Source organism: Podarcis liolepis, assembly GCF_965112155.1.
Source record: "Podarcis liolepis genome assembly, chromosome: 7".
NCBI classification, from domain to species: Eukaryota; Metazoa; Chordata; class Lepidosauria; order Squamata; family Lacertidae; genus Podarcis; species Podarcis liolepis.
The window spans coordinates 81,833,164-81,902,219 of NC_139561.1; the positions used below are offsets into that span (position 1 = coordinate 81,833,164).

A 69,056-nucleotide genomic window follows, 5' to 3' on the forward strand; every position below is an offset into this window, starting at 1 on the left:
GCCCAGGGGCCGGATCCGGCCCAAGCACCGCCTAAATCCGGCCCATGGACGGTCCAGGAATCAGCTTGTTTTTACACGAATAGAATGTGTCCTTTTATTTAAAATGCATCTCTGGGTTATTTGTGGGGCAGAGGAATTTGTTCTTTTTTTTTTCTTTCCAAAATATAGCCCGGCCCCCCACAAGGTCTGAGGGGCAGTGGACCAGCTCCCTGCTGAAAACGTTTGCTGACCCCTGTGCCAAGCACAACATATCCACATTCAATCAATCCTTCTCCACAGGGAAAGCTGGGAACTGTAGCTCAGGGAAGGAAATAGGGGTCCCCTTGCAACACCCTTAACAAGCTACAACTCCCTGAATTATTTTGGGGGATCCACAACTGTTTAAAGTAGCATCATAGTGCTTTAAATGTGTGGTATAAATGTGGCCATGGTCAAAGCATTGCTTAAGCTTTGTGCAAGTAAATCAGGATGAAAGCAAAATAAATGGTCCTTTGCAAATCCTGATAAATGTGCAATCCGTCATGCATAAAGGAAATCCACCTTCAAACATCCCTGATCAATGCACAAAGGTAACCTGCATTACAACACTTCTCCCACCATACGCTAAAGGTGAACACATGAATAAGGCCCTAGTGTTGGAAAGTTACCAGTCGCTCCTTCTGTGCCTTTAATAGCTCCTTGGTCTGCAGGCAATAGCAGCTGATAAGCCTTATCCCTTTGCCTTCAAAAGCACCTGCTGGATTCTGTTGAGCAGATAGCTGTTAATGACACAGGAGCATGACACAGTGTATTCTCCCTGGTTAGTTGGCAACCCTCTCTCTTGAATCTTCACAATTTTTTAAAATGTTGGTGTGCCCCCCCCCATTTGTTTAGAAATGAGATATCGTTTCTTGCAAACAAATGCTGAACAACTCTAAACCTAAGGAACCTGGGAACTGCAGTTTGTTACAGGTGCCAAGAGTTGCCAGGAGACCCCTATTCCCCTCACAGAACTACAATTTCCAGAGCTTCCTGGAGAAAGGGACTGATTGTTAAACTACTCTGAGTACTGTATTTCTGTGAGTGAAATAGGAGTCACCCCTACAATTCCCAGGATTCTTTGTGGCAAAGCAATGGCTGTTTAATGTGGCATGATACTGCTTTGAATGTACAGTGCAGACGGGACCCCAATGTAGCTTAAATAAAACAAGAATGGTTAAATTCTTTTTTTTCCTTTTTTTGTGGCACCGGAGTGTTTAAAATGTTTCACAACTATTATCGTAATTGTCCTTAAAACACCCCAGCATGGGAGGGCTGCCAGATTTTCCACCAGTGCTGCTCCTGTCCCTTTCAACAGTAGCCTGACATTGATAAATTAAACAAAGTCTTTCCTACTTGTTTGGCTCCGTGCCAGGAAATAAGCTTCGCTTAGTAAATGTCTGCATGTCAGGCTGTTACTACACCTTGCTAGCACATTTGCAAAGCTAAGCAGGGTCCGGTAGGGTTTCAGATTGGATGGGGGACTGCAAGTGGAGATTCCTGCATTGCAGGGGGTTGGAACAAATGACCCACAAGGTCCCTGATGTTTCTATAAGGCATGGCAGAAAGCCAGATTAAAAAGATGGCAACCCTTTCCTTTTCTGTGGGTCATTATGCCCATACTGAAATGGAACTGAGAGCATGGACTCTTCCACACTCCTAGACAGCTGCCTTAGACAGCTTCCTGATGGCTAATTGTGTTGAGCCACAGCAGAGAATTACCACTGCTATCGCCCATTCTGTTCCATTCCCACAATACTTCAAGCAGATTACTACCTTCACCCACTAAGCCTGCATCAAAAGGACAGGGTCAAAGTACAACCTTTCTCAACTAGCGTTGCCAACTGGCCGGGGGAAACGACTCCGGCTTGCTCCTACGCCTTCAGGGGGAGGTTCGACAGATGAAGTCAGGAGGTGAAGCTCCCCACAAACATTCAACACCTTCTAATCACTAAAGGGGGAGCCAGTCCAAAAATAGGCAACCCTAGCCAGGCACTCGGTAGGCAAGTACAGCGCAGGCACACATTTTGAGAACTGGAGATGGAAATCTAGAACCAACCTGCAGCTGTAACAGAAACTTGCATGATCAAATCACCCCTGCAGGAATGCTACCGAACTCTTAACGGTGCAGGAGTCCTGCAATAGGCCAACCTACCACCCAGAGAATTCACACTTGGAGGAAACTGGGGTCCTTTTATTTTGAGGGGCCAGTAGTAACCCTTTCACCGCTAGGGGAGACACTCTGCAAAGATCAATCCGGACCGTGACTTACCTGTAGCCAACAGAGCCAACAGGACGGAAAGAGCCAAGAGAGACATGGTGCCGCAAAGTGGAATCGCCTCTGCTTTCAGGAACCTGAGCCAGAAGCCACCTGTCCTCTGGGGAGTTTATACAGCTGGGACTGGGAGGGACAGGGTTGTGTTACTCCGAGGGCACAGAGCTGGGTTGAGCAACAGTGCGCTTTTGTGATGCCCTGGGCAAAACCAGCCTTGGTCTTTCAAGTTGTCAAGCTGCCCCTCCCATCTTTCCTCTTCACTTCCCTGAAGGCTTCTCTTCTTTTAGATGCCAGCACCCAATGTAATTTCTGTAAATCGTACCTCCCTTCTTAAATCCTTTACAGCCACCCTCCTAATGCGTCACTCTAAGGAGGTCACATTTACTATCTGCTTCCCGCCCCCCTTCAAAAAGTCACAGATTAAAACAGAATGCATGCTTAATGCTTGTCCTTTACTGCTTAATGCTGTTGTGTAACACCCAAGGAATGCCTTTTTCATTATTGTCTTATTAGACAAGCTGTTGCAAGTGAGTAGAAAGAAATATTCCTTCTTAGACTTTCCCAAATGAGTGCTGGTGTTTGCTGCAGTGCCACACTCTCACACAAATAAGCAGCACAGCACCAAAAGATGGATATGTGGAGTTTGGTGGTTATAGGGTCCCAATTTACATCAGAGGAATGCTGGAGAGTATGACATGGCCTCTGTAGATGTGCCTCTAAAAGCAGCTTGGCGTACAGACCTTAGCAGGAGCCATTGGGCTACATTAGTCGTAGTTTTGTGATTTCTCTGAGCTGCTTGAGTTTGTTTGGCCCCTCTCATTTTCATTTTTTTAAAAAAAAAATATTTATTAATTTAAAATAAATACATTTATGAGAAAACAGGTGTACATGCAAGTAAACAAACATACAATCAAACAAACAAATAACAGAAAAATCAAACAAATCACCACACTATAAGATACAAGATTAATATAATTATTATCATATATACTCCTGATACTGAACACAATTATAAAGCTTATAGAGAAGAAATTTAAAACTGACTTCCAGTTAATCTCACTGTACTTTATCTATCCATTACTTTATACCGCACAGTTACATATTTCTTATATAATTTCTTTTTACCTCCCTACTAACTCATATTTATATAATACAGGGATCAGTCTAATTCTACCAAGATGTTTCCTTTTATTCCATAGTTTTCTAAATATTCTTTAAAGATTCCCCAATCCTTACAGACTTTTTGTTTTGGTTGGCCTCTTACTCTTCCTGTCGCTTTTGCAAGCTGCAGATATTCTACCATTAGGATTTGCCAATCTTCCGTGTTGGGTATTGTTGTGTTTTTCCAATTCCTTGCTACTAGAATTCTGGCCGCCATTATTCCGTACATGAACAATGTTCTTTTCGATTTCCCTATTTCTTTTGGCAAAATGCTTAATAAAAATATTTCTGGCCTCTTTTTTAATGTTAATTTAAATAATTATTTTAAGTTCTTCATATATATTATTCCAAAAAACACAAATATCTGTACATTTCCACCACATGTGCAAATAAGACCCAATTTCTTTATTACATCTCCAACATATAGGTGATCTGTTCTTATACACTTTAGCAAGTTTTTCTGGAGTTTGATGCCATCTATACATCATCTTCATTGTGTTTTCCCTGAGATTGTAGCATGACCCCTCTCATTTTCAACACTGCAGACACAGATGTTCAGTCATTGCCAAGCTGCCTTTCATACACCCAGTTCTTCTCTAGGGAAAATAAATCTTACAAATTCCATGCACTGCACGGAGTCATGAGCCAAAACAATCAAATCATGTTCCCATCACCCAACATATTAATCTCTTTTAATCCACTGACAAGGCGCTGAATCAGAGTCCCCCAAAGCTGGCACCACTCCTTTCTGAGACTCACATTCTTCACTGCACTGTTTATGCCAGCTCACTGCAAAGAGCTTGGATTAGAGAGCGCACAGCTAAACAATGGAATGCACTCCTGCAAGTTTGACATGAGGAGGATAATGTTATCAGTGGCTACTAGCCACAATGGCTATTCTCTGCCTTCACGGTCAGAGGCTGTAATTTTTCTGAATACCAGTTCCTGGGAATTGCAGGTAGGCAGAGTGCTGCAAAACCATCAACTGCCCCAGAAAAACCGGAACATCCCATTTTTGTGCGAGAGTACAGTGGCCTTACTCTCGCACAATTTCAAGCCGAGATCTCACCCCGAAGAAAGCATTTTTTTGGGTCCACAATCTTACATGGCACCCCAAAACATGTGCTTTAGCGCACCATACCGGACCCCCCAAAAAACTTTTTCTGGGTCCACAATTTTGTGCAGGTCACGTGACACGGATTTTGGACCTAGAAGACGGTGTGCCAGATTTGGATTGTGTCGTGTTGGAGGGTATGAATGCTGTTGTGCTCAAGTTCCGCTTGCTGGTATCCCAAAGGCATCTGATTTACCGAAGTGATTGGCCCTTTGATTTAATAAAAAAATACCTTCATGGCCAAGCTTTTTGAGACCACCTGAACTCTCTTCATCAGGCTAGTTGAAGCCAGAAGATGGGGTGGAGGTATTGAGTGGGTGGGGACTGGTTTTCTATTGAAGGCATAACGTCTGCCTTGGTCAACCCAGTTTTGTTTTGTTACATAGTCATATTTCCATATCCAAGCGGCGTTGTTGGTTTGTTTCCTTTTGGTTTTGCCCCAGAGCTTTGTGTGTCGAGGTCCCCAGGTCACCCCCAATAAAACACAATTCACACATAATTTTTGTTTAAGGTTTTTGGCATAATTTTGGCCACAACTTTATTAAAATACACAAATGTGAGTGGTTGCTTAGGCATTGGTTAAGACTATCTGTCCCCCGACCTGGGACAGAACTGACTTCCGGATTCCAGCGAAAGCCAGTAAGGGAAAACAATAGTGGGGAGAAGATGGAGCTAAGCCCCAGGCCCTCACTTCTCCCCACATGCTCCCAGGGGCTTGCGTGACCCAATTCCCATTCCAGGGATTTGGACAAAAATATGGCGAGCCCTTGAATTCCTTTAACGGAGTTCCCTTGCAGCAGCAGCATTGGAGGGGCAGGCACAGCCAATCCTTACCTCTCCACCCACCAATTTTTTAACCAATGCCTAACCGCAACCTTACAAGTTGTGATGATTTGCTACGCAGTAGGCAAAAACCAAATGGCACCAGCCAATCAGCCAGATGGACAAAATTCCTACCAGGCCCCTGCCCCAACAGCAGATGACCCCATGACAGGCATAGCAATGCAAATAGGGAGGGTGGGCAGGTGATCCGGTGGTCACAGTGAAAGAGAAAGCTCCAAGCTGTGAGCCCCGCAATATAAAACCTCTGGTCCCTCCCCGACAATTGGCAAGATCAAATTTACCCCAGCAACCCATACATCCAATCACTGCCTAGGGCGAACTAAACGTTCCTGCTCGGCAACAGGGGGTGGCCTGTTAGACCCCACCGCAACACGTGCTCTCTGTTAAGGAGAACACGCTTTCCCCCACAGAAACCTGCTCTTTAAAGCTGAATTGATGCAAACATTTCTTCGGGTTTTGTGTGGACTGCCATTTGCTCCGACTGAGCTTTAAAGAGCGGGTTTTCATGGGGAAAGCTCCAGAGCAAAGAAAGGGGGGGTGCTTGGACACTGAGCTTTAAATCTGTGCCTGGAAAAAGCAGAGGAAAGGTAAGCATGAGCCATTTCAAAGGGCACAAGACAGCATATTGGTGCTCCCAAATCTGAAGGCTGCCCTGCAACGTGACCCAATGAACAGACTGTTCCATCAGGGCTCAAGAGAAGTCTGAGTTCTTTTCAGATGATGAAACATAAGCCTTTCGTCTCTGACAGCTCCAGATGAAGCCACCCCTCCCCAATAAAGCAGCGGTGCAGAAGATAACCGAGAATCTGGGTGGACCAGTCCAACCAGAAAGATTATTCTATACCAGTCTGGGCAAATCAAGGTCGAGTCTGTAAGGTGGGTGGAAGAATCTGATTCCTTGGGGTTCCTATGTTCTACGTGGGGCTTCAGTGGAAAGCAGGGGCATGCAATCCGCTTTTAAATGTTAGAGCAGACTCACATAACAGAAGAAAGAGACTTACAGAACCTTGGTAGGCTTTTGAACATGCAGCCCTGCTTTCCCATGCATTTGGAGTAGTCTGTGCTCACCAGAGCTTGGCAGGAAACTGTGAGTTGGAGGTGAGTTTCTCCCGTACGCTCAGAAAGTAGATTAGTTCCAGCAGAAACTCCCAGCGTGCAAGAATATAATTCAGCCCAATCCACCTTTCTCGTCTCACATGCATTACAAACCTTCTCTCACCCGTTTTGGCTAGCAGCTGTTGATGAGGCTGGGTTAACCTTTGGGCAAAAAAAGAGCCCATCGTTTTCCTGGCTTGGGAGATGCAAGCTATATACACCCGTGACATCAGCTTGAGTTGCTCAGGTATGTTTTCCTCTGTGCAGCTGAGAAGTCGCCCTCTAATAAGAACCTAAGGCTAGCGAAGCTGGATGAGGCCATGGAGCATCAAAGTCCAGGATCCTGTTCTGGGAATCCCACAAACTGGACCTGAGCCGAAGAGCCCTCTCCCTTCCTGCGGTTTCCAGCAACTAGTATTCTGAAGCACTTTCATCCGCCTTTTTTAATATGTGTCTAGATTCCAAGCAAGAATGTTGATTGCACAAAATTGGAAGACTGGAGAAATACCAACCAAAGCACAGTGGCAAGAGAAGTTGATGAACTATGCAGAACTGGCAAAAATGACAGACAGACTAAGAGAAAAAGACAACAGTGGCTTTGAAAGAGAATGGGAACCATTTATATTATACTTGCAGAAACAAAGAAAGTCGATAGTCTTGATGGCAGGATTTAAATAAACATTCACACTATTAGTATTAGAAAATGTTTAGAAGATACAGAAACATTATGATGTATTTACTTTTACTTTTATGTTTTTTGGTTTGATGTTGTTATGTTATTAATAACTTTTTCTGTTAGGAGGTAGCAAAGTGGGTGAAAGGAGAAACAAACCAGAAGCGGAAGTTGGGGGAAGCCTAGGAGGGGAGGGAGGAAGGAATACATAGTAAATGTTAAGAATTTGAGATGTATGTAATGAATGAAAAAGAAAAATGAATAAAATTTAAATATATATAAAAAAAAGATTCCAGCCCGGGGTCCCTACAGCTCCCTCCTATAGAAGTGAGTTCCATAGTTTAACTTTGCACTCTTCATCATCTGATCACTGAGACAATGCCACCACTGGGTGCCTGTAGTAGGCGAGTTTCCTTCTAATACTCCTCTCTATCCTGCATTCAAACAAGCAAAAGGCATTATCTGAGTTCAAGGATACCGTACTTTTCCGTGTATAACACACACACACAAACACACCTACACCCAATTTTTGGGGAATCAAAATTAAGAAAATGGGGGGGGGAGACCCCCCCAAGTTGTTGAGCATTTTGGAGGAGGATTGCACAGAATTGTTGGGCTTTTTAAAGGGAGGATTGTAAGTTACAACTGTAACTACAAGAAGTTTTGTAAGGGGAACTATATGAAATATTGCAGAAAAGATTTATGAGAATGGATTTTAAATTATGGATTATTAAAAGTAATAGTTAGAGGATAATAAATGTAAGATTAAGAGATGAGGTTTGAAAATCATTAGAGGCGGTTGATGGAAGTCTCAGGCTAAAATAGCCAAAATGTTGCATAAGACGGGATGAGATGAGATGATATGTTCTGTTTGGAAAATATATGTACAAACTAATAAAAATGTATATTAAAAAAGGAAAAGAAAACAGCCTTTGCAGCAGCCACCAATAACAATCTCCAACTCGCAGCAGTAACCTATCCTATCGCCCAACAATGCACTACCCATGTATAAGACGACCCCTAATCTTGAACATGATTTTGGAATTAAAAAACATAGTCTTATACACGGAAAAGTACAGTACATTCTGACCAGGTTAAAAAAAGCAGGGTGTGAATTAAACCAGTGAGGGACGTGGCCTGGGGAAAGACCAGGGCTGCATTAATGATTAAGCAAAATAAGCCTGTGCTTAGGGAATCAAGGGAAGGGGGGCACCACAGAAATTTTCCATTGCCATATTTTTAACATCAATGGTCACAAATTGTTCGTTTTCTGAGTTGAAGTATATTTAAAGAAAATCCCAACAGAATAACTATGCAGCAAGGCAGGCTTGGTGCCATATCTCTACTCAGTATAGAAGCAGGTGTGTTTTGTAAGATTAGCTTTGAGATCTGACCAAAGACTTTGCAATTAGAAAAAGTAGGAGAGGAAAAATTCAAGTATAAAGGAAATGGGAGTATACCAAAACAAACATTATTTTCCATCATGCTGTAGGTTTTGTTTCATTTCTAAAAAATAAAATTTTATTTTAAGGTTTATCGATGTTTTATATTTTGAATTAGATATACATGGAGGCACCAAAATCTTTTAAGTGCTTAGGGACTCAAAGGTCTTAATCCGGCTCTGGGAGAGACCCAATGGCCAGACAGAGAGGCCTGGGGGGGCTGCATTTGGGGCCAAGGCCTGAAGTTCCCCACTCTGCTTCCTGGTTATGGCGTAGGAGTAGAGTCTGATGTTCTGCGTAATTCTTTGCTGAATTCTGTGACTCCTTAAATATCACCCAAACACACACACACTCCCTACAGCTCATAACTATTCCTATGCATTGCTTTTCCTACAGATTCAGCAGGCTTTCCCTTCCTTAGTCAAAGAAATAAGAAAAAAGTGAAACCTGAATCCTTCCTGTTGTGTAGATGGCAGGCTAGTCCTGCGACAATAGCAAGAAAGAGAGACAGAGTTTTAAAATCTTCTTTCTCCTCTTGTAGCAACTTACCTTACCCACCACAAGGGGGCAGAGAAGTTCCATCAGAGTAGCCCATGTCCAGGAGCCTTAAGCAACAAATTTCAAAGGGGATATATGATGCAAATCAGAATCATAGAGCTGGGGGAAAGGAAGCCTCAAAGGTCATCCAGACCAACCCTCTTCTGGTGCAGGAAATCTACTACAGAATTCTTGCTAGGTGGCCATCCACCTTAAAGACTTCTAATAAAGGAGAATCCACCACAGAGTTGTCACCCATCCCATATAATACAGAATTGTCCCGTATTTCGACATAAAATGCCATGTCCTGTATTGATTCAATATAGGAAGCAAAATAAAAAAATTCCTTCCAGTAGCACCTTAAAGACCAACTAAGTTAGTTCTTGGTATGAGCTTTCGTGTGCCTGCACACTTCTTCAGATACACTGAAACAGAAGTTGCCAGATCCTTCTATATAGTGAGAAGGTGGGGAGGGGTATTACTCAGAAGGGTGGTGGGAATGGGAGATTGGCAGATAGCTGAGATGAGCCTGTTGACGACTCTTAACGAGTAATATAGGAAGCAGTAATATAGGAAGCAGTTTGTCCTGTATTTCCTCTCTCTCTCTCTCTTTCCGCCTCATAGCCTCCAATGCTTTGAAGCCAAAATCCGGGGTGCCATTCTGCTGTTTTTTTAGCTGAGAGCATGCCAGCCATTTTGGTTGCCATGATCATGTGCAATTTCGTTCCCCCAAAAAGTGCTTTTTCATGTACAGTGCCCACAAATGTGCGTTTTGAGGGCACTGCATGAAATTGCAGCCCTGAGGAAAAACCTTTTTCGGGGGGGGGGGGGAATGCACCGCAAAATTGCATGAGATCATGGCAACTAAAATGACCACCATGCTCTCATGATTAAAATGTGGGATGTCCCAGTCTAAGACGCTTGTGGGGTGTGCAATCCACCACCCAGTCCTGTCCTGTATTTTGGCAGACCAAAGGTGGCAACTCCAATCTACCACCTTCTTAGGGAAACTGGTTCCAGTGTCACATAATACTGTCACGATTTTCTTCCTAATGTTGAGTCAAAACTCCCTTGTCATTTTGTGGCAGTGGCGCAGAGGGCCACAATAAATGTGATAATGTGTATTCCTGTGAATCCTTGAGTATACTTCTATTAGAGAAGTTATGGTAGCCTGTTACCTTATTAAATTGGTGGTTTTGCAAGTTGCCGTCCCATTGGGGCAGAAATACAGCTAATATGTGAATCACAAAGATACAGCTCAAAGCTAGAACATAAGTTGCCGCATGGTGCAAATGGCTACACGTAACACAGGTTCCCAACGTGCACACTAACGCAATGTAACAGAACACGGTGGGAATCAGAACTTAATCAGCAGAAATTGCCAGTGCTTATTGTGCATGCGTATTAAATATGAAATGAGGTAATGATGTATATGATTGGTGGAAATTGAAATACTTTGTTTGAAATTTTATAAATACCACTGCCTGGGCCACCGGGCGGGGTTGCAGTTTTGCGGAACGATCCGACTGTAACCTATTGCTTTGCAATAAACAACGTTGGACTCCCAACTCCTCACGTTTCTGGGTTTTATTGGCATAAACTCAGGAGATATGCTATTTTTGGCTTACAACAGTTTGAAGTGAAACTGTGAAGCCATCAGATTCAACGCTTTGGAGCCAAAAGGCTTCACCAGCCCGGTTTGCCCAAAAAGTCCAGTACCCAGGTGGAGGGTTTTCCCTTTTAATCCCCTATTATTAATCCCAATACCTCTTCACTGCTGCTGCTATGGGCAGCCTCCACTGCTACTCGATCAGTCCCTGCTGCTCTCAGGTGTGCAATGGAATCCTGCTGCACAGGTGAAATATTGCAGCAGCAGTGGCATGGAACGATGCCCGCAACCCCAAAGCAGTGAGTGAAATAACACCCACAACAACAGTCATGCGTAGGAGGCTGCAAAAGCATGCTGCTTGGTGGTGCAAGGTCGCCTCCAGACTGTTGGTATTCTGTGGGAGGCATTCCAGACAGTACATTTAGGTTTGTGCGAGTATTAAAACACCGCTGTCCTGGGGCAGCGAGATCCAATTAATAATGAAAACAGACTTTCTGTGGTTAGGAATATGAAAAGCAAACTCCAAGTGTGGGATGAGGAAACTCCAAGTGTGGGATGAGGAAAAGATGAATGAGAAGACACATAGCCAAGCAAGTCAGGATAGATTGCTGTTTGTTGTCTAACCTCCCCATGAGCAAATCAGAACAAATGTTCAATGAAGACGCCCCAGTTTACTGTGCACTTGCCGCATTTCCAGGGCTGTGTTTATAATGGATTTCACACTCCCTGTACTTTGTAATAAAACACTACTGTGTGGTGTGTTACTTCTCAAATGAGCTTCACGCCGACTGGAGTCCTTAAGCTGGTCCTTATTAATCTCTAGCCAAAGTGGAACCACCTTTGCATAGTGTAAAGACAAACTTTGCCCTGTCAATACCCTCGGGTGTGTACAGAAACAGAAACAAATCTGACATTAATGAAGCTATGCTGATGTGGACAATGCCTGGTGGGAGAGAACAGCTGAATACACTGCGGGGGACAACTTCACCACACTCTAAGGCACTAATGTGAACACGCTCATCAGGAGTGCCAACTTGGCCCCGTGACTGTGGATACCTGGGGCAGCGGGTGCCATGCAGCGTGCATGGCCCTGGCACAGAAATTTGTGGGTGCCCAGCCCTTTCATGGGGAGTTTTGTGAGTGCTCAGGCACCCAGATCCCCAGGGAGTATGACACCCATAGTCTAACTTCTGCATTAAGCTTTGCACAAGCAAATCAGGATAGGTGCTCAATAACCACTCCACTCTTCTTAGGCTTTGGTGCAGCAGGCGAGAGATGGCGGTGACTGCTTAAAGGTCTTCCATGGACAGTAGCCATGCCAAGTCGCTGTTGTTTGTGTCCTGCCACCACACCTGGAATGACGAAAACAGTCCTCTAGTTTCAATCAGGGCAGCGAGAGAGAAGGAAGCCAGGGCTTCTGAGGTTGGCAGACGAGAAGCAGTTGCGAGGGTGTGTGGTCACTTTGGGGAAGACTGACATTATTTCAGGACTGGTACTATGAGTCTGGGTGTCTCTGCCAGCCTATTGCCGCCATCCTGGCATCGTTTGTAAACAGATCTCTCTTCCCTCACAAGGAAACTGACCCTTCCCTGAAAGTTCCAGTCTGGGAAGTAGGAAGCAGAAGTCACAGAGGGTGCCGTGGAATCCAGCCTTGCATGCAACACTGCCACATTCTTGGACCAGATGCCGCAATGCGCAAGCACCCGCGATGCACGGCAGACCAGAGCAACGTTGCAGGTGACAAAAATGTCGCATTGGCTGCAAGAATGCAACTGCACATGCAGTGCTGGTCAAGTGCTTTTTGCCCTTCTCCTGGCCCTTCCGGTGCAGTCCACGCATCCTTAGGTGTCCGTCAGAGCAGCCGCATCATCATCATCAGGAGAGCGGGCAGCAGCAAGTGCAGCAGCATAGCCCCAGAGGTCAGCTCCGTGCTGCGGTTGCAGAGGGAGCCAGAGCAGCATCGGATGGAGGCATTCCGGCTCAGGCCCAGTAGCTGTGGCTTCTCCCAGCAAAGCTTCTCCAAGCTGCAGCCACGCAGCAATGTCTGGCCTTCCTCTAGAAACAAACACAGGTGAGACGTCCAGTATAGAGGCACAGGAGGGACTGGCAGATCAATGCTTACAAGTAGGGGAGAAAATCATGTAATAGCAGTAGTAGTAATAACTGCAACTGTATTTTTTGTAGCTGCTATTTTATTGTATTATGAAAAACTTTAATAAAAATCTCATAAAGGAAACCTGCGCTGATTGTTGCAGTGCATCCCAGATTATTATTACAGTGGTGCCTTGGGTTAAGTACTTAATTTGTTCTGGAGGTCCGTTCTTAACCTGAAACTGTTCTTAACCTGAAGCACCACTTTAGCTAATGGGGCCTCCTGCTGCCGCCGCACCGCCGGAGCACGATTTCTGTTCTCATCCTGAAGCAAAGTTCTTAACCCGAGGTACTATTTCTGGGTTAGTGGAGTCTGTAACCTGAAACGTATAAAGTCTCCAATGGCATCACCTCAATTCCACCCGCTTCCTAGTACCTACACGCACACAAAGCTCACCTGTGACATTCACACACATGTTCTGGTCCCCGACGCACTTGACATGAGTCCAGTTCCCTTTGGCACATTCCCCTTGTCCGGAGTCACAGCAGCTGGCGCATTCCAGGCCATTTTCAGGCTTCCGCTTGACTCCTGGGAAACAAAGAGGAAACTGGGCTTTGACTTAGAGCAGGGGAACTCACTGACCATTCAAATGTTGTTGGACTACAACTCCCATCATCCCACGCTGGTGGGGGTTGGTAGGAGTCCAACAATATCTAGAGGTTCCTGTGTCCTTAAGTTCCTTCCACGTTATGGGGCTTCTGTGCCTGAGGACCACCCCTCCAAACCTAGGGCTGAGCACCACCACCAGTCCATCCTAGAAGCCAATTTCAGGACAGCAGGGCCAGTCTGCATGGATGCAAAGAGCAAGCCTCCTCTTCTAGCCAGTTTGCTGTCACTATCCTGTTAAGTATAATTGATTTAATTCACACTGAAATGGGAATGGCTGTGTGTATTGGTGAAAAAGTTTATGTAGAAGATTCCATTGAAGTATGCTGAGCTAAATTAAGAGCAAAAAGGGCTCTCTGCTGCCTTGATGAGTGGATTATTAACCACTGTTGTTTTCTGCTAGCTAACATGTGAGTGTTTAACCTAAGATCATACTAGAGGTGTTGAATTGCAAATTCGCCATCTTGGAAGGGTGGCAGCTTTTGCTCTCAGACTCTGCGAGAGTAAGGGTGCAAATGAAGCTTTCCAGGTAAGCAGCCTCCAGCAAACTGCAGGCTGCGGGGAGAGACAGACCTCTGCTTTTAGGTCTGTTGAAATTAGTCATATTTTGGAAGGTGCTGAGCCTATGCCTTGGACAGACATACGCCTTATGGAACTGTTTGGATGTATCATTTGGTGTTTCTGTTCTGTTTAGAAGAAAGTTCTGCAAGGAAAGGTTTGATTAATATCTAATGGGTCTGGACAATGCTTCATGTTCAAAAGGGGTTGGTTTTTATGTATCCAGTTGCTTCAAGCTGCACACTGTTAATATCTGCAATATATCCAGCAAACGCACAAATGTTACCTTGCTCTGAAAAGTGGCTGCAGATGCTCTTCTGTCCCGGCCGGCCATCATTACACAGCGGGGTGGAACAGCAGCTGATGTCCAGCCTTCCCGAGAGCTCCGGGAGTACGTACTGGCGGCGGCACAGTGTCTCAAGGCCGCACGTCCGGTAGGTCATTTTCCAGGCACCGTCGGTCACTGGGGAGCAACATTCATTTATAAGGATAGCACATTGCAGCCTGCAAACAGCTTAGAACAGGGGGTCTCAGAACTGGCTATGGCTTCATTACCTGCCTGCTACAAGCCAATGTACAAATTTCAGCCTTCCTTTAGGCTCTTGGCCTGCCTTCTCCAACCAAGTGACCTCCAAATGCTTTGGACTATGTACAACTCCCAAGAGCCCCAGCCTGCTGGGAGTTATAGTCCAAAAAAAATCAAGAGGACACCAGGCTGACAAAGGCTCTCCTGGCCATTGTGTGTGGTTTGTTTCTTCCTTTTTTGCCCATCATCTCCCCCAGTTCTCACTTCCCCTCCTCCCTCCAGCCTTTGCCTCTTCCCCGCCTTCCTCTGGACCACTCATTCTTCCATCCCTCTATCATTAGGCACTGCTGCTTCCTCCTCAGTCCACTGCCTCTTCATTTCCTAGGGCCCAGCTGCTTCTACCTTTGCTTCCCAAACGCCTTCCTCACCTGCCTAGGTCTTCAGTGCAGAGCAGCTCTGCTAGTGGAGGCCTGTCTGCCAGCCACATACCTTCTGTGACAGCATAGCAGCATAGCCAATTGCCATTCCTAGGCCCTTGCTCTTGAGTGTTGTCCATTTTGCTTCTGCAAAATGTGTATTTTGTGGTGCGCACAACAGTTCCTCAGAGTTACAAATGTGCCCCCATCACCAGGTACCAAAAGGTTGTGGGACTCCTGTTTTGCATATTCATGATCCTCTCACCCTATGACAAATTCTCCCCATGTCCTCGAAGCGCATCCCTTAACCCCTGCTGCTAATAAATTCCTTCCCAGCAAATGCAACATCCTTTTTGAGGAGGGGGGGGCTAATTCCTTAACACTATATCAAAACTTTGAAAGTCTGCACACACAAACATACACCCATGTTTACTATATAGCGGGGGGGGCACACTTCTGCCAACAGAGCGCCTTGGATTGTGCAAAGATCTACAAGGTGCAGGGAGTAAGCAGGATTTGACCAACTTGGTGCACTTTCAATATGTATTGTAAGCAGGGCTTCCTTCTTCCCAAACCACTTTCACATTCCTTTTTTACTCCCCCCCCCCAACAGCCTCCCATTCACACTCTGTCCTTTCAATAGCCTCCGATATACATATTCCAAAGGAGGCCCCAGTTTACCAGTAAAATCCATGCACTGGTTCATGTCCCCCAAACACTTGATCCGGGTGGCATTCCCTGGGGCACACTCTCCAGTGCCTCGATCGAAGCAGCTGTAACACTCCATGCCATTGGGCACCTGGGGAGAACTGGCCGGAACTGAAAAGGCAGAGAAGGGTGACAGTTTACTGTGTGATTTGTATTGTATTGTATTGCATTGCATTGCATTGTCTGTAATCCCAGGTCAACATACAATGCAACTCAGTTTTCAATATCTTTAAGTAAAACACCTAATAATAATAATAATAATAATAATAATAATAATAATAATTTTATTATTTATACCCCGCCCATGTGGCTGTGTTTCCCCAGCCACTCTGGGCTGCTTCCAACAGAATATTAAAAACACAATAAAACATCAAACATTAAAACCTTCCCTAAACAGCTGACTGCTTTTAATGTAAGTATTTTTTAGCGAGGGCACAGGAAGCAAGTTGTTGCACATCATACAAACGAAACTCACTTGAGAAATAAATCATGTTCCAGTCCTAGTAGGGTTTCTCTCTCAAGAAACCACTGTGAATAACCCAACAGTAGCCAATTAACTCTGTACGTCAGGAAAGAAATTTGTAGCTAGATAAAACTCAAATCTGTGCCCTACTCATCCCTGGACTAAGTGAGCCCCACTTTTGCTGGTGTGTCATCTCTTTTTTAAAAAAAAATATCATTTCCCTTCAACGGCCATGATTTCATCACCTCTAAGCTGATGCTTTGGGTCTTTTTCTGCATGATATTCTGGCTCCTAGCACTTATAAGTGAAAACGGAAAGCTTTAAACAAATTCCCCTCCTCTCGATTATTCAATTGTCCTCACTTTCTCAGATCCAAGCACTACTGCATCAGTCTACAGGTCAATAACAACAGTGGATCTCATTGAGGAGGATGTGAGTTGTTTCGACTCCAGATGTTTGGGGCTACACCTCCAGATGTTTCAGGTTACGACCCCAGGTGTTGTGACTCAATATTTGACTCTCACTTGGAGGAGGCACACGAAGAAGGGCCTTGAGTGGTGAGCGCAGAGTCTGGGTTGGTTTATATGGGGAGAGGCCGTCCTCCAGGTATTGCAGTCCTGAGTTCGGGACCTGCTATCCCCCACAAGTAACCCCCCAAAGGATTTTGCTTCTGCCCACTCACCGCCTGTGAAACGGATGTTGCAGAGGTCTGAGTCACAGTAGTAAGTATTGTGCACCTCTCGGTCATCTTCAGAGTACACATTGGCTGTGCGGTTGGACACGCCCTCCCCAGAGCAGCCTTTCATGACATATTCGGCTATTTCCAGGTCTGGGGACATAAAATGCATGGAATTGGAAATACAGAGAGAAACAGCCAGATCAGTGCATTTAGAGCCATTAGCCCTGGAGGAAATAAGGCACCATAGCCTCAAAGTTCTTGAAGCATCTGCTCCTCACCGTGTCAGGATGTTTACTTAGGTATCCCATCCGCACGATAACATGTGAAGCACTATGTTACCACTTTAAACAGTCATGTAAACATCCTGCCAGGAAAGGGCAACACTCAGGTTTAAGCCTCGGTGTGTTTCATTAAGTAAACAAGCAAGAAAGCAAACAGTGTGACTCACCTGGCAGCATAAAAACTCCAGTGTAGTTGTTTGTATCTGAAAGACAATTGGGAGGCAGATGATCAGTAAAGTGGTCTGGGTCTCAAATGAGGCAGAGTTGCTTCTTTCGTTTGTTCTACCAGAATGTTTCACACCAGGTGTGCCAACTCTAGGGAGCCAAAGGCTCCTTGGCCCCCTCAGTATTTGTTTTAAGGGGGCCGAACCCCCTCAGGGGCAACCCAACGTCTTCACCAGAGATGGCGAACCTGTGTCCCTCCATAACCTCCTGGACTCCAACTCCCATCAGTCCCAGACACCATGGCCAATGGCCAGGCATGATGGGGCCTGTAGGTCACTTTCGCACTATACAGCTTAAGCACTGTTATACCACTTAAGCAGTCCTCCCCCAAGGAATTCTGGGAACTGTAGTTTGTCAAGGGTGCTAAGAGCTGTTAGGAAGACCATTGGTTCCCCTCCTAGAACTACAATTCCCAGAGTGGTTTAACAGTCAATCCCTCTTCACAGAGGACTCTGAGAACTCTAGGTCTGGGAGGAGACCCGTGCTTTTTTGTTCTCTTACAGAAGAGCTTGATGGTGGATGAGAAGCAGGAGCGATCCCTGGGCGTACAGAGCTGCTCGGACTGTACGCATTCATGGAACATCCCCACGCACTGATAGCACCGCAGGCTGTTGGCTGAAAGGGTGAAAACAATAGATTAGCCAAACAAAAACCATGAACACTGATGGTAGGAAAGGTGGGTTTCTGCCACTGCTAAGGCAGCACACAGGATGTGACCCCAAGACTTCCATGTTATTTCCTCTCTGGGGAGGGAGAAGCAGTTGCTGGTTGCTTTCAAACTGCTTGTAGATTTATAATTGCTTTTCTATATTCCAGTGTTTTAACAGTGTTCAGCGCTGGATGACTCAGCAGGCAGACTAAGCTTGTACTTAGGGCTAACAAAAACGATATGGGGGAGGTTACATTTGACATTTTTAAATATAAAAAAGCATTAAAAGTAGCCATGATAGGGAAGAAATCAGAACTTTGTTAGACTTCCTCACACTCTTTCCTCATTTTTTATTACTTCTACCCAAATGAACCAAGGGGCGTCCTACTAATGTTTATTGAAATAATGATCCTGTTATGTTCTGCAATAAATCTATTTTTTTGTATTTTAAAACTTTATTTTATGGTTTACTGTTTTTTTTTATTTTGAATTTACATTGTAGGAGTGGCCTATGGGGGTTGTGTCCAATGCTAGTTCAACTCAGAGGGCTTATCCACACTTGTCCCATGCCTGGAAAGCACGAGTCTAAGCAGTTTTCCCCTTGCCCCACTCCTTTCCCAGGGAAAACCTGCTCTCTAGTGCTAAATTGGAGCAAATGTCAGTCTGAAGAAAATCCATTGACATTTGCTTCGATTATGCACTAAAGAGCGGTTCCCCTCGAGGGAAAGCTGCAGAACAAGAGGAATTGTGGGTCAGCCCAGAGTAAACTCATTGAAATTAATGGGCATGACTAACTTAGGTAGAATTTGGCAGGAAGGAGGGTGGGGCCAAAACTAAAATTGATTGGCTTTGCCGGCCATTGGCTCTGACTCCCCCTTACTAATTGCCTCGCCGCGAAACTTTTGCAGGAGCCAATAGTAATGAGCGTGGGATTGCATATACCCACCGTGATACCACAGCGAGCGCAAGTCATCTGTTTGTTCATTTTTACAACATTTATATACCTTTTGATTGTAAGCAGAACCTTTATGCGGTTTGCAAATAATGAAACAAACATTAAAATTATCAATTAAAGCTAAAAAAGAGGTGTTTGGAAAATTCAAAATGTAATTCAAATCAACAGTTGAGCTTTAAAAGAGCTTAAAACACACATCAACTTCTGTATGCCTGGATAGACTTGCCGGAACAAAAATGTTTTTAGCAAACACCGAAAATAGTAAAACAAAGGCTCTGCCTGGTGGTGCACAGGTTTTTCCTTCCATCCGTTCACCTATAGAACAGAGTGGAGGAGATCAAAATCTCCACACAACCTTCCTCCACCCCCAGTACAAGATGCAGGAGGGAGACAATGGCAATGGCATTATTTTTCATTGCTTGCACTGGTCCTGGGCGGGTTGGGTTGACTGGCAGATCATCCAAAGAGGATCTGCTATGGAGGCAGAATATCCTGGTTTCAATTATTTGGCTTCTCCAGGTAGGGCTAGGAATGTCCCTCTGCCAGAAACCTTGGGGAGCCTTTGGTGTTAGTCAGTGTAGGCAATCCTGAGATAGATGGACCATTTGTCTGACTCAGTATAAAAACTCTTTCTGTGTTCCTGCAAGAAATATTCTGTGGGAGAGGGGGGAGGAAAAGAATAGAAGCCTTTCCCCCCTCAAGCCCTGCTTTGCTCTGCCTTATTCCACGGCAAAAATCCACCATTAAGCAACTTAATGAATAGATCTTACCTGCAGCCAACATGGAGAAGAAGACCGTAACTATCGCCAGCACAGCCTGGCTCCTGTGCCGGAACATCTCCCGTTCTCCCATTGTCTTCGTGGGTTAGGCAAGTGGCTGTTTTCCCTTTCCAGTTAAAAGTGTGTTTGCAACAGCCGCGTCTGGCTAGGTTTCACCGGAAGATGTGTCCTGTAACCTCAAGCCAGCTGGAGGTTTCTGGGAACTCTTGCAACCCACTCTCCAAAAGCCAAAGAGGCTGGGTTTGGCAGAAGACAAGGTGCAAGATACGGTATGTTTCTCTTGGGAAATTCACCACCATTTGATTTCTAGAGTACAAACAGGAGGCTTGTTTGGAGATTCCAGCTTAACACAACCTTTGGGGGTTTTTTAACTGCATAGCAAACAGAAGGGTTATTTCTGTGGACTTCAGACTCCAGAGATATTCCCCAAGCAGCCTCCTTTCATCCCCTGGAAAATCAACAGAAACGTAAGATTTAGATTCATTCGTCTGTATATGTAGTCATCAGGGCAAAAGATTTTGACTGTGCAAAAGTAACACAAAGGTGACATCGATAGACGTCAACTCAGACCCAAACAGGCTGTGATGTAAATGAGCTTTTGTTGTTTTGCTTTTGTTGTTTTTAAGGGATGGCATCCAATTTCGTTGCACTTGTGCAATGTTGCACTAGTGTAATGACAATAAAGAATCTATCTATCTATCTATCTATCTATCTATCTATCTATCTATCTAAACAAAGATATTTCAAATGAAAATGGGATGAAATAAAAAAAGGAATTAATGCAAACCTGAATGGAATTAGGTAAAACATACATGAATGAAAGCATAAGAAAAACTTACAGTTGTGAATCTCCCTGACAAGATATGGCAGAAACATAAGGGGCACATTGAACCCATTAACTTTCCATGCAACGCACTGCTGCTCTTCAGGATTTCGGTTCTCCTGACTTGCTGGCCCCTTCTGAACACAATTTCTGGGTACCCAACCATAGGGAAAAAGTCAAAAAGTGGGTTCAGAGAACCACAGTGCACTGAGGCTTCTGGGGACACGCTTCCCACTGCTGTCCTCCAAAGAGTGCTCTGGAATGGGTTTTCACTGGGATCAGATCTGTAGTACTGGAGTCTGGGGGCAAATGGAAATGCTGCCAGACTGCACTGGAGGCTGCAACAAAGAAAGCTTTTTTGCCCTTCTCCTTCTGTTCCCAAGCCAAGAAGGCCAGCACACCCCCAAGCTAGCCGCCCAGGCAAGGAAAACTGCAGCTGCCCAGCCACTGACGGTCCAACTGAAAATTATTCACACCTGACCTTCCATGAAGGTCTCTCATGCTCCACCTCTGGGGTTGGCCAGCCTCCCATTTAAGAAATACTGCTGTACACACAAGCACATGACCTCCGACATTTCACAAAACAAAAACAGAAGCATGTTTGTAACACCCTATTCTCACATCAAAGATACAACATAGGGTTCCCAGACCTCCAGGGCTGACCCCAGGTTGAAAAAGTTCCCCCACCCCTGAACTCCCAACAGATGGATATCCAATTTCTGCTTAAATTCTTCCAAGGAAGGAGAGTTCCCTGTTAAGTTCTTATTTAATACTAGGGGCTGCTACCTGTCCTTGCTTCATTCACCAGTCGGCAACTATGCAGTCCTCAGCGTGACGGCATCCTTACAATTCATTATATAGATAGATATGGCAAGGTTACTCACTTTGTCGACCCAGAACAAGAGGCTGTTTATTAAGGCTAGCACACAACAACAATGGAAAATGAAAATATGCCCCTGAATAAAAGTTGCTGGGATTCACTAGGAGGGGAAGTGTCATTGCACTCTAGTCCTGCTTGTGAGCTCACAAACCCATAGGTTAGCCACTGTGGGAACAGGATGCCAGACTAGACGGGCCACTGGACTGTATGTTATTAACTATTAAAGCAAAGATAACTGTTTGTAGCAATTTTTTTAAAAAAAAAATCCTCCCGACACAACACACCTCCCTGGAAGCCTGAGCAAAATTGGGTAATGCCATCCAGGGGGTGAAAAACACTCCATTTATGAGGAAGCCATGTGGGTGATGAAGCGAGACATCACCTTAGGTGTTTCACAGTACATTTCTGAAGTTATGCCTCATAAATTTTAACAAGCTTCAGTTGGAAAACAGCGAGCTCCCACACTGAGGCTGCACTCCCTAACCTTCGGTGACCAAAATTTTCCACTCAGTCTGCTTGCTGCTATTGCTGTACCCACCTGCCTGGTGTTTTCCAAGAGCTATGTTGTTGTTATTTGCTACTGCAATCCATGCCACCGGGAAGCCAAAATTCTGCAACTGTGTGACGGGGGAACAAATCATTCTGCAACTGGAGTGCATTGCATTATGCAATGGCTACAGATTTCCTATGCTCACGAACTATGATTCCAGCCTTCTGTTTTAAAACACTGGCCTTAGGAGCCCCTTGCACTGCCGCCAACATGGAAAGTCAGAATACTCTTAGCTATTGGACCATCTAGTTCAGCATTCCAGGGTTTCCGAAACTTGGGTCTCCAGCTGTTTTTGGACTACAACTCCCATCATCCCTAGCTAGCAGGACCAGTAGTCAGGGATGATGGGGGTTGTAGTCCAGAAACAGCTGGAGACCCAAGTTTCGGAAACCCTGGTCTACACTGTTTACACTGAGTGGCACCCAGTGTTGGCTGTTGCCCATTGGGAGCTCAAACAGTAAGGGTAGCCAGAGCCAATGGCAGGCTCCAGTTCTGGAGCCATCCTTCTCCCTGCTGAGTCCTACGAGGGCAACAAGGAGACTAAAGAAGGAGGAGAGGAGGAGGAGGAGGCAACTGACAGCCAGGGCCATCTTCTGGCCAGGTTGTAAGTAGATATGTAGGCAGATGTGGGGCTGGCTAAGGGGACACTGTAGACCAGCCTCCACTGCTTTCAACATCTCTCCAGGATTTCAGGTGTTCCCTGGAGATGGCAGGTGGGGATCAAACCTGGGCCCTTCTCCATGCCAAGCAGATGCTCTAACACTGAGGTCTGGCTGCACCTTCCATCTTTCCCTCTCTTCCGAACCACTTCCCTAGGAGCCCTGCAGCCCATCTTGAGATCTGCTCTTCCCCCTTTTCACACTTCGGCTCGTCCATTCTGTCCCATCCCCGAGAGTGTTGATTTCATCTGGTCCAGAGGGAACTGGCCAAGGTTCCCAGGGCAGCATCTTGTTGATGAATGGATGGGTTGCATCACCCTGTCCTCTCCCCTGCCGAGCAGGTTTTAGGACCAAGCTGCCTTTCCCAACCAGAGGCAATCAGGACAGAGAGCTGGGAGTGTACACCTCGCCAAGCCAAGCCGGAGAACAGGACAGACCGGAGAAGTGATTAAAAAGGGGGGGAAGACAATGAAGGCGGCCATAGAGCTCACCATCCCGATTGCCTTGTTGGCCACAGGTGGGTTGCCACCAGGGGAACTCCCTGCTGCTGCGAATAACCTTTCTTCCCCTTACACCCAAGAGAGAAGGCAGTTGTTCTGACTCCCGGCTCCCTCAGGTAGAGTAACCGAGGCTTCGTACACACCACGGACTTAAAGCATTCTCTCCTCCCCCCCTTCCAAGAATCCTGGGAACTGTAGCTTACCTCTTCTCGGCACCCTTAACAAACTACAGGTTCCAGGATTCTTTGGGGCAGGTATGCTTTAAAAGTATGGCACATATGCAGCTTGAGAGCAACAGGGACAACAGCTTCTGCACCTAAAACAATTGCACTGAAGATGGAATTTCGGTGGGCATTAGCTTGTCCTCTCACAGTGCTACAGAGTGGAGAAAAGCTGTCCCCCACAAAATTCCCTCTTCCATTCCAATGTTAATGGTTCCACCCTTAGTAAGGGACCTTCTTTGTATCAGCGCCTTACTTATTCCTTCGCCTAATTCTCAACTAGAAATACAGCAACCCGTGGCTCCCATCCCTCCAATTTTAACCACACTTTTCCTCTCCCACATCATGTACTGGAATCCGACCAGCCACAAGCTCATCTTCTAATTATCATCTACCACTCCCTTTCCGAGCTGGAAAAAGTAATGTGTATTCCTGGCTTTTAGCAACACCCGTCATTGACTCTGTTCGCAGCATTCAATTCTACTGCTCCTTTCCTCCAGGTGGAAAGGGGACCCAAATTGGTTCTGACCCACAGTTCTTTCCCTCAAAAGCAGGTGGGGAATAGGGCCAGCTCCGGAGCTTGGTAAGGTCAGGCATTTGCCAAGGGGTGCCAAAATTAGCAAAGGGTCACTACCCCCATCTTCATTTGCATTCTCTCTTTTGACATAGAGCATTCAAAATAGGTGTGTGAAAATTCTGAATTTTCACCCCCTGCCTATTCCATATATCCTATTCGTTGTGCATTCAGAATTATTTGTGCTCATGAAGGTATCGACAATGTAGTTTTCCTTGCAGTTTTCAATACAGGTTGTGCCTTCAGAGTTTTCAGGGCAGACACGCAGCATGGCTTCCAAACCAGCACATGTTCCAGAACTTCCTTCTGTTATCCTGAAACTCTTCATACAGTCGTACCTTGGCTCCCGAATGCCTTGGGAGTTGAATGTTCTGGCTCTTGAAGTTCTGGCTCCAGTTTCCGAACATTGTTTTGGAAGCTGAACGTCTGGCGTGGCTTCCACTATTGCTTCCGGTGTGCCTGAGCAATTAGAAAGTGCACCTTGGTTTCCAAACTTTTCAGAAGTCAAACTGACTTCTGGAATGGATTCCATTCAGCTTCCAAGGTACGTTTGTACAGTAATTGCTCTGATTTGTTTCTCCATCCCACTTTTGTTGCTCTACACCGCAAAAGCAGCCCTCCAGATAGAAATAATGCAATAATACTGGACGACGTCTAAAGCAGAATGATGTGCGGACAGTCCAGGATAAATCCACCATTCACGCAACTGTTATTGTTGCATGAACAACGTGTTGCAGAACACATACAAACGCACAACAATAGACCAGGTGGAAAGAAACCCTCTGCAGGACTCCCTGCAGGTGCCTTGCCACAGAGTCACCCCCCCTGCCACAAACACACACACACACACCAAACTTTCAGATGGTACCACCATGGAATTAAAATCCAGGATCCCTGGCTTTACCTGCTCCAATCGCTTCTCTTGCCGAATGGTTTCAGGGAGGCAACTCAGGAATCTCAGCCTGCCTCCTGCCCTGCAGAGACCAGCATATGAACACATCGCCGTACAACCTCAGAAACACCAACCTACCCACACAAGTCAGTGGGAAAACTTTAAGTGAAAGATAATTAACTCTTCCTCCTCCGTTCCTCCACTGCCCTGGGCTGAAATGGGCTTATTGGTCAGCTTGGTGCTTATTTAATATACATGGGTTCTTGGTTTCCACAAAGTCCATCAACACTTTTTCAGTGGGCCTTAGGCTGTAATACGAGCCCCGCATGCCAGGCAGCAAAGCCAATTTAATTCTGAGTGGACATAGCTAGGATCATGCTGTTAAAGAACAACTTGCTTTTTATTGTTACTCAAAGTGCCTATTCCACAGGTATTGCTTGGTTTTTTTGCTACGGTCCGATCATTCTACTAGGTACTAGTTCTAATAGCATTTTGGTGCTGTTTGGAGTGCTTCCTTCCCTTTTTGCTTTAAAACTGAGTTGTGATTTATTTGCTGGTGTGTATCATTCCAAACTCCTTTGTGAAATTTCTTCTATGAAGAGGAGCATATGCTCTTTTTAAATAAAAATTTAAAAGTTAATCAAATGTGTTTTTTTAATTAATTTAAAAACAGCCTAATCCTTGCCCTCAATAAAACACAGATGAGGAAATCCTTGTTCCTTTTTTTAAAAAAAAATGTTGTATAGTAGGCATGTCCAGACATTGAGAAGGCCCCTGTACATTTAAGGCAGAGCTGGGGGAACTGAAGCCTGGGTCCCAAATGCGGCACTTGAAGCACTTTCGGTCTGGCCCTCACAACGCTCTCCAAACCTCCCTCCCTCCCCAGCCGCACCCTCACTGTCCCTGCTTCACACCCTCCTTGAATATATTTTTTCTGGTTGGAATCTCTCCTTGAACTCTGATCACGCTTCTTGCTTGGCTTGAGGGAGCGGGGTGGGAGTATGTTTGTGTGTGTGCAAATCCACCTTCTATACAAAGGCATTTTTTTTTTACATTTATTGCTTCACCCTCTTTTGCCTCTGGCCTCACCCACCGCTGGCATTTTTATATTCATCTTTGATTTTCTAAAAGGGAAGGCAAAGTATCCCAAAGAAAGGCAACCTCTTGGCTGGTAGCTGATCTAAAGAAGGGCTTTCAACAAAGGTTAGGTGCCCATCCATCAGGGATTTTTTCAGCTGCAATTCCTGCTTTTGCAGGGAACTAGGCTAGATGGCCCCTGAGGTCCCTTCCAATGTTGCCCCAGGAAGGTTCCCCATTGCCAGATTTAAGGGGTGCCCAGTTCCACAGGGACATCTTACCCAAGCACTCTGATGGGGAAATATGTCCCATATAACACCTGTCTTGAAAGACCTACATTGGCTCCCAGTACGTTTCCGAGCACAATTCAAAGTGTTGGTGCTGACCTTTAAAGCCCTAAACGGCCTCGGTCCAGTATACCTGAAGGAGCGTCTCCACCCCCATCATTCTGCCTGGACGCTGAGGTCCAGCGCCGAGGGCCTTCTGGCGGTTCCCTCATTGCGAGAAGCAAAGCTACAGGGAACCAGGCAGAGGGCCTTCTCGATAGTGGCACCCGCCCTGTGGAATGCCCTTCCAGCAGATGTCAAAGTGATAAACAACTACCTGACATTCAGAAGACATCTTAAGGCAGCCCTGTTCAGGGAAGTTTTTAACGTGTGATTTTACTGTATTTTTGGTTTTATGGAAGCCGCCCAGAGTGGCTGGGGAGGCCCAGCCAGATGGGCGGGGTATAAATAATAAATTATTATTATTATTATTATTATTATTATTATTATTATTATTAGGAAAGACTCCTTTGCAAAATGTCATTTCAGCTTTGCTTCCTGAAGCTCATGGCCTGTCTTGCCACAAGTGCCTGGGGACACGTGAGAATTGCACGAACCAGCAGCAACTCTGTGGCAGCAACGAGACCCTTTGCATGGAGGAAAACCGAGCTACCTACGGTATGTGGCCCAGGGAAGGGGTTGCCAACTGACCTGGCCTGCGCATGTCCCTTGATCTGCAGCAGGGCCATCTTACCCATAGGCGCTAGGGGTGTGGGGCACCTGGGCGCCGGGCTCTCAGGGGTGCCAGGCCGAGAGTCCAGGGCAGAGATTTGGAGTCCGGGGATTGGGAAGAGCCAACAGCCATTGCCGAGTGGAGCATAGCCCATTAGAGCACTGCAGCTCTTCTGCTGCGGCCGGCTTCGCTCAGTCGCTGCCACCACCGCCTCAGGCTCCTCTGTTGCTGCTGAGGTGGCTGGCCAGGCCAGATCTGCCGTGCATGCCTCTCCAGCCCACCCTAAAAAAAGGTTGACAACTCTGAGCAACCTGGAGGGGGGCACTAGACAGATCTTTGCACCCCAATGCCGCATATGCTTAAGACGGCACTGATCTGCAGAATTTGATGCTTTAAAAAAGAAACAATTTTGCAGAGAGTTGTGCATCACCACCTACCTGCAATGTAGTGGTCAGAGTGTGGGACTGGGACCTGCGAGAACTGAGTTCACATCCCCACCCAGCCATGAAGCTCACCGGGTGACCTTGAGCTAGTAGTCACCCCAATTCTCACCCTAACTAAAGTACCTCACACAGGGCTGTTGTAAGGATAATGCAGAGAAGGGGAGGAGGCATGTGCACCACCTAGAGCTCTTTGAAGAAGGCATAAATGCAATAATATACAAAATAAATCCAGCCTTTGCACAGGCACAGTGACACACTGAAAAGGTAGTAGCCCTTCGCTGTCCCAACAAGAAAAGTTGGTCATCATTCCCTCTAGGTGCCCCACTCGCCTTAATGAACGGGTTCGTCAAGCCTGTGTTTGGGCTGTGTTTTGCCCGGTGCGTCACAATTTCTGCAGGCCCGATTTGGAATAGCCTTATCTCAGATCTCTATCACTTAAAAAAAAAAAATCCATGTGTGACCTTGGCTGGTTAGCTTTGTCTCCAGGCAAGGAGGGTCATTAGCTGCCCGTTTAAGGGCTTCCTGGCCTGGCATTTAACATTCAATTTGCTGCTTCAGAGGTTTATGTGTTTGTTTAAAGGAAGCATATGACTAAGTAGGAGAAGGCGCTGCTGTAGGTTAACATCGGGCAGGAAAACAGAGGTCAGTTCTGAGAAGCCTAGAGGCCTAGTTCACTACCTTTTGGAACTTTTCTCTTTGCAGAACTCAACAGGGAGGAGGAGGATGGGTTCAAAACCAGAATCAGCTGGCTCTGCCTGCCATTGGCTCTGGCCTCGCCTATTGTTGGATTCCCTGCTGGGGTGGCACATCTTGTTTTGCGACTTACTGCTATGCATACTTACCCCTAATATACGGTTGCCATACAGTTGTACCTTGAAGTCGAACAGAATCCGTTCTGGAAGTCCGTCCAACTTCCAAAACGTTTGAGTTCCAAAGCGCAGCTTCTGATTGGCTGCAGGAAGCTCCTGCAGCCAATCGGAAGCTGTGGAAGCCCCGTCAGATATTCGGCTTCCAAAAGAACATTCGAAGACGAGAACAGTCACTTCTGGTTTTCAATCATTCAGGAGCCGGAACATTCAACTCCCAAGGTATTCGGGAGCCAAGGTACAACTGTATTTCAAAAAGCAAAAATCTGGACACAAAAAGGTGTTGAGGGTTTTTGGAGGGAAATCGCCCAAAAAGTTGTTTGGGGGAAATCGCCCCAAAACACTTCCTGGTTCTGTTTTCAAAAAACCCAGACATTTTGCCTATTTTTGAAAATTCCCCCCAGATGGTAATTTCCCCATTGCAATCCTGGACGTGTCTGGAGGAAAATGGATGTATGGCAACCCTACCTAATATATGCCTTTTTATAAGTATTGTTTCGTTAGGTAACTGCATTGCAAAATTCGGATAACTGCAAATTCTGAAGGATGGCTGTGTTTCGTCTCCTTTTTTTTAAAGTGTGGATTTCATAACCTCACATTTAAACATGAACTGAAGCAAATTACTCCCCCCTCCCTAGTGATCAGTGAGTTACTTGCTGTTTGTAAGCCTCACCATGCACCTTAGCTACCATCTTGCTGTGCCTTCCCTTCTCTAGGTCCCATAAGTGAGACCCTGAAGAGAGGGTGTACCACACCCCAGTACTGCCAGTCCTACTTCTCCACTCGCAGGGGCTTCATATCACGAAGCATCTACTGCTGTTCCGAAGACCTTTGCAACGATGTCCCCTACAATGGTAAGAGTCCCCGGAGTATGGTCAACCCTGAAGTGGAAATGATCAGGCCTCTACGCTCTCTAGAGACATGCGTGACACACTGGAAAAAGAGCTGACTTGCTTACTTTCATGAGCCACTAACTATGGCCACATTCACACCATACATTTAAAGCACTATGATACTGATCTACGCTGTCATGGCTTCCCCCAAAGAATTCTGGGAGCTGTGATTTAAAAGTGCCAAGAGGAGACCCTTGTTTCCCTCACAGAGCTACCATCATTCCCTCTTCACAGGGAACTTTGGGAACTGTAGCTCAGGGAGGGAAATAGGGGTCTCCTAATAACTCTCAGCACCCTTAACAAACGACAACTCCCAGAATTCTGTGGGGGAAGCCTTGACTGCTTAAACTGGTATCATCATGCTTTAAATTTATGGTGTGAATGTGGCCTATCTCCTGCTCTCTGTACGTGATGTCAAATATTTCAGTGATGTCAAATTTGACAGTGATAAACAATATTTATTGTTGTTATTTTGGTTTATTACCCATCCTTGATCAGGAGTCCCCAAATGGGTCACAACCATTTAAAACAACAACACTGAAAACAGTTTGAAAGAAATTACAATCGCAAGAGTAGGGTGGGTCCCAAATATATATATCTGTCAAGTGTCAAAGGCCAATGCAAACAGGTGTGTCCTCTGCAAATTACCAAAATATGTATAATGAAGGTACCAGACGTACCTCTCTGGTGAGGGAATTCCACAACTTAGGGACTGCTGCAGAGAATGCCCTCTACCGGGTCACATTCACCCCAAATGGGAGGTGGAACCACCAAGAGGGTCTGTGCAAAAGGAAGTGGCCTTTTAGATATTTGGGGTCTACATTGTTTTTAGGGCTTTAAACATTGGCATGGGCTCCTTGACCACCTTCTGGACTACTGCTGCCACCCAAGCTTCTGAGGGAGGTGGAACCACCAAGAGGGCCTCTTAGAATGTGGATTTTTGAGGTGCTATTTACTGAAGCCTTCCCCAAGCAGTGCTCGTGGGCCTCAGAATTGGTGAGCCCTTTTTTTCCTTGCCTTCCCGCAGTCACGTACAGCACCAAACGCAACGGAGTGGAGTGTTACAGTTGCATCGGCAGTTTGGAGGAGTGTAATGGGACCAGCATTCCCACAGCCCAGTGCAGAGGCAAAGAGAACCGCTGCGTGGAAATTTCTCGCCAGTGGCTGCCAGGTAATCTATCTGAGAGGTGTTTCTGTGCCCTTCCAATTTGTCACTTCTTACAAGATTCAGGCCCCGCCCCACCCCTGGCACAGTTGCCCCAAAGCTATGACTGCATCTATGGTTCCCTCACTTTGATGTCAAAAGGCATTTTGTACCTCCGCAAGCCCTGCTGAAAAAAAAATCCATTTAAAATAATAATACAGTGGAACCTTGGTTCTCAAATGGCTTAGTTGACGAACAAATCGGCTCCCGGACACTGAAAACCGGAAGAAGTGTTCCGGTTTTCGAACGTTTTTCAGAAGTCGAATGTCCGATACGGCTGTCAGCTATTGTTTCCAGGGCGCCTGCACCAATCAGAAGCTGTGCCTTGGTTTTCAAACGTTTCGGGAGTTGAACGGACTTCCGGAATGGATTACATTCGAGAACCAAGGTTCCACCATAGTAATAATAATAATTACTAAACTGCTCCCACTGTGATGCCAAAAGGCTTTGGGGGGGGACCCCAGAATTTGCCCTTTAAAAAAAACAGTTTAAAAGTTGGGTGCATGTACGTGTTTTACCAATCACTTCTGTAGATCCTAGGCTGAGGTTCTGGGATGCCGAAAGGATTTTGAGATTCCCCAACTCCCCAGAGTGTAAAAGAAAAGAAAAGCCACACTCACTTTGCACTTTGGTATGTTGCCCCTGCCCACCTTGGCATGGGGGCAGCGGGCCACAGCCGTTGTCCCCAAAAATGATTAGCCACCCCTGATAAAAACAGAGGTGTATCTGCTGAGGAACCCCTGCTGGTTTTTGTGGCAGAAGCCATGTGTGCCTTGCAAAAGGTCACATGTTGGATTCTAGGGAGCACTCTCAGTTCATGTGGGGCAATGGCCTGGCCTCTCCAGTGTCCCGTGAGAACTGGCACTGTGCTGGCAGTGCCTGATGCCCATTGGAACTGGAGGAGCAGAGGGAGAGGAGACCAATGGAAAGTGGAGCCAGAGCCATTGAGAGGCGGAGGCATCCCCTGCCTGGTTGTACATAAGTGCACATTGCACTGCAACAGAAGATCAAGGAGTCCTACGTGGTTGTCTACTCTCTGCGAACGCAGCCTGAATGCCATTGAGCTCCTCTGTAGTGTGCTTGGCATACAGAATAGCCCAGCCCTTCGCTCAAATACATTCCCCAACAACCATTGGCAAGGATCTTTGACACCCTCCTCTGTTTCTACAGGAACAGGTCTGGTGGAGCCCATCATCAAAGGCTGCGGGAATTACCCCAAGGAGGAAACACTCATGGCATACAGCATAGGAGGCAAAATCAGCTACGTGGCCATTCGTGTCTGTGAAGGTTCCAGGTGCAACAACAGCTCTTTCACAGGTAACTGTGGGTTGCAGGTTTCTTGGGATGACCCAAATTGGAACAGCAGGAGTCCTGAGCCAATTTTGACTCAAATGTGCATGCCAAAATTAAAATAAAACTTTGGGTGCTTTGTGTTTAAAATTTTGTCCCCACTGAGGACTTGAAAACCAAAAGTTGAAAATTGCAAAAACTCAAAAGTCCAGTTTTTTAAAATATCTCTGGATTGCATAGATGTATTTTTAAAGTCCTTTTGGCTCACATGTCTGTCCCCCCCAATATAGAAATATCCCACCCACAAAAAGCAGCATTATTAGGCAGTAAATATCTGTGAACAAGACTGGGCAATATTTATTATTATATTAATAATAATACATTTATATCCCACAAGGGCCAGAAAACTGGGGGGGGCAAAGCAGTTCCCCCAAATGTGGGTTAACTACCCTCCTACAAGTAGGCACACAGGCAAGAATCCAACACAATAGCTTTCGCTCTCTTTTCCCCCAGCATCTCTGATCCTGGAAATAGTATGTGGTCATCCCTGAATAATAGCCATGAATTTGTCCCGTCTTTTTTAAAGTCCTGCATTACATCAAAGCTCCTCCACTCTCACTGTCTCTGTATGACGGTGTCAGAAATCGAATCCAGGAATTTCTGGTTCCAAATTTTGTCCCACATGTCATTCTGGCCTCAAAAAATGCAAACAGCAGCTTTGGGGAGATGAGGTTTGTGTTGGGGCTGGAAGAGAAAGAGTTAAACTCCTCATTCCCACAGTCCAGAGGCTGCTCAGCTCTCCTAACAGCTGCTGTTTGCAGAACAAACAAAAGCATGGTAATTGTCACACCTAATTTGGCCCTTACTGAAAAAGACTTTTGTCTCCTACCTTTCAGAGTTTTCTGTGAGGGAACTCAACGGGCTGGTGTGTTACAGCTGCCTAGATACAGGAAATGATGAATGCAGCGCAGGGAATCTGCAACTCATGAACTGCGTGGGAAACATGGACCATTGCATGAATGTCATAGGTAAGAGATGGTGCAAGATTTATGGCAAAAGGTGGATGGAGGCTTTTGAATAGGCGGTGCCTCCTCAGGTGATAGTAATGATTATTATCTTACCATTTTAAAGTGCCTAACATTTTCTAAGTGTTGTACCTATACTAAAAGATAGGGCTGTCCCTGCCCACAGGCACACAATCTGATAGGCATGATACAAAAGGAAAAGGGAATGGAGAGGGTAAAGGAAAGCAAGCACCAGAGCAGGTGTGCTTTCACTCACCAGTTGATTGGGCCAGGCTGGTTTCCTCTTTGTTGTGATCCTAAAATACCTTCTTAGGTCCAACTCACATGTACCAGTCACGGTACTAGCCAAGGTCAGTTCCTGTTCCTAAGGCCTACAGATGGCTTACTTGCAGCACTGGAAAGCCCAAATGGTTTAAGAACACAAAGCATACATGCACACCAATTAATACACAGCATGATAATAAACGGCCTTGGCCCAGTATACCTGAAGGAGCGTCTCCACCCCCATCGTTCAGCCTGGACACTGAGGTCCAGCTCCGAGGGCCTTCTGGCAGTTCCCTCACTGCGAGATGTGAGCTTACAGTGAACCAGGCAGAGGGCCTTCTCGGTAGTGGTACCCGCCCTGTGGAATGCCCTCCCATCAGATGTCAAGGAAATAAACAACTATCTGACTTTTAGAAGACATCTGAAAGTAGCCCTGTATCAAGAAGTTTTTAATGTTTGACTTTTTTGTGTTTTTAATATTCTGTTGGAAGCCACCTAGAGCGGCTGGGGAAACCCGGTCAGATGGGCAGGGTATAAATAATAAATGATGATGATGATGTTGATGATCCTACAGTCAGGGCCGGCCCAAGACATTTTGGCACCTGAAGCAAACCACAAAATGGTACCCCCCACGCCCTGCCCAGGGAAGGAAGTGTGAGTGAAGATCTACATCAGGAGCAATCGGGGAGACAAATCAGCCTTATCCAGTGGGGGATGTGGGAGTCAAAGACTTTCACAGTGGGGAAAAGGGCCCATTCTGAATCATGCCAGGCAAGTGCAGAGCCCAGGAGAGCCCATAGGGCAGCCAGGAGACATTCCCAGCTCTACCTGAAGATGTCAGAGACTGAACCTGAGACCTTCTGTACGCAAAGCAGATGAGGTACGGCCCTTCCTTACAGTCCTGTCACATCCTGGCCCTTCCAGCTTCTGGTTACAGGAAACTATGAGTAAGTTGATTTGCCCCAAACACAAGGAATGCATGATTAGGATTCAGATGAAGGATGGATGAGAAATTTGATTCAGGATGCATTTAAAGCCGAATCAATAAAATTTGCACTTTCCGAAACAATACGCAAACCGAAACACAGCGATCCTACAAAATTCACACTTATCTGAATTTTTCAATGCGGTTCTCCAATCAAGCAATGTTCATAAGAGTACAGATATTAGGGAAGCGTGTGCATCGAAATGAAGCTATAAAATGCACTGGATACAAAAATGCATTAGATTGTAGGGAATCGCTTGCCAAAAATGTGTCACATTAGTCAAAAGTACCTGGAATTATGTCTTTGTTAGGAGAAATGCTGGTGAATTTCCGTGTGTGTGTGTGTGTGTGTGTGTGTGTGTGTGTGTGTGTGTTTGCAGCAGAAATGTGAAGAACTGAATTCAAGATTGGGGAAATGAGTAATGGAGAGAAATGAAATTGACCAACGCTTCTATCCCTACTCATATGATCTGATCCCTTGTCCTGGGAAGATATGCAACTCCCTTCCCTCCTCTCCTCTCTTCCAACACAGATTACGTCCACGGTGCCACCCTCCGAGCTGGCTGCGCCAACCAGCAGCTCTGCCAGGATACGGTCTTCTATGGAACACTGCTGCCCAAGCTTCCCGTCAGCTACGTGACCTGCTGCCAGGGCCCCTTCTGCAACGGAGGGCCAGGCCAGGGTGGAAGGAGAGGCGAGGGCATCCTCTTCGCCCTGCTGGCAGCCCCACTGCTCATAGCCCTGAACTGAACCACAAATGCCTTCTTCACCCGTCTGCCCCCATCCCAAATGCAAAACTCCTGTAGATCAGCTGCCCTCTATCCCAGGTCTGGCAGTGCCCCACCTGCGTCACCAAGGTGTGTCTTTCTTTGGGAACGTAATGGGAGCAGGACTTCTGGAAGTCTTCCTACCCACAAGGCCCTCCTTCTTAGCCCTGCCAGGTTTCACTGAACTTCGCCAACCCTCCCACAACAACTCAAAAGGACGCAGCCCGCAAGAGGGCAAGCTGTTTGCTTCTTTAACTTTCCACCCACGTCCGGTGAAGCCACTCGGGATTACTTGCTCCGGGAGCTTTAATAAGATTATATAATGGAAAAACCAGGCCATCTCTCATGGCCCCTGAGCCACCCCCTTGAGTGTGAAAAGGCCTTTTAACGTCATGTTTTGTATTTCCCTTTTTTTGTAGTGGCTGCCTCTCTCAACTCATCTCAGAAGGTTGGGAGGGAGGGAGGGGGAATAAGCAGGCGGAAAACCAAATAAATGGCTTGGAAAGCAGTGGCGCAGCTGGGTTAGTTCCAGCCTCGGATCCAGGGAGATTAATTTCTAGTTCATTTCTGCAGATTTCACGCCAGTGGCTGGTCTGTTTGTTGGCAGAACCATCTTCAACTGTAGCAGGTTGCAATTTCCAACCCTGTAGTATCGAAGGCAAGGCTTTCGATATACAGTGGTACCTCTGGTTACGAATTGAATTCGTTCCGGAGGTCCATTCTTAACCTGAAACCATTCTTAACCTGAAGTACCACTTTAGCTAATGGGGCCTCCCGCTGCCACCGCACCGCAGCCACACGATTTCTGTTCTCAGCCTGTGGTAAAGTTCTTAACCTGAGGTACTACTTTGGGGTTAGCGGAGTCTGTAACCTGAAGTGTTGGTAACCCGGGGTTTTTGGAACCTGAGGTATCACTGTACTCTTCCTGGAGGATTTTCCCCCTACTTCTCCCCACACACACACCCCAAAAAAACTTTATAACATTCGTTATAACCCCAGACGGGCGGGGTAGAAATAATAAAGAATTAGAATTAGAATTAGAATTAGAATTAGAATTAGAATTAGAATTAGAATTAGAATTAGAATTAGAATTAGAATTAGAATTAGAATTAGAATTATTCTGTTGAGGAGTTGCACAGGTAAATGAACTGCAATCTGATTGAAGATGGGTCATCACAATACAGTGGTACCTTAGAAGTCAAATGGAATCTGTTCCGGAAGTCCGTTCGACTTCCAAAATGTTCGGAAACCAAGGCGCGGCTTCCAATTGGCTGCAGGAAGCTCCTGCAGCCAATTGGAAGCCGCAGAAGCCACGTTGGGTGTTCAGGTTCCAAAGAACGTTCACAAACCGGAACACTCACTTCTGGGTTTGCGGCATTTGGGAGCCAAAATGTTTGACTCGCAAGGCGTTCACGAACCAAGTTACGACTGTACATCATAAAAGCATCTTTGGAACAAAGGAAAAGTGGGGAGGATTGGGGAGTCCGAGGGCAATCCAGGTTCAAATTCCTGCTCATCCTGAAAGCAAATCTGGTGATGTTGGGCCAGATTCTCCCTATCAATCCAGCCTACCCCATAGGGTTGCTGAAATGATAAAACAGGAGGTAGACCATGAACAGTGCTCTGTGCTCCATAGAGGGAGGACAGGAAAAAAATATAACTGCATAAATGAATGAAGATGAATGGAGAAATACAGTGGTGCCCCGCAAGACGAATGCATCGCAAGACGGAAAACTCGCTAGATGAAAGAGTTTTCCGTTTTGGAGGTGCTTCGCAAAACGAATCTCCTATGGGCTTGCTTCGCAAGACGAAAATGTCTTGCGAGTTCCTGTGGGTTTTTTTCCTCCCCCCCCCCTTTTTCTAAGCCGCTAAGCCGCTTATCAGCTGATCCGATAAGCCGATAAGCCGCTAAAAGCCGCTAATAGCGCTAATAGCGCTAATCCGTCAATGGGCTTGCTTCGCAAGACGAAAAAACCGCTAGACGAAGAGAATCACAGAACGGATTCTTTTCGTCTTGCGAGGCACCACTGTACAGAGAGCAAGTTGACTAAGGGCGCATCCACACTCCTTGTCCCATGCCTTGAAAGCTTGGGTCCAAGTAGTAATCCCATTGTCCTGTGCTTTATAGGCATGGATCTGAGCAGTTTTCTGTTTGCCCTGCTGCTTTCCCGGGAAAGCCTTCTCTTTAGCACAGAATTAGAGCAAATGTTAAGCAGTAAAGAGTGGTTTTTTCCGGGGGGGGGGGGATGCGACACAACAGGCAGAAGTCTGGATGAGCCCAGAGTTCACTTCCAGGCAGGAGATGATGATGATTTGCAATAATTTAACATGCAAAATTAAAAATGGCTTCAGACAACTTACAGTAAAAGGGCCATTCACATATTGCAAGGGGGATGTTGACAACAATTTGTTTGTTTTTAACTGAGGGCCCCAGGAGATCCATGCACATGCATGACGATTTGCACTCGTGCTGCTATCAGAGTGGTCATACGCAATCGTGCTTTCAACACTGGTTTTGCCCACAAAGGTTTTGGGGTGATCACACCACTTCCTTTCTAAGCAGTGCCTATCCCGCAACTTCCTAGTGAAATCCCGTAACTTTTTACACCACAAATGTTCTGGTTTCCTTCTGCTTTTTGTTGTGCCATAGCCCTTTTGGACAGCAATAATAAATTCACCACAAATGCACTATTGTTGTGTCAAGACTGAGTTGCAGAATGCATCCACAGTAAAACTCCAGCCTCAAGGGTCCCTTGCTTGATTTCTCCTGGAAAGGGTAAATCCTGGAAAGGGTAAATTCAGATTAAATTGCCAACAGTGCCCTGCAGATGCTGTTTTTTAAAAAATGTTGCACACATGAGGAGCGCCCATGGTAGATACCTATCTGGAAGCACCCAGAGAGAAGGGGGGGTGGAGGTGACCGGTTAAGCCCAAAACAGCACATGGAATAACAATATTTAAAGCAGTTGCTATATTGCAAGTTGATGGGTGGATCTTGACTTTGAAGCCTGATGCTTTAGAGTTTTCTGTGTCTGCTCCTCAGAACTGGGGTTGGGGGGTCCTCATAAGCTTGTCAATAGTTCCTTGTTAAGGGCAAACAAGGGTCACATTCACACCATACATTTAAAGTACTTTGATACAGCTTTAAATAACCATGGCTTCCCTCAAAGCATTCTGGGAGCCATTGTCAATTAAGGGTACTGAGAGCTGCTCCCCTCCCAAAGAGACCATACCCAGAGTGGTTTAACAATCCATCTTCACAGAGGACTCTGGGAATTGTAGCTCTGCGAGAGGAATAGAGGGCCTCCTAGCAGCTCTCGGAACCCTTAACAAACTACAGCTCCCACAATTCTTTGGGGGAAGCAGCACCCTAGGTTCCTCCCTATCCCAGGTCTCCCTCTTACCTTGGACTCTGCTTTGAGATGCAAGGCTTTCTGGCTGGAGATACCATCCTCTTCTCTTCAGGGGTGACTCAGTTTCCCACTTCCCTGCGTTCCTTCCTCCTTTGAGGAGGAAGGGCTGAAACCGCCCTAAAAATAAGCAGATGCCAGTGACTGTTCCGGAGCCAACTGCGCTCTGCTTTGCCAGAAAACACCACTCCGATTCCAAGCTCTCGGCATGGTTCCCACAGTCATTTTTCATCTTCCAGAGTCCACAAGGGCCCTCCCCAAAGCCAGCAGGTTGCTGTGCCTCATTATTATCCTAATTACCTTGCATCACGGGATGGTACAGCCTTTTTATGAAACATGCTGTTTGGCTGCAGCTCAGCCCTGATGGTTTAATTCACATCCGTAAGCGAAGGAGCAGCTTCCAGAGGGTGGGAGACGATGCATTAAGGCTCCTCCTGACTTGCTTGTGCAAAGACTACGCCGTGGTTAGATGCCGGGTGCTTCCAGAGAAGTTGTTTGTCGATCATCCACCCTGGTTTGTTTACGGGGAGGTTGGAGACTGTGTTGGCTCCTTAACGAGCATCCTTTCTGTGTGGAGGTGTGATGCCCTTGCATCACAGGAAGTGTCAGTCACTTTCCCGCACATCTTCCCATCACTTTCCTTCTTGCACAACCCAAAGCGGGTTTGTTATGCAGGACCTCCCAATCAACTTCTCTCGCCCTTTTAAGAATGGCTGCTAGCCAAGGTGACTGTTCTACACCCACAGTATGCCTCTGAACACCAGCTTCTGAGATGCACGGGTGCGGAGATTGCAGTTGTGCTCAGGACCAGCTTCTCAGCTTCCCATCTGCATCTGGTTGGCCGCTGTGAGGTTAGATGGGCCTTTGGTTTGATCCAGCAGAACGCTCTTTATGTCCTATTGCTGGGGTGGAGAACCCAGGGTGTGTGTAGAATGCAACCTGCCATGTCTCTCTTTCTGGCCCTTGGTTCTCTCTCCCCACCCTCATTCTTCTCTCCCGGCCAGCTAGAAAGGATCCCAAGAGACAAGGCAGTGAAAAAGATTTAGGAGAGTCCTTGTGCGCTTTGGGTTTTGAAAATCCAAAAACATGCCCTTTGAGTGGGAGTGGGGGAGAGAGACATCATTTAATAAAATAGGAATACAGTGGACGCTCCGGTTGCAAACGTGATCTGTGCGGGATGCACATTTGCAACTCGCAGTGGTGCATTTGCACAAGAGCGGGTTGCAATTCGGCGCGTCTGCACATGTGCAAAGTGCAATTTAGCACTTCTGCGCATGTGCGACCGCCGAAACCCGTAAGTAACCCACTCCAGTACTTCCAGGTTTCGGTGGTCCACAACCCAAAAAAACGCAACCTGAAGCGTCTGTAACCTGAGGTATGACTGTATAGGAAGCTGCTTCATATTGAGTCAAGTTCCTGATCCATCTAGCTTAGTATGTTGGAATAGCTCAGCCAGTAGAGCATGAGATTCTTAATCTCAGTGTCATGGGTTCAAACCCCATGTTGGGCAAAAGATTCCTGCATTGCAGGCGGTTGGACCAGATGACCTTTGTGATCCCTTCCAACTCTGCAGTTCTGTAACTTGATGGTTCTGCAGCAGCTGTCCGGGATCTCAGACAAGATTCTCTCCCAGGCCTCCAGAGAAATGGCAAGGACTGAACCTGAGACCTTCTGCATGCAAAGCAGATGCTAAACAGGAGGGAGGTGTGCGTTTGTAGCTGTAGGTGAGCCTATTTTGAAATTCATACTTCCGAAGGTCTTTGGCAAAAGCTGGCATTGGATCCCATGGGAACACAGCCTTCTCTTGGCTTGCTAACATTACACAAACAAGTCGTAATTATTTTCCATTGCCAAATGTTAGTAGGGATGGTGCAGACCTCTGTGTGTGTGCGCGCGCGTGCATGAACACACACACACATGCTTAAGAAATTTAAGGGCTGCAGCTCAATGACTGAGCATCCACTTTGCATACAAAATTCAATTCCTGGCATCTCCAGGTGGAGCTGGGAAAGTCACTTACCTGAAGCCCTAGATAACTGCTGCCAGTCAGAGCCATAGAAAACACTGAGTTAGATGGGTCAATGGTTTGTCTCTTGGCATAACCAACCTCTCATGTTCTACACACACCCCTGTCTCTCTGTGTGTGTGCGAGCACACACACACACACACACACACACACACACACTTATATCTTACCTCATACACAGAAACACTTGCAGAACTAATTTCTTGGACTGGCGTCTCCGTCAGGTTTCGCTTGCCATAATATATATGCATAATTCCTTAGGCTCGCTGTCACTCTGGCAAAACTGGTTTTGCAGGGTTTTGGAGCTGCAAAATTAAAAACTAACGCAACCCGTTTAATAAGAGGCAAAAGTACACACTGCCACCAGTGATCCTTCTTTCAAGTGGCCTTCGGTTCTCGGAGGTGGGGGGGGAATGGTTGAAGCCTCTCCAAAAACGGGACTTGATGGCAAGCAACGCTGCACTCAGAATGGCCCTCTCTGCCAACTTGAAGGGTTTTTTTTTATCAGGATCTAAATCTCTTAATTGTTGGCAATATTGGACAGTGGGTGCTTCTAGATGTGGATGACACAATCACTGCTGTTCTGCTTTTGGCCTGTGGAACAGCAGCTTTCCAGATTTCTAATAATCCAGAGTTAAGCAAACCGTCCTTTCCATAGTGTGGAAGCATCCAACAGAAATCATGAGAATGATTGTTATAATGGGTTGGGAGTTACTCGTGCGTAATCCTGCTCCGTTTGAGCATTAGATTGCCTGGTTAAACCCTCCGGACTGCACAGCCCATCTCAGCGTGGCTGCCCTTAGTCACTCGTAGAATCTGTCTGTGGGCGTTTCTTAAAGCGTTGCCAACATAAGAGTTGTTTGACGCCCAATCGTCTCCGCCTCTCACTGCGTGGGAGTCTCCTGCGCAGGGTGGGCGTGGGCAGCGGGGTGCTTGGGCTCTCCTCACTAACTTCCAACGAAAAGTCCTGGAGCCCCTGCACCTCCCTGTCCCGTTGCTCTCCTGGATCCCTGGTGTTACACTCATTCTCTTCCCCTTCTTCCCGGCTGAGTCTCCCTCTAGCGCTTGGACCTTCCCCTGCAGAATCAGAGACCCTCTCCTTCTCCCGTGTCTCTGATGGCAGTTCCCTGACAATTGTGAACCTGGAAAAGGTAAAATTTTGTCTTCCCAACCTACAGGCTTTGGTTTTTGTTGAGGTGTCCCTTAACACAGCCACATTTGAGACTTGTGTTTTGAGCCTGCATGGATGTCCCTCATGCAGGCAGTGAGAAGATGAGAGGCTTAAAAGTCAAATGCCAACTCTAGCCAAGAAAGGGCATTGCATGTGAACTGTAGGTGTGGGAACCGCCCCTCCAAAAGCACCCTATTTCGACATTGTGTGTTTTGTTTATTGTTTATTTAGTTCATAAAATTTCCATACCACTTGATTGTAAAAATAATAATAAAACAACAAAATTAGCAGTAAAAACAGCTATTTAAAATATTCAAAAAAAATTTAAAATCAACAATGAGCTAAAAAAAAGATTAAAACATGCTTTGACATTCTACATATCTGGGTAGCCTTGTCTAAGCAAACAGGGTCTTAGCAGGCACTGAAAAGAGTACAATGAAGGCTGCTGGCTGATGTCAATAGGCAGGGATGCTGCCATAGGAAAAGGTCAATTTCTTATGAATATTTTGTGGCATCTGTAATCAAAGCAGTCAAGCAGGCATACAATATGTGGGGTAAGACAGTTTGCAGGTAAACTGGTCCCGAGTTGTTCAGGGCTTTATATACCAATAGTAACTCTTCGAACTTCGCCCAGCAACAAATTGGTAACCACTACAGGCCTCTGGACAAAGGTGTCCTTTGTTGACTGGGGTCTTAAGTCTTTGCCACAGCATTCTGCACTAACTGCAGCTTCTGGATCAAGCACAAGGAAAGCCCCGCATGCTGCACATTGCAGTAATCCAGTCTTGGCATGGCATATAGACAGTAGGGGAGCAGTGCTTCAGTGCCACCTCCTTCCAGGCAGATAAAGGAGCCCCCATAGCTAGCAAGCACCCATTCCCATGTATGCAACCAACCCTCAAATACTGGCCAGATCCTTTCTTGAAGGCTCACCCAGACAGCCGCCATTATGGTCAAGCCATCCATGCCAGCCACCAGGCAGAAGCAGCCACCATCAGTAGCATCTGTGGACCAGAATGCTCTCCAGCTTGGTTGCAGAAGGACGTTTTGCAACACTCAACAAAGGAATCCGGCCCCATCAGTTTGGAATAGATATCCTCGTAGCTGCTGCACATGGTCTCAGTGGCACAGCCTTTCTGAAAGGTCACAGTTCTGTTCTCTGGAAAAGAAGGAAGACAGGTTTTTTGGATTTTCTGAGGGCCATATTCCCTTCTGGGCAATCTTCTGAGGGCCACATGGCAGCAGTGGGTGGAGCCAGAGGGGAAGTGGGCGGGGAAACTAATGGAAGCTTCGCCTTGTAGGATGGGCTAGTTTCTACCCACACTTAAACAACCCTCTCTATTATCGAAGTTCAAGGACAGGCAAAATAAGAGAGAGACGTGGCCTATGGAGAGTTCTGTAGAGCATGAACTCTTAACCTCAGGGTTGTGGGTTTGAGTCCCACAAGGAGAAAGATTTCTGCATTGCGGTGGGGTTGGACTAAATGACCCTTGTGGTCCCTTCCAACTCTACAATTCTATGATTCTATGAAGGCCAAATAGAGATACAGTCGTAGCTTGGAAGTCAAACGGAATCCGTTCCAGAAGTCCATTCGAATTCCAAAACGTTCGAAAACCAAAGTGCAGCTTCTGAATCTTCTGCAGCCAATCGGAAGCCCCGGCGGATGTTCGGCTTCCAAAAATCAGTGCTTTTTTTCTGGGGGATGCATCCCCCTAAACATTTTGTGAATCTAACTTTGGCCTCATTGAGGGGCAGTCTTTCTTTCTTTCTTTCTTTCTTTCTTTCTTTCTTTCTTTCTTTCTTTCTTTCTTTTTAAAATGCTTTATTGAAATTAAAAAGAAATAACAAACAAAAATTCATCCAAAAAGTAAAAACAGTAATATGTGTTACATCAGATCACGATAAATTCTTCTTATGTCTATAATTTAAGAAGTATTTCAATATGAGTAGGAAAAAGAGAGTACCCCTAAACATTTCTTTAGAAAAAAAAGCGCTGCCAAAAATAGTTCACAAACCAGAACAGTCACTTCTGGGTTTGCAACGTTCAGGAGCCAAAACATTCAGGAACTAAGCTGTTTGAAAACCAAGGTACGACTGTACCTGGTGGCTCCCCACTCCTAAATTGGAGATTTTTAGAGCAGCGTAAAACCTGCATCACATTCCACCTATGGACACTAGAGGGCGAAATGGTCCTCTTATACTAAGACATTTCCTACAAGTAAAGAATGAGTGAGAAATTGAGGGGCCCTCCAAGAAACGACGTTTTATTGCAGGTGTATTCTGCAACATGTTCTCAACACAAGGATGGTGAATCTGTGGTGGATTTGCTCTGCGATGCCTCCTCAATGCTGCCACATCCTTGCTGTCCGGAGGGCCTTTAAAACTCAACCAAAGCAGGACAAAAATAAAGCTGAACGTTTGTGGCATAAATAGTTATGGAGATAGGCACTCATTGGAAGTGAAGCAGTGTGGTTTCCCCAAAACAGATGCAATGCTCAATCTTTTGAAACCGGGATAGCATGTGCAAACGCCTTGATAGCATCAGGAGCACAAATCAATACGGAGGTGCAATTAAAATAATGTCTTCAGAGGCCGTGAAATTGATCAGAATCTACATGCTTTTATGACGTTTACGGCATGTAATGCCTTAAGAGAGAATATTATGAAAATGATATACAGGTGGTACATGACCCCAGTCAAGCTAGCAAAAATCTATCACTTGCCCGATAATAAATGTTGGAAATGTAAGGAAACTGAAGGTACATTCTTTCACCTTTGGTGGACATGCCCTAGGATTAAGGCTTTCTGGGAAAAGATATATAATGAATTGAAAAAGGTATTTAAATATACCTTCCTGAAGAAACCAAAGGCCTTTCTCCTGGGCATTGTCGGCCAATTGGTGCAAAAGAAGGACAGAACTTTTTTTATGTATGCTACAACAGCAGCAAGAATACTAATCGCGAAGTATTGGAAGACACAAGATCTACCCACTCTGGAAGAATGGCAGATGAAGGTGATTGACTACATGGAACTGGCTGAGATGACTGGCAGAATCCAAGACCAGGGAGAAGAGTCAGTGAAAGAAGACTGGAAGAAATTTAAGGACTATTTAAAGAAATATTGTAAAATGAATGAATGTTAGAAAGATGTTGGATAGAAACTAAGTGGTTTCCAGCTGTAATGCTTTAGGAGACATGAAAAAAGGATTATAAATGGGTAAAAGTTTAATGGTAAGGATTTGCTGAACTAACAAATTGAACTGGAATACAAAGAAGGGAAGTATGAGGAGGTCGGAGGAAATAAGGGTATGGAAGTTATGTCATTGAAAATTAATGTGTGTTTTTAATTGTTTATTATTTTGTATGTTTATTTTTCATTTTTTTCTTATATCCAATTTTTTAAAATAAATATCTTATATAAAAAAAACCAGAATCTACATGATTCACTGTGGCAGGCTTATCTGGGATCAGGGCGACCTAAACCCTTTGCTTTGGTGCTTTATACACGTCTGATGTTGAAGAGGCACACCTAATCCATCCAAAAAGGAGAATTGTTAGGAGACCCCCCCTCCAATCACCCTCACAGGACTACAATTCCCAGAGTGGCACGAGTAAAATGGTTGGTTGTTAAAACCACTTTTAAATCCATGGCGTGGATGGTACAAAAGCAAGAATCTCCTGTCCTCAAAGGAACCCGGCTCCTTGTGTCTCTGCATGAATAACCGAGTTCAGATGTGAATAAAAGAAGGGACACCAAGAACAGTGACTCACACAGAGAAGCGATGGGGCACCTCCCCTGAGAACAGGTCACTTGGCTGTATCCTCTCTGTCAGGAGTTATTTCCTACCTGATGGAGAGGTGTTGCAGAATTAATTGCTCCTGGCACAGTGTTACCTCGGTTTTCGAACGTAATCCATTCCGGAAGACCGTTTGACTTCCAAAGCGTTTGAAAACCAAGGCACAAAGGGCATTCTGCAAATTCAATGGAGAAAAAAGCTCAGCAGAAGCCGTTCGACTTCCGAGGCATGTTCGAAAACGGAAGCATTTACTTCTGGGTTTTTGGGTTTTCAGCATTCAAAACTGAAAAGTTCAGCTTCTGAGACGATCAAAAACCGAGGTACCACTGTAGATACTGATTGGGAGGGATCAGAGCCGGAACAAAGATGTAATAAATAACTTCCTCTGTGTATGGAGACTCTCCTTGTTTAAGGTAATTTCACATGGCCCTCAAGCAGTGTATCCCAAAGGATGGATTCCTGTAGCAGCAGTTTTTCTGATCCATGCTTCTCTCTAACTCTTTGAGATAAGGAGCTGCCCCCTCTTTAGCATCTGATCAGGCCAACAGGCATAATAATAATAATAATAATAATAATAATAATAATAATAATAATAAATTTTATTTATATCCCGCCCTCCCCAGCGGGCTCAGGGCGGCTAACAACAATAAAATAATACAACAGTCTAAAATCATTTCATTGTAAAATTAATTCAAATCAAATTGATGGCAACCATGATGGCATGCTTCCCAGTCCTCTGTACATGCACCCTTGCCGCTTTCTTACCTCTGTCGATGACGCGTACACATTGATCCATGACTCCTGTGCAATTTAAAACTTGCAGTCTGTCCTGAGCGCACTCCCCATGCCCGGACTCCTGGCAGGTATAGCATTGCAGCCCATTGGGCTGTCCGGAAGTTATGACTGTAGAGTAAAAAAGGGGGGGGGACTTTAGTGATGATCTATTCAATTTCTAAAATAACTTTTCTCCAAAGTGCCTCAAGGCAACTTACAGAAATGATGGGTTTTATGTAATGCTGCACCAGCGGGGTTCTGCTGGCCCCCTCCTTTGCGCTGGGCTCAACACTCAACACCCCCCCCCCCCGATGATGCTACATCATACACATGAAGTCACGGAATCGTAGAGTTGGAAAGGACGCCATGGGTCATCTAGCCCAACCCCCTGCAATGCAGGAATCTCATCTAAAGCATCCCTTACAGAATAGTGCATGCAATGCGCACCAGTGAGTGATATGTGCTGGACCCCCCCCTCAATCTTGGGCACAAGACAGCACCTCTATCTTCTGAAAAAAATGAGTACAATTTTTACCTAAATTAAACATTCCGTGGATTTCCTATTTTTCAAAATATGAATTTGGAAGAGGCGCAACGACTCTCCTGCAACTCTCCTGCTCATTGCCATGGGGCTTGTGCTGGGGGACTTTCCTGCAGACTGTGTCCCAGATTGTTATTATCTGGCATACAGGCGGGATCCTACACCCAGGCGGTACCTACCTGACAGAAGGTTATCAGAGCACGGCAACTGTCATTTACCTGGGAAGCTCCTGTTGTTGCAGTTGGAACTGCTGCAGACCTTTTGCTCAACAAAGGCAAAATCTCTCCCGATCTGGTACGCCACCAGTGTGTCCTTAAAGGAACTGCCTCCACATCCCTTTATGATGGGTTCTGTTTCTTCACCTGGAGAAGCAATCATCAGGTGATGTCCACACAGAACAGGACCATTTTTGGATTTAAGAAATGCAGCTAGTAGATTGTTTTCCAATGGACACTCCACTTTTAACTCCATCTATTATCTCACTAAATATATATTACAGCTTCTCCATATACTGCGTATGTTTAAATTTGCATGGTGGGTGTTATTTTGCTGTTCCGTGGAACAGCTTCCACAGTATCCACTGCACTGAGGCACTGTTCCTTTTTTACAATTAGCTGGAAGTGCAGTAAAAACAGATTTCACACAGAACTTGGTATAGTTCTATATTATCCAGCAATGCCAATGGCCAAGATCCACCTATGTCTACTCAAAAGTAAGCCCCTTTCAGCAAAGGTCACTTGTAATTTGAAGTTTCCAGTTACCTGGCTCCACTCATTTCATTGCACTGATATGTGTTAGTGGTGCATTGCCCCTTAATTGCCCCATATTTGTCAGTTTCCGTTCCCCACTGTAGCGGAGGAGAGTAGCAAATTATTTGCTTCCTGTTTTTTCTTTCCTTTCTTTTATGGCTAAATAGCTCTCTTTCACTATAAAAGGAGTATAAAAATATGCAAATAAATTGGTAATTAAACTACTGACACACCAAGCAGGAAACAGAAGCCCTCTAACAAGGGGCAATTTATCATGAATCCAGCGGGAAGAAGTAAAATGGTGAGAACAAAAAAAAGAAAGCATTTAATTAAAGGAACAGTTGCCTCTAAAGGTTTTCACAGTGCTTTGCCTGTCCAGCCTAGAAAGACCAGCTCTGCAATTGCATTTTATTGCAAAACACACACAGTCTTAAAAACATAGGAGAGCAACTCAGAAAACCTTGAAACATGTTTTTCCAACACCATGTGCAACATTGGCAATGGTGATTACTCAGCAGGTTGCGGTTGCAGAGTTTTCCCTGCACCTATTGGCTAGTGACCATCACATCCTTAGCGATGCCTTAGTCTCTCCTATCCCCGTGCCTGTGCGCTTTGAATGCTTTGGTACCCACTTGGCAATACCTGGCAGGAGGCGCTGGGAGATCTGCACGCACTGGTCTTCACTCCCATAGCATGGCTCTGTGGGCGCATTGTGGCCACATTCAGCTGCGCTCCCGATGCAGGTTTGACACTGCACACCATTTTTTGATCCATTTCCATGAACTGTTGGAAGCAACAGTGAGCAGCAGGGGGAGAGACAGAGATCATCAGATTCCAGCCCTTTCGCCACCTGAGGCAAAATGGAAATTGCCACCTACTGCCCCCCTCTCACCCACATGCCCACCATTTCTGCCGCCTCCTCCCAGCTCTCAGCAAACTTGGCAAAAGCCAGAGCACTCCTCAAAACATTGCCATTCAGCTCTCCCCGCCCCAGGGAGGGGTCACCTGATCAGCAACATGGCGTGCAGGAACACCCTGGCTGTCACCAAACTCAGCAGGAGCCAGGGTGCTCCTCAAAGCATTCCACCTGGGGAAGATAAGCAGCAACACTGTGTGCTGTAACACCTCCCTCTTGGCAGCAGAAGAGGTGGGGTGGGCAGAATGCCACCTCCTGCACTTCTGCCACCTGAGGCGGACCTTCACCCTACTTCATGGGCAGGCCGGCTCTGTCACATCCCCTAACTGGAGGCCCTTCTCTGTGGTGTTCCCTCTGGCAGATGATGTATGAGGGTGAGAAAATGGGCCTTTTCTGTAGTATGTGGAATACTATCCCCATGAAGGCTTGCCGGGCACCAACACTGATAACTTTTCAGTGTTAACCTTTTTCTTTGCAGCAGTTGGCGATTGGTTTCTTTTTCCTTGGGGAGCTGTTCTGTGGTGGCCAGACCTACATTAGGGGGATGGAGGGGTTGGGTTGCAAGTTCTCCATTGATTTCAGCATGTTGTCTACTCAGAGTAGGACCGGCTTTGGATGCAACGCAATAGGTTTTGGCTTTCAATTGTTTTGTTTTTCATGTTCTGTATAGCTTGCTTTGCTCTGTCACTTTGAGACACTTGTGCAAAGAGGAGAACATGAAGAAGAAGAAGAAGAAGAAGAAGAAGAAGAAGAAGAAGAAGAAGAAGAAGAAGAAGAAGAAGAAGAAGTTGAAGTTTTATTTTTAGGAATTCATTAAGGAAAATGTTCCATCAGCACAAATATTCCAGCTTGCTCTGACAGAACATTATGCCCTCTCCTGCCCCTGAATACTATTGTGCCCCCCGCAGATTGCAAGCCAATTTCACGGAGCACACCAAGGGAAGGGAGGGGAAGCCCCACTCTGCTAGCAGAAGTCCTTGCATGGACTTCCACTAGCGGGACTAATTAGTTGGATAGGTGACTAAGTATATATATATATACTGTTGCTATATCTGTATTGTCCCTGTTATACCTAATTGCAAATTCAAATGTATCCCTATCATGTTTTATGACTTCCTTGATATTGTATGTGGGCTGGAACTGGTCTGTGACCGAAATAATAAATTCATTCATTCATTCATTAGTTGAATAGGATTATTATTATTATTATTATTTATTACTGGCAAAGACCTGAGGTGATGTTTTCATGAAAGTGTTTATCACTGCCCCCAACATAGCCTCACGGCTAAATTCAGATCACATCAACATGGGCATGCACCATTTCTGTACCACATACCATCACGTGTCAGAGGCTGGCATAGATCGAATGAGCAACAAAACATCGACCAGCTTAAAGATCCCCTGTTCCATTTCTGATAGCGGCGGCACAAATTCGAGTTGCTGCAGCCCACTTTCACCGTTCCTGCATCCACTGCAAACAGAAGATCAAACAAAGGAGTTAACCCATTGCCAGCGTAGGGTGCTATTGCAAGTGTCATTTTAGATTTGCAAAGGATGTTATGTCTGGTCCAGGACCAGTGTAAATAATTTTGTAAATAAACTCAAAGAAGAATAAGAAGTGGGGCCTTGAAATTCCCCACTGCTGGTGAGCAGACTGGCAGGTGCACAAGTCCCCTGGTCAGTTTTCACCTCTGCGGTGAGATGTACTTTAATTAAAGTACAGGTATTTTTTTACGTTATAGCAAGTATTTAAATTACGGAAAATGCTTGAATTATGGGACTAAGCTGTCTCAGCCAGAGGACCACATTCTCGGTAACCTTCCACAGGTCACATGCCAGCGGTGGATCGGGCGAGAGGCAAAAGTGAGTGGAGAAGCAAAGGCAAATTTCCCCTTTGTACAGTAGGCAAGTTTCTGCATGCATTCACGCACCCTTCGTTGTCCTCCACCCGGGGAAGCATTATCAGGGTCCAAGGACACATTCCAGCAAGGCAGACACACTCAAGCATAGTCTGGAAGGGCTGTAGCCTGAGAACAGTTGCAAGAGCCAAACAGAGAGCGTTGGAGACTCACATTCACCCCCTGAGGCTGAGATTCCCTACTGCTGCTCTATAGCCTGCCATGACAGATGCTCAGAGGCCTGCTGCTCAATGATCCTGGAGCAATGCAGAGCATCTTGCTCAACCCCATTTCCTCACCAGACATTGGCCAGATGCTGCCTCTTGTTAAATTTTGAGGAATGTGCATAGAGAGGCATGAGCCCCAATCAAATGGTCGCTAATGCACTTCTGATCTCCTGTCACTGTCTGAATAAGTGTCCACCTGTCCCTATTTTCCAGGGACAGTCCCAGATTTACAGAAGCCATCCTGGTTTCTGATTTGGTACCCAAATGTCCCTCTTTCTCTTAGGATGTCCTTATTTTCATCGGAGAAATGTTGGAGGATATGGGGTTATGCAATCCCCAAGCCAAGAGCCAGTGTGGTGTGGTGGTTAAAAGCGGTAGACTCGTAATCTGGTGAACCGGGTTCGCGTCTCCGCTCCTCCACATGCAGCCGCTGGGTGACCTTGGGCTAGTCACACTTCTTTGAAGTCTCTCAGCCCCACTCACCTCACAGAGTGTTTGTTGTAGGGGAGGAAGGGAAAGGAGAATGTAGGCCGCTTTGAGAATCCTCAGGGTAGTGAAAAAGCAGAATGTCAAATCCAAACTCTTCTATACAACCTTTAGAAGGCAGCCCTGTCTAGGGTAGGTTTTTTTTTTTAATGTTTAACTTTTTATTATTATGTTTATATATTGAAAGCTGCCCAGAGCATAATGAATGTTAGAATGATGCTGGTTTAGAAATTAAGTGGATTACAGTTGTAAGGATTAAGTTAAAAGAAAAGAAAGGTTAAAAATTAGATAAATTTAAGGGTGAGGATTTGCTGAATTAAAATTTGAAATTGGAATGCAGAAAGGGGAGGTATGAGGAGGTCGGAGAAGTAAGTTATAAGAAAATAAGGGTTTGAAATTATACTTGTTCTTTTTTTGTGTGTGTTTGTTTGTATTGTTGTGTTTGTCTGTATAATTTGTGAAACTTTAATAAATATTTTATTTAAAAGAAAGAAAGAAAGAAAGAAAGCTGCCCAGAGCAGCTGGAGCAACCCAGTCAGGTGGGTGGGGTATAAATAATAAAATTATTACTATTACTATTATTATTATTATTATGGAATGGGACATCCCTATTTTCATCGGAGGAATGTTGGAGGGTATGCACTTACAACCAGCGTAGTCCTTGGTCTCAATGAAGCAAGCGTCTTGAGACTGTTCACAAACCTCCACTTCGTTCTTTGCACACTTCCCGTTCTTGCTCAAGCACTTCTGGCATGTCAAGCTGTCAGCTGGAGAAAGACACAAAGATAATGTCTGCTTTTTCCATGCTACGTTAACCTGCGCTGGGGATGCACAGGCCCTCTCAGGGGCCCAGAGAGGCTGCTTCCAGCTTTTGATATGCTAAGTCTTAAGAACAGCTAGTAGTAGCTCGTTCATATAGTTAAATGATTTCATCGAAGGCATAAGCTTATGCCATCTGAACGGACATATTTCTCTTTATACTATATTTGCACCGGTCTGTCATCACCCTGCTTTTATGGGCTGTCTCCCAAGCTTCTAAAGGTGGGGGAAAGGAAGAGGGGCAGGAATAAAAAATAGGGGGATCCATATCTGTAGTAAGTGACTTGAAGAGGAAGAAAGGTCCCTGTGTGTGTGACAGTTGTAGTCTTCTGTGGACAGGGGGGAAAGCGAAGGGAGGAACTGGGGAAGAGGCAGGTGGAATTGGGTTAAAAGTGGCATTTGGAGGAATGGGATGTAAGGAGGAAGGGAGGACAGTTTCAGGGCTCTGGGTAAGAACTGCTTGTCAGTTTCTTCCTCCTTAGTCTCAAATTCCTCTAAGAAATTCCTCTAAGGAAGAAGAAATGTATGAGCAAAAGCTGGCTTAGTTGCCCCTGCCTGTCATTGCCTCTGACTCTTCCTGTATTGGGCTCTAGCGCCACCCACTGTTGGGCTCCTTGCCTTCTGCCCTACCAGTCCAATGCAAACCAACCACCACTTCTGCTTCAACTAATGTTTCAACCCCGCCCCTCTGGTCTTGGTGGGATCTGGGCTCAATGACAGCTTCAGTCTTATGCACCATCTGAGAGTAAGCACTGTGAGTGCTGCTTCTGGAAAAGAAAAAAGTAACATGCATATGATTGCATTGTAAAGTTAGCTATATGGCGGTCGAACAAATTTACTGTGGCTTTTGCAAACTAAAGTTGAAAGCTCAAATTTTGTGGGGGGTGGGGAGAGCTGGAATAGAGGAGCCCTTAATAAAATCCAATGGCCCCTTTCTCCGGCCCACAAGTTTTAGCCATATTTATGACCCCCATCAAACCTCTCCATTCTGAAAGAAATCAGCCCTGAGTGCTCACTGGAAGGACAGATCGTGAAGCTGAGGCTCCAAGACTTTGGCCACCTCATGAGAAGAGAAGACTCCCTGGAAAAGACCCTGATGATGGGAAAGATGGAGGGCACAAGGAGAAGGGGACGACTGAGGACGAGATGGTTGGGTGGTATTCTCGAAGCTACCAGCATGAGTTTGACCAAACTGCGGGAGGCAGACAGGAGTGCCTGGCGTGCTCTGGTCCAGGGGGTCACAAAGAGTCGGACACGACTAAACGACTAAACAACAACAACCTATAGCTGGTGACACAGGAAGTCCTATTGAGTTCAATGGGACATACTCTCATTTTAATGTATATAGGATTTCAGCCTAAGCGAGACAACACATAAGGTAAGGGGGATGAAGCTATTCTGCCCCTTCCTCCGTAATCTAAGTACCACAAAAGTCCACTTCTAGAGGGCTAGAGAATTAAATGCAATATATTGCATAGCTGCATATCTTTCACTCAGCTCTTCCTGACAGTAAATGCAATATATTGCATAGCTGCATATCTTTCAGTCAGCTCTTCCTGACAGTAAATGCAATATATTGCATAGCTGCATATCTTTCAGTCAGCTCTTCCTGACAGTAAGAGCTGTTCGACAGTGGAATTTGCTGCCAAGGAGTGTGGTGGAGTCTCCTTCTTTGGAGGTCTTTAAGCAGAGGCTTGACAACCATATGTCAGGAGTGCTCTGATGGTGTTTCCTGCTTGGCAGGGGGTTGGATTCGATGGCCCTTGTGGTCTTTTCCAACTCTATGATTCTATGATTCTATGATTCTATGATTCAGACATGTTAGTCCCCATCCACCTGAACTGCCCTCTATGCAAAGTGCTCTCAATAGATCAACCCACTCAGTTCCCACATCACACAATGTGCACATGCAGCCGGATGCACCTGAAACTTACCTGCGCCGAGGCAGAATATGAAGATCACAAGGGACACCTGAAACTTCATGGCAGCGTTGATGTTCAGATGAGGAGCAGCAAACCTGGCGTGCTTCAGAGGTGAGGGCTTGTCAGGGAGCTGACTTCAGAAACATAGAATGAAGCTTGGGCAAGGATGTGTTTGAAACCTTCAGAACAGGAGATGATGAAGGGAAGAGCTGGAAAGAACAGGGGGAAACCGGCGCTTCAGGTCTTTTATTGTGGGAAGGAAGAGCGCTGCAAAGACGCACAGATGACTCTGTCCGTAAGCCAATGATACAAATTTGCATTCAAGCACCAATTTATTGATTGACTTCAATTATATCCTGCTCTTCCAATCCAAGGAGCCCAGGGTGGCAAACAGATATACAATTTAAAAACAATGCAAAAAAAAACATTTTAGAACAGTTGGTGACATTCTAAAAACAATTGCAGTTAAAAACAAAGCAGTTACAATTAAAAACATGCTTCCAATCAATGGTCTTGAGGTTGCCAAGTATAGTATTCTTCAGCCACCAAATGCCTGGGTAAACAGGACTGTTTTTAGATTCCTCCTGAAAGTTGGTAATAATGGAGACAGGTACACTGCACCAGGGGGGTCATTCCACAACCAAGGAACCACCACTGTAAAGGGCCTTTTAGATGCATAGATCAGTGTTTCCCAACCTTTTTTGGGCAAAGGCACACTTGTTTCATGAAAAAAATCTCGAGGCACACCACCATTACAGCCCCGTGACGTCAGCGCGCAGCGTCATGCCGGGAGGGACATGAATTGCTAGCAAATTACATAATCACCTCCTTGAGGGCTGGCTCATCTTCTCCGAAGGCAGAACCCCATTAATTAACAGCACAGACTCACACCATAGCCAAGACGAGGGGGGAAAACCTCAGTCATGCACAGTCATGCACATGTGGGGGCTAAATGAGGACGAAGACCGGGCAGAGAGCAGGGTTCAAATCACCCCACCTGGCCAGGACAATCCCTGGGTGCTCCCTTGGGCCACTCGCCTGACCCACCTCGCAGGGCTGTTGTTGCAAGGATAACACGGGGAGAACCACGCGCGCCCCCGGGAGCTCCTTGGAGGAGAAAGCGGGCGATGAATGCAATGCACGAAATATATGAGAGGCGACCAGGTTTTGCAGGTGAGGGGCCCCCGCCAGCCTCCGCTTCCAACACCCGGCGCAACGATGCCGAAGTTTCCCCCTGGGCTCGGCTCGGGGAGCAGCGCTGCTCCCCCCCGGCTCCCCTTCGCCCTCCCGGCTCTCTCTGCCGCCCGCTGGGGACCCCCCTCACCTGCCAAGTCCGGAGCGCCGGTGGAGGTTGCATGCATGCATACAGGGCGCCGCGTTGCCATTGCATTGCACTGCACTCCATGCAACGCCTGCATGCATGCATTGCCTTGCACGCCCGCCGAGGGGTCTCCCCGCGGTCCGATGCGTCCCCTCCAGCGCGGATGCAGCATTGCAAAAATAAACCCCCCCCGACGCAGCCCTACCTGGGGGGCAGCCTCCGCCTCCGCCGCTCCGCCTCCGCGGGGATCCCCGGGCTCCATCCTGCCGCCCGATCTCCACGGGGGCGCAGGCAGGCTGCGCGGGGTCTGCACGGAAGAGCCCCTGCCCGCCCGGCCGCCGCCGCTGCGCTCATTCCATGGTCGGGAGAAGAGCGCTTCAAACAAAACGCCCGGCCCGCCAGGCCATGCTGGGAAACGTAGTTTGCGCACCCCGCGCGGGCGCGGAGCCCAAGGGCGAGGGGACTACAGATCCCGGCAGCCCCCGCGCCGGGGACGGAGGGGGAGAGGCCGGGTGCAGGGATGGAGGGACGGGTGGGCGAGCGAGTGAGTGAGTGGCAGCCGCCAAGCCTTGGCCGAGAGCCAGGAAGGGCCTCCCCGGAGGAGGGAGGTGCAGAGCGGGAGGGAGGGAGGGAACCCCAGGGGTCATCTAGTGACGGCGCCCCAATCGAAAATTTGACTTAAAAAAAAAAAAATCTTTCGAATTTTTAAATTTTTCCCGCGGCACACCAGGCAACATCTCGCGGCACACTAGTGTGCCGCGGAACAGTGGTTGGGAAACACTGGCATAGATGCATCTGGGCAAATTAAGATGCCGGATTGCTGAGGTCTTTTTACAACAGGGAGGGTACATGGAAATGACCCAGGGGGGTCACCCTCTAACAGCACCCCCAACAGGGAAATCCAGTTTCCCAGCTAATTTTCATCACCCTCCTTACAGAACTTGGGATGGAGAAAGTTCCCAGCAGTTGCTATCTCAAATAAGAGATGTTGAGCTAGCAACACCTGTCCATTTCAGACTCAGGTGGTACCTGTTTACTTAAGATTTATGAAGAGGGAAAAATTGGATTCAGTTTGCATCTGAAGGCAAAACTAATCATACTCTGTGAAACAATATGCATTCCGAAAACCAATCACCCTTCCACATTTTAATTTTACAATGCGATTCTGCAAAAATGCATATGCTAAAGTGTACATTCACTAATGCGCTTATTAGTGAAGCTAACATACTAAAATGTGGCTGGGTTTTCTATTTGCAGACTGTTATAGAAATGCAGAGAACTGAATTTAAGAGTGGGGAAACAGGAAACTATAATTGGCCAATTTGCCTATCCCCACTTACACAGTTTAAATTAAATAAAGAGGGTGATTTCTTCTAAGTTTTATCCAGAACAGACCCATTGAAATTAACGGACTTAATGTGATCATGCCAATTAATTTCAGTGTCTGCTCTGAGTAAAACTTAACAGGATACCACCCAATGCTACTGAAAATGACTTAATCGCTGGTCAGCTCCACCCCAACACTTACCAGTTGTGGTTGATTTTTGCAGAGGCACAAATGGATCTGCCTGCAGGTCAGTCTCATTGCCTTGTGGTTCATATGCTGTTATGTGCTTATCCCAAACCCATCTCCGTGCCTTATCTTCTGCCTCCCATCCACACAGGGGCCTGGCCATCTGGCCCACACCCCTTCCTCCCTGTCATCAATGCCACTCCCACACTTTCATTAATCGAGAACGTTTATCATATCCAAATATGACCGAGTTCACTGCACCAAGTTGGAACATGTCATTTCTGAGGAACTGGATTGTTGCAACACGTGCTGCCACTTGGCCAACACACGAGGATTGGGAAGTCTGGGCAATCTTGAAAAACCTCATCAGAACAGTTTCTGTTTAGCAGCCACAGACCAACAGTCATTAATTATCCAACTCTCTTTCTAGCGGCCTTAAAATGTAAACCAAGGTCAGGGGCCCAGTGTGGCCCTCATGGTGTTGCAGGATTACAGAAGTTGGCCAACCCTTCTATTAGACAGACTGAGGCAAAGACCTCAGGTGGTGGGGTGGACATGTAAAAGGGTAAAGTGGTATTGGGAAATGATCTATAATGAATTGAAAAAAATGTTTAAAAGTACTTTCCCAATAAAAGTACTTTGGGGATAATTCAGACTGAAATCCCCAGGTGTCAAAAAATGGATGCAACAACTGTGGCTTGTGTTTTGTTAGCCCCAAAATGGAAAACGAGCGAGGTCCCAACCAAAGAAGAATGGCAACTTAAGTTGACAGAATACGCACAACTTGCAGACTTCACATAGAGAATAAGAGAACAAGAAGAACGTGTGTTTAGAGAAGATTGGAAAACATTTATTGAATATATGGAAAATAATTGTGTACAGCTGAAAACGCTGGCCACATTAAGATAAATTCAACAGTGCAAAGCAAATAAGTTTTGATGGATGCAATAATGGAAAACTGATTGGTATAGTTTTTGTAAAATATGCAAGGATTTAAGATATGTAAAATGAACCATGGAAAGAGAAGAAGCGGTGCCATTGATATCTTAAGGATGTAAAATGAGTATTTGAAATTGAAAAACAGAAAATTTAATCCAGAGGTGAGGCCCTTCACCTCCATTTCTTCCCCTGCTCTAGGAAGAGCGAGGCAATCGGGGTAAGGTGGCCATCTAAGTGCTTGTGTCACCATCAGTTTTTGCTCTAGCAGTTAATTGTGTCTAAAATTGTGTCTAAAATTAGGGCCTCGTCAGTGCCGACAGTACTAAAGCAGAGGCAGAAGTGAAATCCCCAAAAAATGTAAGCTGGGAGGGAGGCCCCTGGTGCAGGTAGCGCAGATCATGTAACACCAATAAATCAATTTGTAAAAGACGTTCTTAATAACTTTTTGGCGTGTGTGCCCTATGTCATCTACAAATAAATTACAGCAAAAAGTAGTGTGTTTAGCTCATCTGTGATGAACAGGGCCTTTGCGGAACTATTTGGTATCTGAGGTGAAGGACAAAATAGTGCCTTGCCTGAATTCCTCAGACAGAAGCAGAGTGGGCTGACAGTTGAATCTCAGCTCACATCCACATCTTACAGTTAAAGCATTATCATACCACTTTTAAGCAGACATGGCTTTCCCCAAAGAATCATGGGACTTGTAGTTTGTTATGAGTGCCGAGAGTTGTCAGGAGATACCCGTTTCCCATTCCCTGAGCAGTTTAACCATGAATTCCTCCACGAAGGGAACTATGGAAATTGTAGGCGATTCTCTGAGGCCACTGATTCAGCATAGGCAGGTAAATAACTGGAGCCTAGCCAAGTTTCCAGGGGCGTTTTCAGTGCCAGAATAGGGTGTTACAGGAACCTTAAATGCTCTCCCTTAAATAAAAAAAGTCCTGCATTTATTTCATTTTCACTCGTTTGGCTGCCTCTCTCAGTAATTGCTTTGTGTACATTTTTTAAAAGAAAAATTCTTCTTTGCTAAGTGGCCCAGTCAGGAATCATGTAACCCGTTAGGTTTTGCAATATGACAGCATCACCAAATCAGATCAGAAAAGTGAGCCATGCTTTCTATCCACACTTTGAATAGGAGAACATCTTCACACTGATCTGCAACCCTCCCAGTTTATGGCCGATGTGATTCTCAGGGGATTCCCCCCCCCCCTTGAAATCAGCACACCCCAAACTGGCTCAATTCTAAGCATTATGTTTTGCTGTGAGCTACTAACTTTCACGGACTTTTTCACAGGCTAAAGTGTGTTGCTTGGTTATAAATAGATATTTGTAACTGAGGGTTTTAGAAAAGCTTTCCACACCTAAACAGCTCCAAAGAAACCAGATGAAATATTCAAGAGACTTCACAGATAAGTATGAGGACAACAGATAATGCCTTAACAACTTTATTAATGGTAGCAGGGAAATATGAGTGTTACACCACAGGAGAAAATGGGGAAGGGGGAGCTACGTAATTAGAAACTGCCTGATTTGGCAATTTCCTCAACATGCATTTTCTCACGTACAAACACACACTCCCCTTTCCCTCTCCTTCTACTGCAGCAAAAGGATTGCAAGTGCAAATTTTGCAGGTGTTATTCCAGAAACTGCATGGCCCTGCCCTCTAGTGGCATGCTAGGGAAACTGCTGTTAGAGACACAACATGACTTTCTCCTCCCCCACCTCCAGCCCATGCCTTGGATTAGATTCTGAAATGATCATATGGGATCTCATGGTCCAGGTAAGTATTTTGCCCTCCCTTTCCCTCACCTCCTTGCACACTGTAAAATGAGCCGCTTTCCGACAATGTCCATCACTTGCACCCAGCTGTTTGTGGGCCCACCGAGATCATAGAATCATAAGGGTAGAGTTGGAAGGGACCACGAGGATCTGTCGGCATGCAGAGGGACGGGAGGCCAGCTGGCTAGCCCCGGCTGGGCCATCTCTTTCCAGCCGTCCTGCTGCGAAGACCATCACCTCTGCTCCAATGTAAATCAGCGACCCGGGCTTCTGAGCCAGGGCACACTATCAGCAGATCAAACTGCACACACAGAATAGGTGTGAGGCTTGTGGAAGCATACTACAACTACAGATTTATTAATCATAGATCAGGACAAAGAAACATGTCGTCTCTCTTTCTCTCGTCATCTCAGAGAAACAAAGAAAAAGCAAGGGAAGTTCCCAGCAAGCTGTGCTGGAATGTAAACAGACATGTGACACGCAACAATGCCACACGTCTGCTCCTTAAGGTGGAATGGAAATGTCAACAGGATCATCTAGTCCAACCCACTGAGACGCAGGAATCTTTCACCCAACGTGGGGCTCAAACCCTCAGCCCCGAGGTTAAGAGTTACATGCTCTACCCGAGCTAAGATGACTACATTGTTAGACTTGCGATCCCAGTTAAGTGGTCAGGGATAATGAGAGCTGGACTCCAACCATATGGGCCACTACCTACCCCAATGGGTAGCTCCTTTGCAAGGTCTTAAGACAGAGGCCACTGGAAGCTCCGCTTTCCAGGATCTTCTAGCCCAGCCTTATAATTCAGTGCTAGCCTGGTCGCCGCAAGTGACCAGGAATTCCATGCAGACCGAGTGACCAGGCAGGTGGAGGAGAGACAGAGTGCTCCATCCAGTAGTGACTGGGATTGGTAGGGCAGGAGGAAGGGAGCCCAACAGTAGGCAAAGCCAGAGCCTATAGCAGGTTCCTAAGAAGAAACATGTGTACAGCTTATTTTCATAGAATCGCAGAGCTCAAAGGGACCCCCAAGGTCCATCCCCCTGCAATGAAGGAATAGGCAGCTGTCCCTTATGGGGAATCGAACCTGCAACCTCGGTGTTATCAGCACCACGATCTAACCAACTAAGCTATCCAGATGAGGTGGAGCCAACTAATCCCAGGCCTGCCCCACACCAACCTCCCTGCTGAGTTGTGCCAGGGAACCCCTGGAAACTAAAGGGGAGGCAGCTGACAGCCAGCGTCACATGGAAGACTGTGTTGTGAACTGCCCTGAAATCCACGGGTAAACAGATTTAATAAATAAATCAATAAGAATAAGGAGGTGACCAACAGGGTGCTAATTTGAGGTGAGCAGGGCAGTGTGCCAGTCACCCTAATCGACCAGGCTTCATGGGGCTCCATACTTGCATCAAGCCGCTCTTTCGATTCCAGCAGCAAGTGGACTGGGCTGCTGCAATACACCGCATTGTCTCAAGTGCCATGGAGCTCCCCCTCCACCAGGTGGCGCTCTGACTCCACTGCTTCGAAGGAAGTAAAGCGCATAGACACCAGCCCTTTCTTCTTAAAGGGCCAGGCCGCATCCCTCCAACTCCACCAGGCTTAACTTCCGCCCGTTTCAATCATGTGCATTTATAAGGACAACCGCATGGGAAAATCCCAAAAGTGTTAGCAGTGTGACGTTTGCCGCTTTTGAAACCTGCAAAAAGTATCGTTTTTGTTGTATGTTTATTTATACTCCACCTTTTCCCCTGACGGGGACTCAAGGCAGCTTACAGACAAAAGAATAGCTAAAAACATAGCAGCATCACAGCACTTAACACGTTTTATTGTGGCCAGGAAAAAAGCAAGTGAGGGCCAGAGTCCGATTCCATCAGCTGCATGAGACAGTGTAGAAAGCTTGATAATATATTAGTTTCCTTTCCTACACACCCTTCTCCACCTATGTCCATGGATATATCTCTAGGAAACATTCCAAATTATGTCACGTATCTGAGGAAAAGTGAGCTCCGGTTTCCAAAAGCTGAAGCTACCACATCTGTTACTAAACCTGCCACTGAATACTTAACGGCACAGAACAGACAAGTCTTTGGTCCTCCAGATGTTGGCGGACTACAGTGTTAAAGGACTACAACTTCCATCACCCCAAGTCAACATGGCCAACAGAAAGGGAAGATGGGAGTTGTGGTTCAGCAGCATCAAGAAGGCCACAGGTTAGTCATGTAACATTATCATAAAACAGGACGGGGAACCAATTGCCTTCCAGGCATTGGGTTACAGCTCCCATCAGCCCAAGTCAGCATGGCTTACACCAGGGTTTCCCAAACCTGGGTCTCCAGCAGTGTTGGACTACAATTCCCATTATGCCTGACCGCTGGTCCTGCTGGCAAGGGATGATGGGTGTTGTAGTCCAAAAACAGCAGGAGGCCCAAGTTTGGGAAACCCTGGCTTACATGCAGCGGTGATGGGTTCAGCAACATTTGGAAGGGTTGGCCGCCCCTGAGTAACAGGGAACTGTGGAGCCTTCTGGGACACTGCACAGAAATTGCTCGTCTAAATATTGCTCTCGTTCCAATGGGAGATGGCGGCCTCATGCAACTCACATTCGTCAAAACCAGGTTCCAAAACAAGATCATGGTCCCATGACTCCATAAACATCAACAAGTAGATCAGCCATGATGAAGCTAAAGCAGAAACCTAACAGTGCTAAGGCATCTGAGGAAGAGTCACAGAGGCGCCTAGGGACTGCCGCCTTATTCCAGCTGCCTCAGACTTCGCTTTCAAAGGCCTTCATGAGGACCCTTTGGGAGTCATTGGCCAGCTCTTCCAAGCACTGGCTCAACATGTAGTAAGTGGTGTGGAAGGAAATCCCGCCGGAAGCCAGGGCTCCGTAAATCGGGATCCGGTGGATGAAGAAATTGGCCACCACCAAGCCTGTCCCGGTGGCCTTCCCCAGCAGCCCAATGACCACATCCCTGTTGATGCTCCGGCCTAGAGTGCTGTGGACTTCGGCCCTCAGGACCTCCAGCGGTTTCCCCGACCGCTCAGCCAGACGGGTCAAGGACGCTGCGTCGAGGCCAAAGTCCTGCCGGTAGGTGGACAGCTTCCTCAGCAAAATGGAGACATCACAGGTGAAGGCCAGGCCCGGCAAAGGGACGGCGGCCACCAAGCTGGAGATCAGAGCTACCTTCCATACCTCCTGGTGAAGGAGCTGCCTCTTCTTGTCAATGATGACCGAGGAGACATTGGGCAGCGACAGCAGGAAGGCGTGGCGCTTGTGGCTCGGAAGTTCTTGCTCCAGAGTTTCCTCGAAGACTTGGAAGTCAAACTTGTCAATCTCGAAGCTGCTGAGCAAGAAAACCTTGGTGTCTGCCAGCCCGGCCTTGGCGAGCTTCTCCCGGCAGTCAGTCCGGATCTCCTCCAGGACTTCCTCTTCAGTTGGAGGGTTCTTCCGCCTCTTCATGGCCTCCAGGTCGTTGTCCAGCTTGGTGCGCACAAAATAGAACCGCTTGCCTTCTTTGACAATGGCCTTGGCCAAACGGACGTGGTTCTCCTTAAACCTCTCCGAGGCCAGGATGATGAAGAAGTCGTAGCGAGAAAACTCCACGGCTTCTAGGTAGCTTTCAGCCTGGAAGTTGGGCGTGCCAATGCCAGGGAGATCCCACAGGATGACGTTGGGGTGGCCGGGGTAAGGATATGGCGTAGGCTGGGCTGTGGTCTCTGTCACGCCCGTCTCCGCGGCTCCCTCCTCCTCATCGCCCACACCCCTCAAGGCGTTGACAAAGGTGGATTTCCCAGCACCCGACTCTCCCGTGACGCCAATGTCAAGTTGGGCATTCCAGAGGGTCTCCAGGCTGCACTGAATGCGGGTCACCACTTCCGAGAGACCTCCCAGCTCATAGGCCTCCTGGATCTCTGCAATCTCCTGCTCGCTAATCACCTCGTAGTCCAAGCGAGTGGGCTTTAGGACCCTGTGAGGGTAAACAGGACACGGCAAAGGATAGGGAGGAAGAACTGGGATTAATATTGTTAACGATAATTGATATCCTATTATATTAACATCATCAGTATCCAATGACTAGAATTAATATCATATGAAATTAAAGTTGTATTGTGGAGTGCTCCATTCCATTTCCCATTCCCCTTCCATTTCTCGTTGGTCAGCAGGCATTCCACAGCAACTAAGCTCATTCAGAGGTTGCCACCCTTTCCGGTTTTTTGTATATACAGTGGTGCCCCGCAAGACGAATGCCTCCCAAGACGGAAAACCCGCTAGACGAAAGGGTTTTCCGTTTTTGAGCTGCTTCGCAAGACGATTTTCCCTATGGGCTTGCTTTGCAAGACGAAAACGTCTTGCAAGTGTTCCGATTTTTTTTCGTTCCCCCCCCTTTTTCTAAGCCGCTAATAGCCTTTTAGCCGCTAATCCGCTAAGCCTTTAATAGCCGCCAAGCCTTTAATAACCGCCAAGCCTTTAATAGCCGCTAAACCGCTAATAGCGCTAATCCGCTAATAGGGTTGCTTCGCAAGACGAAAAAACCGCTAGACGAAGAGACTCGCGGAATGGATTAATTTCGTCTTGCGAGGCACCACTGTAATTTTTGTTAAATTTTCCGTTTTACAATTTTAAATACTCATTTTTACATCCTTAAGATATCAATGACTTCCCTTCTTCCCTGGTTCATTTCACATATCATAAATCCCTGCATATTTTACAAAAACTATACAGTACCATTCAGTATTCCATTATTTCATCCATCAAAACTTATTTGCACTGTTGAGTTTATCTTAATGCTGTCAGCATTTTCAGCTGTACACATTTCCCATATATTCAATAAATGTTTTCCAATCTTCTCTAAACATATGTTCTTCTTGTTCACTTATTCTATATGTTAAGTCTGCAAGTTGTGCGTATTCTGTCAACTTAAGTTGCCATTCTTCTTTGGCTGGGACCTCACTCATTTTCCATTTGGGAGCTAACAAAACATGGGCCGCAGTTGTTGCATCCATAAATAACCTTTTCTGACATCTGGGAATTTCAGTCTGAATTATCCCCGACAGGAAGGACTTTGGTTTGGGGGAGGAATACTTTGAAACATTTTTTTCAATTCATTATGGATCATTTCCCAATACTCTTTTACCATTTTACAGGTCCAAAGAGGTAGAGTTAGCATTCTTTCATATGTGGTGGCCTTGTAAAAGGTTGCCACGCTTTTGGACCAGTGGACACCTTTGGAATTCCAAGAAAGTCAACACTACGCTACACCAGATTTGCACAGCTTCATTTGATTACGACTCTGGGTAACAGGAGCATCTTGGCGGTGGGGGTTGTTGCTTGTAAACAAACACTGTTTTCTCCACAGGGGAGGCACAACTAGACCACTTCTCTGGTTGCTTTGCTCCGAGCAAAAGTCCTGATGACACTCGAGCAAAGGCCGCCAGGATATAAATATCGGCCTGCGGCTGTAATTTACATTCCTTGTCGCTGTACAAGAACATCAGCCAGAGGCCCTTGTCCTTATGAGCAACGTGCCCATGCCCGCAGGTGCCTGGCCTCAAAACTCTGTTCATGAAGTCTCTGTAGGTCTTCTTCCATTAAACTTAAAAACCTAAGAGCCCTGGTGGATCCGATTGGCTGATTGGCCCCAGAAACAATGCCGACAGCCAAAATGGACATTTGGCTTCCAAAAAACGCTCGCAAACTAGAACACTTCCGGGTTTGCAGCGTTCGGGAGCCAAAACATCTGAGTACCAAGGCATTTGACAACCAAGATACGACTGTATTATGACTATCCACTTTATCTGTGTCACACTTAATTTTACTCAACTCTATCATGTCCTCTCCCTTTAATCACCTTTTTTTCTAAACTGAAAAGCCCCGACCCTCATAGGGGAGTGGCTTCATCCCCTTGATCGCTTCGGCAACCCTTTTCTAGATCCGCAATATTATCGTCATTATGAATCTTAGTCATGTTTCATTCATTGATAATGATTCTATGTTGCTTTGGTTCGCTTAAGCTGGTTGCCTGACTTACCTCTCATATGTGTGGACGTCCTCCAGCAACACTTTTCGCAGCTGGGGGCAGTCCAGGGCGTAGGGTTCAAAAGCAGAGATCAGGAAGACAAAGGGTTCCCCGAGACCGTGGGTCCCCAGCGACTCAGCACAGACACCCCGCAGGGCCTGCAGGGCCTCGGGTCGGTTGTAGTGCTCCCCCATCAACCGCTTGAGGGTATGAAGATCCAAATCGGCCTTGGTGCGGGCAAAATAGACCTTCTTGCCAGCCGCCCGGGCCTCCCCGGCCAGGTGGGCATGAGTCTCGTCAAACTTGCCGTCTGTCGCCATGACAAAAACGTCAGCCTCCTTCAGCCACCGGTCGGCCTGCCCCTCACAATCCAGAGCTAGTTCCCATATCAGTAAATTGGGGTGGGATGGGTCGGGGTACATGACAGGCCCCCCGGATTTGGGCGGGGCCTCCAGCGGGGCACATCCGACATCGTTTTCGGTCATCCCACGCAAGGCATTGAGGAGGGCCGATTTTCCTACGCCGGATTTTCCCACAAGGACCACAGAGACATCCCCTTGCTCTGGGGAGCTCAGCGCAGAGCCCGGGGGGGCCTTTAGAGCCATGTTGGGTGCAGGGAAACAGGGCTTCTTGAGGGATGCTGTGGAAACATAAGGAAAGGGGAGAGATGGGAGGGGAGAGAAAAACAACATTACTCAGAGGCTGTGATTAAACACAAGGAACTTGGCTGTATATAGTTTAAGTCCACACACACACACATAAACAACCACCAAAATGGAATAAGCCAGACCTCAAGCTGTATCTCCCAGGTAACCTGGACCTGAATGGTATGAACTGGTATAATCTTGAACCTGGGTAGCAGATAGGCAAGCAATACAACCCCCGCAAGCAAGGTGTTATATGCTGGCGGGGGAGGGAGCAGTTTCACCCCAAACGGGCAGCCGGTGCAGATCTCTGAGCAGGAGTGCTATATGCTAAGGGCCTCACTCCTGGAGAATTCTGCAGCTTCCAGATCAAGTTGCAAGAGAAGCCCCACAAAAAGAGCATTGCAGTAATCCAGCCTTGAAATCACCAGCCCCTGAAGTCGGTCATCCCCCGCCGGCAAAAGACGCGACCCTTCGCCTATCCTAGTTTGAGCCTATGGCATAAGAGGGCTGCTGATTCTTAGGCAAGAAAACAGGTTGATTAAGCGATCTGGCAGACACAGCGGCGCACTAAGGCGGAAAGAGGCCGGAGAGTATTTTTGCCTTTTCCATCAGGCCGGGGAGAAGATCTTCAGGCAGCCAGAACGACTCGCCGTCTGACACTTCGTTTTTTGGAAGCTGAAGAAGATGGGGAGACACCCGCCGGCCTGGGCTTGCTTACCCGCTACAAGGATGCGCCCCGGGACCGTTCGCTCGGCTTCCCCGGCGTTGTCCCCCTTTGGCTGCTTCCTCTTCCCACCCGCCTGCCGTTGCTCTGATCTGTTTTCCCTGCGCATCCCAGAGACGTCAGACGAGCCTTTCCGCCTGCCAAGCACAGCCAGCCGGGAGGAAGAGGAGGATCCGCCGTCTCCGCCCCCCTCCAATAGGTTTCTATTTCCCAGCTTTTGCTTTGCGCGTCATCTGGAGCCAGGGCGCAGGAGCATCCAAGCCTCGCTGCGCACGGAAGACCCGGAGAGGCAGAGACGGACGGGTAGGTCTTGCCCCTGGGACGCCTCCCTTTTCATTTTGGGGGGCGGCCGGGTGGGGTTGGCTGGCTGGCAGCCATCCAGGACTCCTGGGTTCCTTTTGTTGGTGTTTTTGCTTTTGTAGCTGGCATTCTCTCTATCCTGTAAGACCAGAACCGGAGTCGGGGGTGGGGATCCGGGACACGCAAAAGAAAGCATATTTATGCACACAGCGCCTAATTAAAGCTGTTTTTTAAAAAAATAAATTAAAATATAAAAAATCTTAGCCACGTTTCTCCAGGATCCAAAATCCTCACGTTGATTTTACTTTATTTGTATTAGGACCAACCCCGGAAAAGATCACAAAATAGTGAGCAAGCTTTTGAGCTCTTCGGCGTTCTTCCTCATCAGGCTTGATGTTCAAAAACAAACGGAAAGAGAGCAGTTAAACGAACAAGGGCAATTATTGACGGTGTGTTGTGCTCAGAAAGGCCTGCATCTATCAAGATGGAGGCCGGCAGGCTTGTTTTGAGTATTAAACGTCTCTCTCAAGGTCTTGGGTTACAACCAGGATTCTGTGACAAAGAAGCCGTTGGCTGACCCCCATGTTTGGGAAAGTCTAGCAGTTCTCCAGATCTGCCTCCAGCAAAACACACCTGTTCTTATGGCATTTGCTGTCACGGGGAAGGGCTTGTAGCTCAGCTGGTAGAGCATCTGCTTTACAGGCAGAAATTCCTAGGTTCAGTGCCTGGCAACATCTTCAGGTAGGCCTGGGAATGTCCTATGAATAGCTGCTGCCAGTCAGTGTAGGCGGTTCTGAGCTATGAACCAACAGCTCCGAGTGTGATTTGGCCACCAACTCAGAAAGTTGTGCCATATTTCCTAACAGGAGTGAGAACCTGTCAGCCTATAACATCTCTGCTCTGAGATCTGCACTGGCAGCCAGTTTGCTACTGGTTAGTTTTGACATGCTACTATTAGCACATAAAGCCCCTTAACTGCTTGGGGCCAGTTTACCTGCAGAATCAACCTCATCCCATAAAAGCTTTGATCTGCAGAACTGGCACTCTTGCAGGTGCCAAGTGACGTAACACTCTGTTTGCACTAGTTAAGAAATCAGGCTTTTAGGGGTTGTTTTGGTTTAATGTATAAGTCGCTTTTTGAGCTGCTTTTCATTTGTTGTTTTTTAAGCGACCAATAAGTTCGATAACTAAATAAAGCATTAATAATAATAATAACTGTCCTCATAGAACTGATATTCTGCTGCTGATCCTGAAAGTTGCATATAACCATCGAGACCACTGAGAGTTTTCTCCATTAATTTGTCTAACCCCCGTTAAACTGAGAACATGTACATACTATATATATATATATATATATACTATATATATATATGCATATATACATATAGTATATGTATATATATATATATACTATATATATATATGCAGGTTTTGGTGTCTTCGGGTGTCTTCCCGTGTAAGAGTTGGGGTGTCTAGGCCCATATATATATATATAGCATCGGATAATTAAAAGCCGAAGACCTGGCAGAAAAGAAAGGTTTGTGGCCTGTTGCCTAAATATAGGTAATATAGGTAATGATGGGGGGAGTGTTCCATAACTGGGGAGCCACGACTGAGAAGGTCCGTTCTTGTGCTTATTGCTCTCACTTCACCCTTGCAGGCTTCCCTTTGGTGTCTGGTTGGCCAATGTGGCAACAGGCTTCTGGACAAGGTAGGCCTTTCATGGTCTGATCCAGGAGAGTAGTTCTTAGTTCTTCTCTTACAACCTCTAGGTTTTCCCCAGTGGCTAAGGAGTGTTCCTTTAACAAAATTTAGAGTTCTATCCAGTGCTGGTTTGCTCAGAAGTAGACTCATTGAAATTAATGGGTCTAACTGATGAAATTAATTTGGCTAACTGAGGCCAATTGATTTCATCAGAACTGCTCTGAGTAGAGGTTGGATGCAGCCTTTAGTTTTTGACAGGAAGAAAGAAACCAAATATTTGATTTTTCTCTGTTGGGCTCGTGGTCTGGCTTTGTTTGTTTAAAGTGGGCAGAGGCGGCTTTGCTTTGGAAACAGGACTCCTGACTGGGACAGATTTTTAGTGGTCTGATGCTGGAGCCAAGGTCTTCTTTCTTTATATAGGCTGACTTACTGGGTTCTTTTTCTAGGCACTTTTCCCCTGTCGTTTGGGGACTGGTGCATCCCTTACTATCCAGTTCCCTCCCTTTTGACTCTGGATGCTATTAGATTGTAAGCCTGCTGGCAGAGCTTTTAACTGCAGACAGTGCCTAGCAACTCTCTGTTGTTGTTGTTATTACTGTCACTTATATAAATTTGCCTTTCTTCCTCTCCTTCATCCAAGGACTACAGGACAGCTTACAATATGAAAACACCAACAAATACATAACATAGCAACAAGCAAA

At 46.3% G+C, this 69,056-nt stretch overlaps 6 protein-coding genes across 11 annotated transcripts in view; 2 read left to right on the top strand and 4 right to left on the bottom strand.

Annotated features, from left to right (window-relative positions):
• Positions 1–2,677, bottom strand: part of LOC310712033 (protein RoBo-1-like) — an 11,939-nt gene extending 9,262 nt beyond the window's left edge. Inside the window, exon 1 of the mRNA XM_083514536.1 lies at positions 2,291–2,677. Within this exon, the coding sequence (XP_083370662.1) occupies positions 2,291–2,336 (46 nt within the window). The 5' untranslated portion in view covers positions 2,337–2,677. The remainder of the gene's footprint in view (positions 1–2,290) is intronic.
• Positions 2,678–11,492: 8,815 nt separating this feature from the next.
• Positions 11,493–40,127, bottom strand: LOC310712473 (urokinase plasminogen activator surface receptor-like). 5 transcript variants are annotated; one of them, XM_083515572.1, is made up of 9 exons: positions 40,107–40,127; positions 19,756–20,212; positions 17,883–17,996; positions 17,324–17,359; positions 16,879–17,025; positions 15,707–15,844; positions 14,370–14,546; positions 13,316–13,447; positions 11,493–12,822 (listed from the first exon to the last, which is right to left on the bottom strand). In XM_083515572.1, the coding sequence occupies exons 2-9, from the start codon at positions 19,835–19,837 to the stop codon at positions 12,620–12,622; spliced, it is 1,029 nt and encodes a 342-aa protein (XP_083371698.1). In that variant the 5' UTR covers positions 19,838–20,212; positions 40,107–40,127; the 3' UTR covers positions 11,493–12,619. The 5 variants fall into 5 exon arrangements, with proteins under 5 accessions (XP_083371698.1, XP_083371696.1, XP_083371694.1 ...); XM_083515570.1 differs by lacking the exon at positions 40,107–40,127 and adding an exon at positions 38,387–39,122; XM_083515568.1 differs by lacking the exon at positions 40,107–40,127 and adding an exon at positions 38,081–38,377.
• LOC310712477 (urokinase plasminogen activator surface receptor-like) lies at positions 22,042–34,725 on the top strand. Its single transcript, XM_083515580.1, has 7 exons — positions 22,042–23,193; positions 26,756–26,884; positions 28,965–29,102; positions 30,169–30,312; positions 31,516–31,662; positions 32,532–32,663; positions 34,442–34,725. Exons 1-7 carry the CDS (start codon positions 23,145–23,147, stop codon positions 34,657–34,659), a joined length of 957 nt encoding a protein of 318 aa, XP_083371706.1. The 5' UTR covers positions 22,042–23,144; the 3' UTR covers positions 34,660–34,725.
• Positions 40,128–41,486: 1,359 nt separating the features above from the next.
• Positions 41,487–56,754, bottom strand: LOC310712478 (phospholipase A2 inhibitor NAI-like). 2 transcript variants are annotated; one of them, XM_083515581.1, is made up of 8 exons: positions 56,261–56,702; positions 53,424–53,620; positions 51,318–51,437; positions 49,396–49,530; positions 47,786–47,926; positions 46,613–46,756; positions 45,845–45,982; positions 41,487–42,442 (listed from the first exon to the last, which is right to left on the bottom strand). In XM_083515581.1, the coding sequence occupies exons 2-8, from the start codon at positions 53,470–53,472 to the stop codon at positions 42,237–42,239; spliced, it is 933 nt and encodes a 310-aa protein (XP_083371707.1). In that variant the 5' UTR covers positions 53,473–53,620; positions 56,261–56,702; the 3' UTR covers positions 41,487–42,236. The 2 variants fall into 2 exon arrangements, with proteins under 2 accessions (XP_083371707.1, XP_083371708.1); XM_083515582.1 differs by lacking the exon at positions 49,396–49,530 and having other exon boundaries at positions 56,261–56,754.
• A 3,919-nt stretch (positions 56,755–60,673) lies between these two features.
• Positions 60,674–67,578, bottom strand: LOC310712451 (interferon-inducible GTPase 5-like). Its single transcript, XM_083515521.1, has 3 exons — positions 66,346–67,578; positions 64,993–65,620; positions 60,674–62,931 (listed from the first exon to the last, which is right to left on the bottom strand). The coding sequence occupies exons 1-3, from the start codon at positions 66,458–66,460 to the stop codon at positions 61,728–61,730; spliced, it is 1,947 nt and encodes a 648-aa protein (XP_083371647.1). The 5' UTR covers positions 66,461–67,578; the 3' UTR covers positions 60,674–61,727.
• Positions 67,579–68,322: 744 nt separating this feature from the next.
• Positions 68,323–69,056, top strand: part of LOC310712452 (interferon-inducible GTPase 5-like) — a 7,176-nt gene continuing 6,442 nt past the window's right edge. The window contains exon 1 of the mRNA XM_083515522.1: positions 68,323–68,362. Coding sequence (XP_083371648.1) covers positions 68,338–68,362 — 25 coding nt within the window. The 5' untranslated portion in view covers positions 68,323–68,337. The remainder of the gene's footprint in view (positions 68,363–69,056) is intronic.

What these genes read in the sequence shown, in the direction of transcription:
- LOC310712473 (XM_083515572.1), bottom strand. Translation starts at nt 19,837, where the DNA reads ATGGGAGAACGGGAGATGTTCCGGCACAGGAGCCAGGCTGTGCTGGCG. An exon ending in CTTCTCCATGTTGGCTGCAG is followed by an intron (nt 17,997 to 19,755) that starts GTAAGATCTATT and finishes TCACCCTTTCAG; the next exon opens with CCAACAGCCTGCGGTGCTAT. An exon ending in ATCCACCATCAAGCTCTTCT is followed by an intron (nt 17,360 to 17,882) that starts GTAAGAGAACAA and finishes ATTGTCTTTCAG; the next exon opens with ATACAAACAACTACACTGGA.
- LOC310712477 (XM_083515580.1), top strand. Translation starts at nt 23,145, where the DNA reads ATGAAGGCGGCCATAGAGCTCACCATCCCGATTGCCTTGTTGGCCACA. An exon ending in TTCTCGCCAGTGGCTGCCAG is followed by an intron (nt 30,313 to 31,515) that starts GTAATCTATCTG and finishes CTGTTTCTACAG; the next exon opens with GAACAGGTCTGGTGGAGCCC. An exon ending in CAACAACAGCTCTTTCACAG is followed by an intron (nt 31,663 to 32,531) that starts GTAACTGTGGGT and finishes CCTACCTTTCAG; the next exon opens with AGTTTTCTGTGAGGGAACTC.
- LOC310712478 (XM_083515581.1), bottom strand. Translation starts at nt 53,472, where the DNA reads ATGAAGTTTCAGGTGTCCCTTGTGATCTTCATATTCTGCCTCGGCGCA. An exon ending in CATATTCTGCCTCGGCGCAG is followed by an intron (nt 51,438 to 53,423) that starts GTAAGTTTCAGG and finishes GTCTTTCTCCAG; the next exon opens with CTGACAGCTTGACATGCCAG. An exon ending in CTCCCAGCGCCTCCTGCCAG is followed by an intron (nt 46,757 to 47,785) that starts GTATTGCCAAGT and finishes TTGCTTCTCCAG; the next exon opens with GTGAAGAAACAGAACCCATC.
- LOC310712451 (XM_083515521.1), bottom strand. Translation starts at nt 66,460, where the DNA reads ATGCGCAGGGAAAACAGATCAGAGCAACGGCAGGCGGGTGGGAAGAGG. An exon ending in GGGGCGCATCCTTGTAGCGG is followed by an intron (nt 65,621 to 66,345) that starts GTAAGCAAGCCC and finishes ATGTTTCCACAG; the next exon opens with CATCCCTCAAGAAGCCCTGT. An exon ending in GACGTCCACACATATGAGAG is followed by an intron (nt 62,932 to 64,992) that starts GTAAGTCAGGCA and finishes TTACCCTCACAG; the next exon opens with GGTCCTAAAGCCCACTCGCT.